Raw genomic sequence first — 72089 nt, 5'->3', positions numbered from 1 at the left:
ACATCAACCCCGTAGACATGTAACACTTACTATTTGCACCTAGACCATCTTCAGATTGTCATTAGCATGGTGACAGCACTGTTTAATGTACAGAAGCAAAAAAAACTATTTTCACTCCCTCTACTAATGAAATGCATATTAATACTTGTAAACAGTAAGGCTGCACTTTAGACATTGTCATAGATATGAGCTTTCATTAAATGATGCTACTTTCATTACTACATCATACATATGTGAGCCCTAAAATGACAGCTGCCTGACCTACTGTAATGGACATCAGGAAGTGATCTGACTCCAAGGGCGAATGTTGTCATGGCAGTAGGCAGTTACAACCGCTGAGATATTCGCATTGAAACACATTGCTGCCTTTGACAGACTTGGGCCAGTGGCGACATGCAATGGTTGTGATGGTCCTGTACGTGGCGGACGTGACCTCCATCTTCTGCACAGTCCCTCACTTGACTCCTGACACTGCTGTCAGCAAGACCTCCATGACTTGAGCTGCTGTGTACTGCCTCTGGGAGCAATCATGACATGTTCTGCAGGTCATAGGGCCCCTGCCTTCACTCTGAAAGAGCTGGACAAGCTAGAGGAGGAGGCCCTACCTATATATGGACGGCTCTATAGTGCCACAGAGGACCAGGTGAGTCCAAAGCACTACCAATGGGATAAAGGTTGAATGCATGATGAGATAGATGAAATGCGCATGAATGAAGGATTAAGCTATAATGTGTGGGTAGATGGTTATGTGCATATGTGCATAGAAATACTGTTATCCCTGATCTATAGTAGGTAGTGTGTGATGTATGTGCCCTGATCCACATATGTACATTATAGCAGTAGTTGTAGAGCGAAACCATTTTAAGGACATACATGTGGTTCGATCCTATGTTTGTAGCCAAAACATGGTACTGGGTATGCATGTTGTATGCCTGACTCCACTTCATACATGGCCTGACTGCAGAGGGTGACTTGCAAAAGAGTTTGAAGTGTGAGGAATGACATGTTTGGCAACTTGCACTAAGTTGATAGTTCAGCCAACTTGTTTTGGGATGGAGCATGTTTACGTGACTTTCTAATCTTGTCTGTGTCATCCATGCAGGTCAACACCCTTCAGAAAAAGGGGATCTGGCGTTCCATCACCAAGAAAGTGCGGACCCTGGAGGTCCACAACCGGCATAGCACTCACTGTCGAAAGCGGTGGGAGGACCTGAGACAGTTGGCCATAAGACAGCTGAGTCCCAGCTGGGGATGTCCTCCCAAGGACGAAGGGGTGCCTGTCGGTCCTTGACTCCGCATATTGGCAGTGGCCTACCCTGAGTTGGATGTACATTTGAGGGCAGAACAGCAGCCACAAGGGGATGAGTACTGACTAAACTCATTTACATTCCTCTGCAAGGTCAGTGTATGATGTGAAAGACTCTAAGGTGTAACAATGTGGTAAGTGCAAAAGGTAAAATGTATCCTATGAAAACCTATATGTGGAGTCTTCAAAATTGGTACATAGGTAGGCACATTATATTGTGTAAAGGGACATATTACTCACCTTTGCCATCCCTTCTGTACAATAGCAATTGATGATGCACATGTTAATGTGTAATATGTGTACCACTATACGGCTTTTAGAATCCTGCTGGTTGTTTCTTGCCACCTACAGATCCATACTCCAAATATCCAGGTGGAAAGCTGTCTGGGTCTGTGCCCTCTGTCTATTCAAATGCCCCTTGATCCATCTTTATGTGCAACATTGAGTCTGCCAAGTTGAGTACATCGATTATTCCTGAGGTTTCCAATGAGTGTCAACTTATTATGAGGCTGCGATCTCAATGTGAAATATCATATGCCACATTTGCTGCACTTACTCAGATCTGTTAGAAGGTATCCCCATTGGTAAGCGAGGATTTAACTTTGGCACGTGTGATGGTTCCTCAGAATGGACATCCTGCTTGTTCTAAACGAGGGTGGTATAACTAGACTCCTACTGCAATCCATATAATTAATATGAGAGCACAGAACATTAGTACCAATTACATGTTCTTTCGATGGAAAGTGGCTACAGAGAAGTTTCCACTTCCAATGTGTTGAAGGCCTGATAAATTTGCCACTACATCTTGTTAATTGGTACAATCTTAACTGGTATTTTGCCAACATCATGTGTACATTGTTAGGTTCAGACATATATCAACATAATGATGCAACTTCAACATACTTACTTTTGCTATTGTGGATATGTTTTGATGGTCCTATAGTTTGTATTGACTGAATTGTGTTACGGTTGTGGTTTTTCACCTTCACAGTATTTGGAAAGATTATAATGACCCTACCTTTCTTTCTGTTTTCCAGCATCAGCATCGGTAGGCGAAAGAGACTGGGCACAGCCAAATGGGAAAGATGCTGTGACAGGACCTCAAGTCATGATCCCACAGATTCTGAGAGACCCGGTGCCCTAGAGGGTGAAGAGAGTGCCACGGGAGAGACTGGATCCAGTTGGTCATCAGTGGAATCCTCCTCCAGTGGACACTCCCTGGTGGTGGCAGGCTCACCTGGGACTACCCCAGCACCATCTCTGTCTACCATCCCTCTTTCTATCACTGCCCTACCTGTAGCTTCCCACCCAATTGGCTGTGCCAGCTCACCCAAGAGAGAGGGCATCTCCTTTGCCACAGACACCTCTGCCCCAGCTCCTCTTGCCCTGCTGCCCTCAGTGAGGAGACTATTGACCTCCTAAGGTCCATCTTTGTGGGTCAGTTAACCATTGTGAATGTCAATGAGGGACTGGCAACTCAAAACCAACAGAGTAAAAGAGTAATGCATTCCTGGGGGGTATTCCGGGTGCACTGGCTGGCCAACAGAGATCCTTTCAGGCTCTGACCTCCACACTGATGGCAACCAGTTACCCTTTGTCTAATGACCCCCTCCACCTTCCTCTTCCCAATCCTAAACCCCTCTTCCAAGACCCAGCCGAAGTACACAAACAGACAGGCATGTATCCACCTCAACATCCAAGTATAGCTTAGACAGACATAAGCACCACAAGACACACCACCGGCATGAATACTCAGATGCACACACTGCAACAGTCACAATCTGCCCTGACACCTCTACCCCATCAGCTTCACACAGCACACCTGACACACCTGACACACCTGCAGATACTACACCAGCATTCACAGATTCAGCCACTACACTGGTCCTACCCACAGACAGCACCACAGCAGACCCTCAGACATCCACCCCAGCCATGTACAAGGCCACACACAATGCAGGATCAGCCTACCTCAACCACTGCGTCTCCTTCCACACCTCACCAGATCCTTCCGCTCCGCTTAGATGGCACTGGCCACCATCCCTCGCATCCGCAAAACCACAGCTGGAGCACGATCCTTCACCTACATTGCAGCAAAGAGCTGGAACAACCTCCTCCTGCACCTCAGACAAAGCCCGTTGCTGACCATCTTCAGGAAGAACCTCAAGACGTGGCTCTTCGGATGAGGCCCCTCCCCTCCCCAAGTGCCTTGAGACCCTCATGGGTAAGATGCCGTGCTTTACAAAAACTGATTGATTGATTGATTGAGTCATAACACCTGTAGACACAGCAACTAATGACACACCTACATGCAGCATATCCACCATACTTGCAGTCACCACATCAACAGACAGTCACCCACCTACCACGGCATCCCCCAGCACCTCCACCACCTCATCCCAAGAAACATAAACACTCACCCACCCAACAGACAGCCAGCAACTAGAAGCATACCACTCATTAACTTGTACCCAAGACATCCTCACCAACACCTCTTACAACCACTCCCTCTAAACCCCCTCTACACCCTTTTGCTATGACCATTCCTGTGTGTCTAAGAAAGCCTTCCTTACCAAGATTGCCCTTTTCCCTACTTCTCTCCCCGTGTGAGCCCTAAATGTGTTGCTTCCATCGCCAAGTTTGTTTTTCCACCTCCAAGGCCTCCCCTGCCCATCCTGCAAGTATACATGAATCTCCTCCTACCAAGAAGCCTACCCCTCCCAAAAGAAGTCAATCCTTCCATAAGCCTAAACCTAAAACCCTCATCCCAAGCCACATCCCTAAGGTCCCCATCCAACACCTAAGACCAAACGCCCTCTCCGTGACCTCACCCTGATAATCCCTGAAGTGCCTGCCTGCCCCCTTGATGCCCCTACCTTTAGAGGTGATTTGGCAGTCAGGAGTCAAATTCAGGGCACACTTATGTGCACATGTCAGTGTATAGTAGTGTGTGGTTGTCACCCTCGCACCACCCTCCCGATGGCATATTGTGTGAGTGTACAGACATTGACATTATACAACAGTTACAGATAAGTATGTGTACTTACTGTTGCTGTCGTCATAGACAGCAAAGATTCTGTTGTTTTTGTGCAAGCAGGAGCAGCGGGATGACGTGTAGTTCTGGTTCCATTGCAGCTATGGGTGAGTATGGTTTCCTGAAGGTGAGTGTCTCCTTTTGTGCTGTTTGTTTCTGCCTAGGTTTCTGTGGTGGTGAGACCGCACCAGTGTGCAACCTTGTAATCTGTTCGGCGGTAGCAGTGTATCCTCTGGCCTGCAGGTGCCTTCCTCAGTCCATATATATATATACACATGCATATATGGACTCATATGGACTCATTTCTGCTTTTGTTTTACATATTTTTGAAAAAAACAAATATTTTTTTATTTTTTATTGGAGACAAATAACTTGTGCCCTAAGGTAACTATATCTTGCACCTTTGCCATGCACAGATAATTACTCTACATATTATATCATTGATGACATATTCTATGCCATCTTTCATTCTTTCATTCTCTCATTGCAACATCTGTAATAACTTATTGATGAGCCAACTGTGCATGGCAAAGGCGCACGTTATAGTTACATTAGGGCACAAGTTTTAGTTACTTGTAAGAACTTTAACGACAACTGCTGAATTTCAATAGTTGTGTATGAGTAAGTTTAGAACCTAACTATTACGACCTGGTAAACTTAGTTTTTTAAGTGAATTTATGCACCAAAACCAGGGAATTTAATACAATGGATGTGGCCAGGCCCTGCAGGGCATTAAGGGGTGATCCTCTGGGAGCGTGCATATCAGATGAACATCTCTCCCACTGCTTCCAGGAGAGCAGCTGTGTTTTTATTTTTTTTTATTTTCTTGATGGCAACCTTGTGCCCCGGTTTACTGTTTTTGAGGTGTCCGGTCCCACCTGGACACCCACTGTGGTTTCCTTACATGGAGAGCAACTTGGGGAGCCCACCCGGTCAGCTCTCACAGGCTCCCCACATGGGTAGCAAACTGGCACAAGACCGAGGGAGCTGGCACCTTCACTTGGGTCTGCCTACTCTTGTGGGCAGACATGCACTGCTCAGCCAGCCTTCTTGCTCCAGTGCGGGCACATTGGGGGCCAAGGGATGGGGTCTTGGGCCCCCTCTGTTGTTTGCGGAAGTGCACTGGTGCTTTCCCGCTCTACCCTTCCTTTAACGGCCCAGGGATGGGGCCCTGGGCCTGCTATCAGCAATGCAGGGGAAAAGTGACAGTGCTTTCTTGACCTCCTCATCTTCAGGGCCCAGGGATGGGGTCCTGGGCCCATACTCAATATTGCACGGAAGCTCAACTGTACTTCTCCTTACAGTTTCTTATTTGCAGGGGCAGCCTCTTGGCCCTGGCCCACCCCAGAGTCAGAAATCAAATACGGCAGTGGAGCCACACATGCTTCACCATCAACAGTAGATCAAATATCATCAAAGTTTTATCGGACAATACTCATGTCTGTTGGGCAAATTCTGGTGATCTTGCTTTAATTTTGCTCCTGGTGACGTGCCCTTGTCACCTGGAGCACTTTCTTCAGGCCTCTAGGACTCAATATTACTAAACTTGGTAGGGAGCAGGTTCCACTAGCGCCCTGCATCTGGCATTTCCTTTGGTTCTCCTCTGGGCCTCGCCTCTTCGCTCATGGGCCAGTCGTTCTCTCCAACTGGTCCTGGTGTCAACTAGAAGCAGAATCCTTGATCCAGTGTGCAGTCAGGGGGTTCTATCATCCAATTGTCCATGACACTAGCCTCCAGTCCCAGTGTTTGGCAGAAAATATATCCAAGAAAGAGCTCTTTCCCATATGCAGGACCTTTTTAGAGGGGGTGGGAATGTCCAGCAGGGCTGCACCTCTAGCCTATCCTGATGTTCCAAATCACCTCTCCACCCCAGCCCTAACCTACCTGCAAAAGCTTCTGAGGTAGCTCAAAATGCCGTCATCCAGGAGTCACTTGCCACATGTGCTCAGGGGGACTCAGCTCCACCACTCACTGACATCACTGCCAGAGCTTTCCCCCAGCAAATCTTCAAAGGAGCCTCCCCTCTGATTTGACTCCAGAGGTCTGGACACGCTCCTTGTTTTAGGTACCTGGGCCAGGCCCTTTTTCTGGCACAGGATGACAGCTGGTTGATTGATCCAGGACAATTCACCCAAATCCATTTTTGCTCTGCCTGGGCACATGAGATAGCTTAGCTTTTAGCTTGCAGACCTATGGACATTTTTACCTGATCCCCCCAACCTGTCTTTGTGCTCTGTTGTTTTTAATTGTATTATTTATTTCCTTTTAGCCCTGCTTACAGATGAGTGCATTTTAGAGAAATTCTTCCATTCTCCTAATCAGTGCTATTCTGAGAAAGCATCATTATCAGTGATGTACATGGGTAATATCATTATGCTCCTTTGTTTTCCGCTGATAAGAACAGAATGCAAACATGTCAGTTATTTGTTATGCAATTGCTGACACAAGTTTGCGTACACAATCTGATTAAGTACACAGTCACATCAGGGTTCCTGCACAAACAATAACATGTGCCCTATAAAAACACTTCACAAAACCAGGGTCATTAGAGGGGGATCCCACCAGGATACACCATCTAGACTTCGCACCGCTTTGCAGTGAATCAAAGCTTTGTATCTACAATTCCTGATGTGGAGGACTCAACCCAAGGTAATAGTGTTAGGGGTGTTTCTCATAGACACTGTACTGGCAGATTAGGCTTATTATGCCCATTATCACTTTAGGGTAGGGCTTAGGCCTTAGTACTAGGAATTGCATATTTCATGGTTTTTTGCAATATGTTGGGGTTTTTCATATTTACCATTTTTTTTCTCACTATTATGCTTCTGTCATTTCTCATTGTCATAATCATTGCAGCACATGCATTTTATCGCAGATTGTAGTCTTTTCAATAAATATATTGAAAACTGTCTTGCATCTTCTTCATTGCATGTGTGTGTGTAATAGACTTATTTCTAACAAGAGAAAAGGGGTGAGATTTGTTATACCCCAACGTCCCTAAGAGGTCATCAGAGTCCATGAGCTAGGCTGCCAGAAATCACCTTTACTACTTAGGATTTGGGTGAGGTGCTGCTAGAGAGCCGGGGGGTTTGGGGTGAAAACTTCTAACTGCATAGAAGTGACTCAGTCACCTACGAACAAAAGGGTTGCCGCTCCTAATCCAGCAGTCTCCCTGAGAGGCAAGAGTCATTTACAACTTTCCTTCCTCTTCAGAGCTGACTTAAGCACTGCTAATTGCTTCCTTTGATAGGTGAGGCCATGGTTCCTGCAGCTTGAGACAAAAGTAATGAACTCAGCCCGGCAGGGTCACAACAGGCCGGGGCTCTGATCCTGAGCTGAGTGAGAGAAATAAGACATTCCTAGGAGACCCATAAACTGTATAGTTATGTTTTTGGACTCCACATCAGTGTTATTTTCATACATGTTACAGTATAAGTTGGTGCAAGTCTGTGGAGTCTGTGGACCCTAGGTAACTGTAGTTGTGCCCTAGGGCAGATTTTCCCATAGGAGTATAATGGAGTGTCTCCACAATGAAGACAGCAAAGCTCACAGACTTTCCCTACATGCGTACACCCACATTATAAGGTCTATTTTAGGTCACCAGTCACTCTGCATACTCCCCCCTGCACTAGGCTACCTGTATGCAGTTCTGTGCATGACAGGAGCTTTATATATGGGCCACACTATGCACAGTTTTTTATTAATAATTTTACAACAAATATTACAGTGATATTATCAATGATGTTATAAAAGATGTCATGAGTGCTGTAATACCTTGGGTAATTAACAGTTCATGGCAAGGGCGTGAGTTATAGTAACCTGAGGGCACAAGTTATAGTTACTTGAAATGACTAACTATAACTGGTGAATTTCTAAGTTTCTGTACGAGTAAACTCAGAACCGAACTATAGCATACCTGTTAGAAATGTGGTTTGTAGTTGGCTTGGCTATGTACCTAAACAAGGCAGAACCCACCCACTCTAGTCAGGGTGAGGTAGTTACACTACCAAGATAAGTCCTGCTCACCCCCATGATAGCTTGGTACGAGCAGTCAGGCCTATCCTAGTGGCAATGTGTAAAGCATTTGCACAAAACATATAACACAAGTGATGCACTATCGCTACCACAAAGGAAACACAACACCAAGTTAAATAAAAACAAACTGTATTGTACATAACATTATTAGTCCAAACACAACATGTCAGTAATACCGTGCTACCCAAGCAGTTGTCAGAACATTACACAGTACTATTAGTCTACAATCTCCTGCAGTAGTCACATAAAACATATAGGTTACTGGTTATCCTGCAACATAATCAGAAGTCAAGTAAACATTACTAAAAGAATGCACATGCCATAGTATCATCATAAATTCCCATAAAAGAAACATCAGAGAACACATCACAAGTCATGAAAACATATCACCATGAAAGCATGGGTCATAGTAAACATGTACTCATGAATGCCCATTCCAGGAACCTCACTGCCAACACATTACCATGAATGTACCATCATGATTACATGTATCAGCCATAATATCACCAGAAGGTCAGATATTATCCTAAGTTTACCATCACCCATATTAGACCAAGGGGTATAGCCCCAACCCCATAGGGGCACTCAAGAAAAATGGTGACAGGGCTGGGGACCTGTAAGGATCGCCAACCTGGGCCAATGCCTATGGGGCTTTCCAGAAGGGCATAAAAAAAAGGTCTTCTCGACCTCCAAGCACACGGAGCTCACACGTTCGGATTGCAGCAACTGGGGAAAAGGGACTTACCCTTGCCTCCCCGCGTCCTGCTCCTCGGGTGCCCCCTCACCGGCTGTGGGCACCGTGCACACCATCTTTGCTGGGTGTAGCCTCCAATGAGGCTTTCCTGCCACCTGGTAAGGGGAGAGAGGCTCTTGCAGCCGCTTGCGCCTCGGGGGACCAAGCATCACCCTCCGAGAGTGCTTCTCTATGATCTGGGTCCCAGGGCGGTCCAGAGGCTGGGAGGGACCTCCAATGGGGTTCCCTTCCCTCCTGCTGCCACTCCTCCTCTCCGTCACTCCCCCGCACCCGATCTGGTGTGTGAGTGAGTTTTTCAAAGGTTGTTCCATGGCCGCCACCGTGTTTTGTTAAGAGATGATACCTGCCTGTGCCCCGGGGGTGCTCCTCTCAGTGTGCCTCACCCCAGGGTCACTACCAGGAGTTTGTTCGATCCAGTCTGCATGTTCCTGTGCCCCTGGGGTACACCACACAACAGGTTTTTGGCACCCTTGATCCTGGCAGTCCGCCTGCGCTGTGACGGTGATTTCTCCCTCGGGGAGACGGATGAAAGAGTTCCTGTGAGCTTTAAACAAATAAAGTTAAGCGCTCCTCCTGTGCTTTCCCAGCAAGTGAAGCGCTCAGCACACGCTTCATCAGAGGCAATGAAGCACTCCTCCTGCACCACTCCAGTGCAGGGAAAACAAAGGTGCAGGGGAACAGGGTCCTTAGCACCCAGGCCCAGGAGACAATTGAAGGAAGTAAAGGGAGGGAGGACCCAACAAGCAGGCAATGACAAGGGGTTGCAGTCAGTGGCAGTTCCTCCTAGTGACCCAGCAAGTCACCGGTCAGCAGAACAGCAACAATCCAAGGCGGTTCCTGGTGAGTCCCTCCAGTGGCATTCTCTGTCCAAGTTAATAATCCAAAATGTCTCTCTTTCATGGGGAAAACCCTCTGTACTTATACTCAGTTGTGCACAACTCTCACAAAGAGGATGGGAAGAGGTTCCAACCAGTTCCAACTGGTTCTCGGAGTGCCCAGAATAGGCTCCAGACCTCAGTTGGGGGAAAACAAGCCCATTGTGTGAGGGCAGGGCACAGCCTTTACAAATGCAGGTGTGCCCCACCTCCCCTTCTCTCAGCCCAGGAAGACCATTCAATATTCAGATGCACCTCTGTGACACCTCCACCCTCCCTGTGTACAGGCTGTCTGAAAAGTATGCACAAAGCCCAGCTGTCACTCTGCCAGAGACGTGGATTAGAGTCAATCTTCAAAACATCAGAGTCATAAGCACAGAGAAATGCTCACTTTCTAGAAGTGGCATTTCTATAACAGTAATAAAAAATCAACCTACACCAGTGAGCAGTATTTCTCTCTATCATTACAACCATACCAAGCATGCCTACGCTATCCCTCACAGATCAGAAAATACCCCCTGCGCATAAGGCAGGGCATTTCCAATGCAACCCCATGAGCAAGGCAGTACTCACAGCAGTGCTGTTTGTCACTACCAGGACAGGCCACACAACAAGGCACATGTTCTGTCTTCCACATACATACTGAGAGTCTTAGCGCCAACACCAAGAGTTTAGAAAAAAAATGGAGGAAGGAAGCACAACGTTTGGGGATGAACCTGCAAAAAGGGCCAGTTCCAAAAAGCCATTTTTTATGAAGGCTTGTAAGGCATAAAGATTTAGTTTGTACGCACAGGTGCGAGGTGTCATTTTTGGTATTTGCGATGTTTGAAAAACTACTGTACATGTTGTTTTTTTTTTACACATGATGGCCATGTGTCAATTTTTGTATGAAGGCTGACAAGGCATGATGATTTAGTTTAGATGCGCAGGTGCAAGGTATAATTTTTGGTACTTGCGATGTATGACACTACTGTATGCATCAATTTTTTTGGAATGCGTGGATTTTAGAGGGAAAGCTGACATGGCACCGAGATTCACATTTGTAGTGACATGTGCTATGCATCTATATTGTTTGTATGCTAGGGCAACATATGTATGCATGAGTATTTCACTGTGTACTAGTAACAGTTGAATGTGTTGCCATATGATTTTAGGTGTGTGTGTGTTATTCATGGGAGGACTAATATTGTTTGCAAATGTGCATGTGTATGAAGACTATTTCCACATACAATGTGTGTACTGTGAGTGTACATATGTGATGGAACTCAAATTGTAGGTCTAACACATTGTGTCAGAATTCTCAGTGTTTATTTCACAACACAGCATAAGATAGGTGGGCCATGTGCAAAAAATGTTCAGACATATGATAGTCTTGAAAAATGTTTAGCTAAGGATGCTGATGGCGAAGTCTGTGTTATGATCTGGTAAAACATGACAATGTAAGTGCAAGTTTGTGTTACACTTTGGTGTGTTCTAAGGGACAGACTTCACGATGCAATGCAACACGTGTAACATATAGTTACCCATGCATGCAAATTCTTGAAGATGGTGTGCTGACATGTGGCATGGTTGTTATGTATGTACATTTTTGTGTGTGAAAAGATATGTTTCATCTGTGACAAGTAATGCATACTACAGCTGTGAGCTTTATAGATATTACAACTACCAATACGTTTTCCAGCGTAGATATGTGTAGACCATTGTATCACAGTTGTTTTCTCATATCTGTGTTTACTATGTTTCCCTGTGTAGAAACATATGTACTGGTCATATTAGTGTGTAAGTAAATACTTGACACATACAGATTTTAATTTGTAAATTGGTCACTTATGTCAATATGCAAAAACACAGCACTAAGTCTAGTTCTCCTAGGTGGGACCTATGTGCTAAAATTTAGGAATTTTATGATTGGCACATACACTTGAAATGTACTATGACTCACCCTTGTTTTTATAGCCAGATTTCTCTTTTAGTATGCAATCTGTATATCAGGGCTGCTCCCAGACAGTGATGACAGCCTGTTCATCAGTGCTCCAGTGGCACTTTGTATGCCCACATAGGCACATTGTTGCATGTATTGACACAGGGTGACTGTTGTCACCTCAGCACAGTTCCATGTGCACGGGCAGCAGGCCTCTGACTGTGCGAACAGTCAAATTTGCCTCCTCTGGGGACTGGGGGGGTTGCCATCCTCAACATCAGTCCTTAGCACTACAGTGCACAGTCACCTGCAGACACACATGCACCTTTGTGGTCCCATGGCCAACTATGTTTTGTTGTCTTTGAGGTTGTTGATGTAATGCTTGCACTATTATTTATTTATACTTACAGCTTGTTTGTGTTGGACATGAGTTATTATTTGCTGTAGCTAGGCATGACTTTTCATACATAGGTGAATTATTCCTATAATGCTTGGTTAGGTCATTGATAAATTGTGGAACTGGGTCATATCTGCAGACCCAGGGTACAGATACTGTCATTTGTCACTCGTTTCTGTTACACTTGTTTGTGCTGGCCAAGCACATCGATGTAGTTTTGTCAATATGACTGGAATATGTGCATACCTACAAAATCTCTGTGTGTTACAAATGGGGTCTTTGGTTGGTAGTCAGGTTACCCCCTGTCCAAGCAAGGACCCTCACTCTAGTCAAGGTAAAGGAGAATCACACTCATTTAACCCCCACTCACCCCCCTTGGTTGCTTGGCAAAACAAAATAAAACAACACAGGTTTGGAAAAGTAGTTATTATTTTATCTAAATAAACAAGACCCAATACGATAAAAATCCACAATACAGTACAGTACCTTAGCAAACAAGTATAAAACAGGCCAGTGCACGGAGTCGTGGAGAGCGGTATCGCTGAACCCAATGCAGCGTCGGTCCTGGTGCTATGGGCTGAAGGGCAGAAGCGTCGCAAAGTGGAATCAAATCTTTACTGCAGAGCAGTGGAGGTGAAGCAGCGTCGGTTGCGAAGTCGGTCTCTCAGTTCCAGTAGGCACGAAGTCTGGCAAAGTCATGATGCTGCGGGGTGACCTCACGGGGTCGCGATGAGGTCACAGGGCAGAAGGAGCTAAAATGGCATCGAATGTCACGGACATCAGACTTACGACACCCTAAAGTCAGCAAAGTAGGTGGGATCAGTGGCTGCAACTACGCGAAGCCTACAGGGTCGTCGGGGTTGTTACACTTCTGTGAGGCCCACGGTCTCAGGGCAGGTGGTGTTGCCGTTCCAGGCAGTGGCACCCTTTACGAAGTTGCATGGCATCGTCTGGTGTCGTTAGACAGATTTTTCTCCAGAAATTCACTTCTGGGGGCCCAGGAACTAGACTGGAACCCTCTGGCAAGCTGGAGTCAACAGCAGGCAGACTCAGAACTGGGTGGTGGAGCCTTTGCTGTCCCAAAAGCTTCAAAACAGGAGGCAAACTCTACTCCATGCCATTGGACATACCTCTCAAGCAGGAATGCAAAACAAAGTCCAGTCTCTGTCTCCTTGCACAGGCAGAAGCAGCAACTGCAGGATAGCCAAACACAGCACAGTCACCAGCCAGGGCAGCACTTTTTCTCAGCTCTTCTCCTGGCAGAGGGTTTCTCTTGAATCCTTGAAGTATTCTGATTTGCAGGGGTTTGAGTCAAATACTTATACAACTTTCTGAGTTGGTAAATTTCAAAGCAAAGTCTCTCTTGTTTGCAAGATCTTACCGTGCCCAGGCCAGGCGCCAGACACATACCAGGAGGTAAGAGACTGCATTGTTTAAGGGCAGGCACAGCCCTTTCAGGTGTGAGTGACCACTTCTCCATACCCTCCTAGCACAGATAGCTCATTAGTACATGTAGGCTACACCCCAGCTCCCTTTGTGTCACTGCCTAGAGGAGAGGTACAAACAGCCCAACTGTCAAACTGACTTGTCACAGAATGGAAAATGGCTACTTTCTAAAAGTGGCATTTTCAAACTCACAATCTAAAAACCAACTTCACTAAAAGATGTGTTTTTAAATTGTGAGCTCAGAGACACCAAACTCCACATTTCTATCTGTTCGCAAAGGGAATCTACACTTTGATAATGTTTAAAGGCAGTCCCTGTGTTAACCAATGAGAGATATAGGCCTTGCGACAATGAAAGCCAAATTTGGCAGTATTTCACTGTTTGGACATATAAAACACATCAGCACATGTCCCACCTTTAACATACACTGCACCCTGCCCATGGGGCTACCTAGGGCCTACCTTAGGGGTGCCTTACTTGTATAAAAAGGGAAGGTTTAGGCCAGGCAAGTGGATACACTTGCTAAGTTTAAGTAGCAGTTTAAAATTGCACACACATACACTACAGTGGCAGGTCTGAGACATGTTTACAGTGCTACTAATGTGGGTGGCACAACCATTGCTGCAGACCCACTAGTAGCATTTGAATTACAGGTCCTGGGCACCTGTAGTGAACTCTACTAGGGACTTACTAGTGAATCAAATATGTCAATCATGGATAGCCAATTATACATACATTTTACACAGGAACACCTGCACTTTAACACTGGTTATCAGTGGTAAACTACCCAGAGTATCAAGAACAGTAAAATCAAAGTCCAGCACACATCAACAACCTGGGAACCAGAGGAAAAAAGTTAGGGGAGATCACACCAAGGATGCCAAGTCTAAAAATGTGAATATGTGTCTGGTATTACATTGAAACATTGTTGTGTTGTACAGTGAGTATTAGTCTATGTGTATTCCCTCACACACATCAATGGTATATTTTGTCGGGCATTCTTGTAGTTCAACATTGCAGGCATCATTTGTGCAGATTACCCTAAGTACCCATCTTCATCATCAATATTGTCCCTTCAATCATGCACAGCATACTAAGTCAGACCTTGTGAACTTTGAAGATGGACATGATCTTGTGAACTTTGTAGATGGACATAGCTTCTTCTTTAGGCAAAGCAGTATTAGCCCTTGCATTTCCAGGCTTTACCATATAATATGACTGTCCCCCACACATTGCAGAACAGAAGCCACAGCACTTGTGTAGTGTCTGAGTGACCTCCACATATTGGATCTCAAACTAAGGGAGTCTCTCAGCTGTCCTTCTGCATGTTTTATTTGACATGGGCACTCACTCACATCTGCATTCTACAACCTTTGTCACATTCACTATGAGTGTATTTAGAGTGTTTGATTACACATGATAGCTATGAGAAGAAAAGATGCAACATTTAACCCATCTGTGCCCTTCATCACACACACAATTCAGCAAAGGATTGTGACTTGTTTAGACATTGCTTAACTTACATGAAAATTCCAAAATGGATTGAGTGTGACAGACCTAGACATTTAGGTGTTTTAGTCCCTGAATGTCATTCTCTCATACTCAAACATGTGAGTGCCACTGAGGAGTATGTTTTCGTTATCACCTGTGATAGTGACATTCAGACTCTGTTTGGTTACATGGCAGACACAAACTTGCCATTGTAGGTGATTGCTACTCTTTTCCTACCTAGGCCAGACATTGATACAGCAGTGTATTTTTAGGATTACTGCAGACATATGTCAACCCAAACCATTTTGTGATATTTGTGTGACAATGTAAATTGTTGGTGCTACACACTATGCTAACAGTTCACCCACACATTCATGTGGTAGTGCATTTTTTTTGTTTGCTTTTAGTTTCTGACTATGTTCCTAAGATATTTACATATTTTAGGGTGTAGTCATGCTCTCTGAGAAGTCGGTGAGCTAAATAGACATGTGATGGTAAAAAGAAGTACAATATGGGAAATCAGAGTTAGAGTTCCATAGGATATAATGGACTCGTAATACGGCGGGTGGGATATCTGTCACATTTGGGACAGATTAACCCCCTGCGCCAAAGTTGTAATCAGGCCAAATGTTCTATTGCTCTTCATTTATAGCGTTGTAACAATCATAGAGGGTGATCTGTGTCTATAATAACTTAACAGGTTAGGTTTCTCAGCATGGCAAAAAGCAAATAGTACCTATGTAAAAAAAAAATGCAGTTTCGTTTTTAGCCTTACACAACTGGCAGTAACCATGTATACTCTTCTGAAAGTGAAGAAGCATTAACTGTAATTGGAGCAAACTATGCTAGCAGAAGTATTGTTTCTGTACAGCTTATTAATGCTCCACAGGCTCATAAGGGATTGTGCAAATTCATCCATAGCTGTTGTAGGAAACTGGTTTAATGGTTAGGGGGATACAACCCTCCTTAGGCAGCAACCACAATACTAGTCAGGGTAGAACATAAGCAAACCCTAAATTAACCTGTGCTCAACCGTCTTGTAGCTTGCCACAAAAGTAATCAGCCTTTACTTAGGGGTAAGTTGTAAAGTATTTATGCAGCACTCAAAAACAGTAATAAAGTGAAAACAGAACACAAAAAGATCCCACACCAACTTAGAAAAATAGAGTAAAATGTAATAAATTTAAACCAGAATAACAACAATATAGTCAGTAAAACCTATGATATGCAATTTTGTAATTTAAGTAAAAATAGTACTTAAAGTCACAAAGCACCAACTGTGGCTATCTGATCACTTCAGATGGGGAGACAGTCACAGGAGCAGGCAGACTGAAATGGAGTGCAGCCCAGATACAGGGACTAAGTTAGACCCCCTGAAGAAAATACCTTAAATCCAGGTTGCTGAGCAATGCGAGATCCTATGTTGAGGATGTGTTGTGCCACAATGATTCTGATAAGATGCTATGGGGGATTTGTTTCATAATAATGATTCTGAGCAGGTGGGGGGCTTGGATGTGAGGTACAGGGTTGAGGATGCATTGCAGCCGTTTAGAGGAGTTGCGGGGCAGCAATGTGAAGTCCTGCATTGAGGATGTGGTGCACAGCAGTGGTTTCCAAGAGCTGCTGGGTCCCACATTCGGGATGCGTTGTGCAGCCATGGGTCTAATGTGGGGCGTGGAGGAGTTCTGTCACCCTACATTGCGTCTGTACAAAAGGCCAGAACTTGGTTAGCAGATCATCTTCATTCCAAGGATCCAGGACTGGATTGGCACCACTTGATGGACAAGCCTCACAGAAGGCAGAGTCCATGTGCTGGGCTAAAGGTGTTTGGACATTTGTTATCCCTGAGGCTCCGGTCAGGAGCCCAAACAATGAGTCCATCCAGTCACTCTGGTGTCCTGGGGTTCAAGATTCAGGTCCAGTCCTGCTCACTCAATTAGGATGTCAGCAGAGTAGCAGCCCTTCTTGCAGCAGATCAGCACAACATTCCTTCTCTGAGTTTTCCACAAGTCCAGATGTTTACTGAAGCATTGAGTCTGAGGGTCCATTACACTAGTGCCAGTTTTGAAATATGAGAAGTTTCTAGATGGTTCCACCCCCACAGGAGCTAGGAATTTGCTGCCCTTCTGCTCTGGCCCCAACCTGTCTGGGAGCACAAAAGACAGGTGTGAAACTCTTTGTGACTATGCTGAGGCAAAGTCTTTGGGCCTGATTTAGATTTCAGTTAAGAGGTTACTCTGTCTCAACAGTGATAGATATCCCGTCCACTGAATACTAAATGCCATTGTTTTCTATGGTGTTTAGATGTCAGCTGATTGGATATCTGTCACTGTTGCAACGGAGTTACCCCTCTGCCAAGATCTAAATCAGGCCCTTTGTGATGCCCAAGTGTGGCAGGTGACAGCTTTGCACCACTTTTGAGTCAGAGAAGGCCCAATCCGCCAGTACCTATTTCTCCTCTTTCTTATACTCTGGGAGCAAGGGAGCAATACACCAAGACTAACCACCAGCCACACCTACTCCTGTGACCCAGGATACAGACACCAAATGGTTGGGACAAGAAATGCCCCTTTCTAAAAGTGTCATTTTTAGAACTGTGACTTAAAATCCGACTATACAATTAAATACAGTTTTAAAGTACAATTCATTAGACACCATACTTGAAATTCCTATCTGCTCCCAATGGAATGTTATCACTTTTTAAATCTAATAAAGTAATGCAATATGGGAGAAGAAGGCCTTGCAAATGAAGTTGAGAGATTTTAATTAACAGGATATCAAAAAGTTAAAAGCACATGTCCAACCTTTTAAATAGAATGCACCCTCTCTAAGCGCTGTTTAGGGCCTGCCCTAAGGGTAACTTATGTGTATTAAAAAGGAAGGTTTAGGCAGGAAAAAGTTTTATCTTTTCAGGTCAAAATGTTAGTTTAAAACTGCATTCAGGGGCTGCAATGGAATGCCTGAGACGTGTTTTAAACAGCTACCTAAGTGGGTGGCACAATAAGTGCTGCTGGCTACCTAGTAACATTTAATTTACACTGACTTACACGTAAATTAAAAAATGCTAATTGGTTGAAAGCCAATGTTACTATGTCTTAAGGAGAAAGAAGAAGCACTTTATCACTGGTCAGCAGTGGTAAAATGTGTAGAGTCCCAAGTTCAGCAAAAACAAAGTCAGCACAGACAGGATGTTTGAAGGCAAAACATTGGGAGGAAACCATGTCAAAGATGTCAGGTCCAACTGATGGGCAAAGGGTCCACTCAGTTATCCCAGAGGCCCCATCTAGGTGCCACAAAGGTTATCGTGATGTTGCCCCCTGCTGCCTAGGTTTAGGCCAGAGGGTTTTAGAATTAGAGCCAGGGAGTGCCTGAAGTCATGTTGCTCACTGATTTTCGATGTGTTCCTTTTGTAAAATCTTTAAACTGCCAGATGTATAATTATTTTTTGTTGGCATGTTATTTCTGACGAGGTCATGTTAGTGACATTTTAAGATCGGGAAAATGCTGCACCTTTTACTTATACTCAAGTTTCATTTTCTTAGAAATGCTTGAGTCACTGTCAATTCTGCTAAATCTTTATATTCAGCAAAATGGGTGTGCACCGCTTCATGATAATACTGATGCAAGGATTGGATTGCAATAACAATATTCTATTTTGTTTGTTCTGATTGAAATCTTTCACATAGACACACTTATGGACATCTCGCTGCACTTTTTCCAATATATTGTTTTAATACATTCTCTTACTGAATTTCATGGGTTGCCAAGTAAGGTACTACATTTAAAAATGCCTTTCTATTTCTTATCTAATTCTTCTTTCTTTAAAATAAAATAGATGCACAATTTATCAAGACATTGCACTTCGTAGTGTTAAAATATTTATTACAGTTTTGTGTTGGATAAGTTAACATATTATCTATGGATTATATTAGATAATCTATCATAGATGATATTTAGAGTTTTTTAAATACTATATTTGCAAAATAAAAGCTAATATATACAACATTAATACAGTTAAACCAAGCTGTAAACTATGTGTTCCTTGTATACCATGATGCCATAATCTATTTCTCTAATGACTGTATTTATTTAAATTTCCAATTCATCACGACCCAAGATATTCCTATGATTTTCTGCAACGATGCATGTGGCATTTGGTATGAACCACAATACTATATCCAGCCTATATAAATGTTTGCTTGTAAAAAACTACCACACTGTCTTTAGCACATATGTCCGTGTCAGTAAAACTATGCCCTGTAATATCTCTTTGCACATACATGGGCATAGATATTTTCATGGCCAAAACTGTGTACAGATTTGCTTCAACAAATGGCATCAGACTGTCAGCGAGTTACTAACCATTAGATGGATCTATTCCTTCCAAGTGGAATTGTATGATGTTTGCTTTTCTCTCTCCTTCACCAGTGGCGACAATGGTACATTCATTTGTTTCACCTAAATGGTGACGCGCAAACACTTTGTCCCTGCTCCAGTGGTGCATTTCTCGCTGTCACTAGTCAGATGGGATTCATGAACAGAATAGATGAGAGCAAGGGTAGAGACTAGCAGGACATAGAACGTACTCTGTCCTACTGTCCCGCTATTGTTTGGAAGTTATTTTCATGTGGATTATGCGCATGGTTCAGTGTTAGTGTAGTTGGTGCTATGGATGGGTCGGGTATTAGTGTAATCTGCTGGCACAGAGTTTTCATCCATTTGATAAGAGGCAAGTTTATTTATAGAGCATTCATAAGGATGTAGGTATGTGGTGATGGTTTCGGTGGAATGCACAGCAGGGGTACTTTCTAATTTTTTACCTTTGTACCTGTGTATTCTTTTAGTTGATGTTCCACTTGTTGGCTCTTTTACAATGCATGTATAGCCACAAAGGTGGTCATTACAACCCTGACAGTCGGTATTAAAGCGGCGGTAAGACCGCCAACAGGCCGGCGGAAAAAATTGGAATTACGACCGTGGCGGAAACCGCCAACATAGACAGCCACTTTAACACTCCGACCGCCACAAACAAACAGATTGGCGGTCACCGCCAACAGACAGGCGGAGGACAATGTACCGCCCACAGTATCACAACCTACCAATCCACCACCTTTTCCGGAGTGGATTCACCGCGAGCAAAAACACGGTGGAAACTGGACTTCGAAGGGAAAACGCTCATCTCTACACACCCCACGAGGAACCAGGACGCCATGGAACCAAAGCTTCACATTTTTCCAGCCTTTATCTTCTTGCTCCTCTACCAGGAGCACGAACGCTGGCGGCGAAGACCACGGTGAGTACTGCACCTACGACACAGGGGAGGGGGGAAGGAAAAAACAGGGATACACACATGCAACACGCAACACCCCCACCCCCACCCTCACCCACATCAACACACACACTAATACTGTCACAATTTACGTGCTGCTTTACTCTGGAGGCCGCGGAGCGAGTGGCGTGGATCCTGTTCTGGGATATTCGGCCTTGGCCCAAGTAGGGGCGACACTTTCTGGTAGCCACGGTGCTGCAGGCAATGGGTACGCCAAGAGCATGCCGTGTCCCTCAGAAGTAGTGCCAGAGGGAAAAAAACCCTGAAAGGGGGAAAAAACCTCCAAAAAGATAGAATCCTGCAACAGGAACAAAAAGAATAGGTTACAGCAGGAACAAAATACAGGAAAATACACTGGAACCGACGAGAACCAGCACAGGAATACAAGGAAACAGGAGCGAAGACACCATCCAAACAGAAAGTGTTGCAGCGCAAGGAGAGAAAGAAACACAGCCCTTAAATACCAACAAACAGGAAATGACCAACAGGAAGTAAAAGGACACCATCTTAGATAGGGAAAAGCACAAAGAACAGAATGGACTAGGAACCATAGAGAGTAGGGAACAAGGAATGCTGGGAAGAGAAGGGTACTATGGGAAAAGGGAAAAAAACATAAAAGAAGGCACAACCAGATGTCCAGATAAAAGAAGAAAAGAAAAGAACAGGTGAGTGGGGGGTCAGACCTGCCTAGACACGCGGTGCGCTAAAAAAGAACGAGGCCCTATGCCCAATTTGGGGCCTCGTAAGGTACAGAGCAGGCTGGGGGTGCAGCACGTCTTATGATCGCGTGCTGCGGCCCGAGCCGAATGTTCGGCTCGTGCCACGCGCAGCGGCGCAACAGTAGGTCCCCCCCCCCAAAGGCCCAGGTTTCTGCGGAAACAAGCGGTGAAAATGGCGAATCAGAAGAGGTGCGTGAACAGAATATGCATCTTCCCAAGAGCATTCACTGAGAGGGTAACCCTTCCAATGAATGAAATACTGAAGACGTTTGTGAAAGGTACGAGAGTCACGAATCTCTTGTACCTCATATTCAGGTACATCATCCACTAACACAGGAGGACGACAGGGAAACTGACGAGAGTAAGGATCAGGGACATAGGGTTTGAGCTGAGAAATATGAAAGACCGGGTGAATCCTCCAGGTACGAGGCAGGTAAAGACGGACAGTGACAGGATTAATCAGCTGAAGGATACGGAAAGGACCATAGTAATGAGGTGTGAACTTATTTTGAGAAAGGCGTAAAGGTAAAAATGTTGACGAAAGCCAGACTTTATCCTGAAGGTGATATTCTGGAGCATCCCTACGCTTCTTTTCTGCTATTCTTTTCATGTATCTCTTGGTGTTCAACAAGTTAGCTTGAATCAATTTATGGATCTGTAAAAGTCATCTGGAGAATGAAGTAACAGCAGGAAGAGAAGAGGCAGACTGAGGAGTAGTAGGAAAAGAAGTAGGATGATAGCCATAAGAATAGAAAAAAAGGAGTGACCTTGGAGGCACTATGGACAGTGTTATTGTAAGAGAATTCAGTGATAGGAAGGTAAGTGTTCCTGTTGCTCTGGGTAGAATTACAAAAGCAGCGAAGGTACTGCTCCAATCCTTGGTTGAGATGCTCAGTCTGTCCATTGGTTTGAGGATGGAAACCCGATGATAGTGCTATGTTGATATTCAGTGTCCTACAATTTTTTTTCCAAAACCAGGAGATGTACTGAGGTCCCCTGTCAGATACAATGCTGTGTGGAAGTCTATGGAGACGGAAAATCTGATGGATAAATATCTGACTTAGTTCTTGGGACGTAGGTAGTTTTTTCAGGGCAGTGAAGTGAGCTATCTTAGTAAAGGAATCTATGGTGACCATGATAACCCGGTTTCCTGCTGATGGAGGTAATTAACATATAAAATCAGTAGAAATGGTGTGCCAGGGAGCCAGTGGAACAGGTAATGGTTGTAGTAAACCTGCAGGTCTGGTACGGGGGCTCTTTACTTGAGCACATATGGGACAAGCCTGCACGTATTTTTTGACATCCGATTTCCAGGTAGGCCACCAGAAAGATCGCAAGAGTAGTTCTTGTTTGGCCTTAATGCCTCTATGACCTGCGACGGGCGAATCATGGCACATTTGTAGTGTCTTTTCTCTTACTCCATTATTAGGGAGAAACAAAAAGTTCTTATAATAATAATACCCTTGCATTTTACATATGTTCAGTTTCTTTAATTCTTGATCAGTCAGGTTAGAATATTCCAGTTGTACCTCATCCAGGAAAGACTGAGCTACTCCGATGATTTTACTGGGCTCAAGTAGATACTGAGATGGGGTAGAAGTATAATCTGGATAACGGCGAGACAGAGCATCAGCCAGAATATTTTGGGATCCAGGAACATAGGTGACATAAAAGTCATACTGACTGAAGAAAAAGGCCCAATGAGCCTGACGACTGTTCTGGCATAAAAAATTATGTAAACATTGTAGATTACGATGGTCTGTTCTTACCTCGAACGGCTCTTTGGAACCCATAAGAAACTGTCTCCACTCTAGGCAGGCTGTTTTCAGAGCTAACAACTCCCTTTCAAGTACTGAGTAATGTTGTTCCGATGCAGAGAGTACATGTGACAAATAGAACACAGGATGTTCAAGACCGTCATCTTCTTGTTGTTGGAGTAAGGCAGCTCCGATGGCTCTTTCGGAAGCATCAGTAACAACAATAAATTGTTTGTTAGTATCTGGGTGTCTCAATATCAGTGCTTGAGTGAAGGCCTTTTTTAGACTCTGAAAAGACTTTTCAGCCACCCTTGTCCAGACAAAGCCTTTCTTTAAATTTTCCTTTTTTAATGTTTGAGTTATGTGGCTGGTTTGTTCTGCAAAGTCTAAGATGAACTGCCGATAAAAGTTAGCCAATCCTAGAAAACATTGCGTTTCCTTAATAGAGGAAGGAGATAGCTAGTCTAGGATGGCTTGTACCTTTTCCTGGTCCATTGCTATTCTTTTGGGACTAAGGTGATAGCCCAAATATTTGACTTCGGTCTTGTCAAACTCACACTTTTCCGGTTTACAGGACAGTTGATGTTCCCAGAGTCTTTGGAGGACTTGCTTCACGTGAGAGGAATGAAGTTCAGGACGTCTAGAATAAATAGGGATATCATCTAAATAGATGACGACCGTATGGTTCAAGAGATCAGAGAACACAGAGTCCATAAATCTTTGGAAAATGGAGGGGGCATTAGTGAGACCAAAAGGCATAACTCAGTACTCATAATGACCAAGGGGGGTCCGGAAGGCAGTCTTCCACTCGTCTCCTTCTTTAATACGCAAAAGGTGGTAGGCTCCACGAAGATCCAGTTTGGTAAATCGTTGAGCCCCTCTGACTGCCTCTAGTATATCCTTGATGAGGGGCAAAGGATAACGGTCTTTTATAGTTATTTTATTTAGACCTCGAAAATCCAGGCAGGGACGAAGATCCTTCGTCTTTTTGGGTACAAAAAAGAGGGGAGCCCCTGCCGGAGAGGACGATGGTACAATAAGACCACTATCTAACTTTTCTTGCAGATATTCCTTTAGAACTTCCCTTTCAGGTTCCATGAGTGAATACATCCTCCCAAAGGGAACAATAGCTCCGGGTTCCAAGGGAATAGCACAATCGTAATCTCAATGTGGAGGTAACACAGGTCTGGTTGGTTTTTGGAACACATCTTGAAATTCTAGATAGTGATCGGGGGCACCTTGAACTGTATTGATGGAACATCTGGTAATTTCAGTAGGCATCAACCTCTTGGGTGACCAATAAGTGTCTGAAGCAAAGCAGTTTTCATGACAAAACTGTGAGGACAAGGAAATAGTCAGAGTTTCCCAATTTACATAAGGGTTATGTCTTATGAACCACAGAATTCCCAAAATGATAGTATGATTGGGGGATGCTATTAAATCAAAGGAGATGTGTTCTTTGTGGTTTCCGAATTGTAAACTCAGTGTCGTGGTGGTGGTATCAACTGGACCAGAGGATATTAAGGACCAATCCACTGTGTGAACTTGTTCTGGGGGTTTCTTTGGGTTGTGTTGGTATTTGTCGAGTCGTGGCCCAGGTTTTATCCATATATATGCCACTGGCACCACAGTCAAGTAAAGCCATTGTTCTGTCTTGACGGCCGTCCGGTAAATGGAGCGTCACAGGTAACATAAACAAAGTCGTGGCATTGTCCTTGAATGAACTGATGGAAGGTATAGCCGATGATCCCGTCCCCTCTCTTCTTACAGAGGGCGGGAAGTGGCGTTTCCCGATGGCCTTTGAGGACGAACGGGGCAGGTACGAAGCATGTGGCTGGCAGCACCACAATACAGGCACAATCCTTTCCTACGTCTGTCTTCCCACTCGCTAAAGGAAAGTGGGCCTCGAGTGGTATCAACTTGCATAGGTTCGCCTTCGGTGTCTCTGGCGGGAGGACGAGGTTCCTCGGGACGATGCATAAAGACACGTGAAGTGCTTGGCTGAGAAGATCCTCTACTCTTTCTCTTCTCCATACATCGTTCTTGGAGATGGTATTCAATGGAAAGAGCCTGATCCATCAGACCACGAAGATCTTCAACTCGGGTGGAGTGTACCAACTAATCTTTAATCTCCTCTTTCAGTCCTCTACGGAATAAAGTCACCAGAGTTTGTTCCACCCAAGTGGTCTCAGCCCCTAGCTGTCGAAAGTGGGTAATATATTGGAGGACATCTTGTGAGCCTTGTTGGATGTCACATAAGGCTTCTTCCGCAGAGGCCTCCAATCCTGAACGACTGCACATCTGTTTAAACCGATTCACGGAAGCGGAATAGTCCGATTATACTGGGTCATTGGAGGATACCATCGGGGTTGCCCAGGCCAAGGCAGGACCAGATAACGCACTGATAAGATATCCCACCTTTGCCTTGTCATGGGAGAATTGGGTAGGTCGGAAGGCAAAATACACCTTCAATGCATCGAGGAACTCTTGCAGCTTAGTTGGTTCACCGGAGAAATGAGGAGTAGAAGTGGAGACGGCCGGAACATCCGCACTGCGAAAGGCCAAAGCTTGTCGTAAAGCAGCATTCTCATTGCTTAATTGTTGCAGTTCCTGAGCTTGTTGCTGAATGGTTGCCAGAAGAGATTGGTCAGGATCTGCAGCAGCCACCACTGTTTCATCCATGATGTTAGACGACGTCGGGAGTATTGGGCCCTGCAAACTGTCACGACTTACGTGCTGCATTACCCTGGAGGCCACAGAGCGAGTGGCGTGGATCCTGTTCTGGAATGTTCGGCCTTGCCCCAAGTAGGGGCGACTCTTTCTGGTAGCCACGGTGCTGCAGGCAATGGGTACGCCAAGAGCAGGCCATGTCCCTCAGAAGTAATGCCAGAGGGAAAAAAAACCTGAAAGGGGGAAAAAACCTCCAAAAAGATAGAATCCTGCAACAGGAACAAAAAGAATAGGTAACAGCAGGAACAAAATACAGGGAAGTACACTGGAACCAACGAGAACCAGCACAGGAATACAAGGAAGCAGGAGCGAAGACACCATCCAAACAGAAAGTGTTGCAGCACAAGGAGAGAAAGAAACACAGCCCTTAAAAACCAACAAACAGGAAACGACCAACAGGAAGTAAAAGGACACCATCTTAGATAGGGAAAAGCACAAAGAACAGAATGGACTAGGAACCTTAGAAAGTAGAAAATAAGGAATGATGGGAAGAGAAGGCACAACCAGATGTCCAAAAAAAAGAAGAAAAGAAAAGAACATGTGAGTGGGGGGTCAGACCTGTCTAGACACGCGGTGCGCTAAAAAAGAACGAGGCCCCATGCCCAATTTGGGTCCTCGTAAGGTACAAAGAAGGCTGGGGGCGCGGCACATCTTATGACTGCATGCTGCGGCCCGAGCCGAATACAGCATGGTGCATTACAGTTACACCCCCATTCCCTCTGGAAGAATGCAAAGACAAAAGAAAATGAGTGTAACCATTGTAATCTATTAAAATACAGTACGCAAAAATATATTTACGCTGTAAACAAATATATACACCAAGAATAGAAGTCCAGGTATTGCACCATTTAAGTCCGTGGAACACTGGGCCCACACTGCTTGGGCGAGGCCCACACAAGAGACCCGAACATGACGGAGAGAACACTGCAGGTGCATCAGATAGAAATAAAACAGGCACCTCAGGGGGAAGGGAAAGGGGGGCACCTCAGCCGGTTGAGTGCACAACCCCAAATCCATGAGGGGGCCACATGCCCAATGTTGAATCCTGGGGAGTGCAAAGCCATAGTCTCACAAGTCTCTACAGTGGGTGGTTTGCCCACTGTACAATCCTGGGGAGTGCAAAGCCACAGTCTCACAAGTCTCTACAGTGGTTGGTTTGCCCACTATACAATCCTGGGGAGTGCAAAGCCACAGTCTCACAAGTCTCTACAGTGGGTGGTTTGCCCGCTGTACAATCCTGGGGAGTGCAAAGCCACAGTCTCTCAAGTGAATAACAGTCTCCACTGGTTCTGGAGGGGGCTTGGTGCCCAGAGTGCTTCATCCTGCCAAGGACAGAGGTAGTGGATGCCTTTCTCCACTGGTTCTGGAGGGGGCTTGGTGCCCAGAGTGCTTCATCCTGCCAAGGACAGAGGTAGTGGATGTAAATCTCCAATGGCTCTAGAGGGGGCTTTGTGCCTAGAGCCCTTTATCCTGCCAAGGACAGAGGTAGTGGATGCCTTTCTCCACTGGTTCTGGAGGGCGCTTGGTGCCCAGAGTGCTTCATACTGCCAAAGACAGAGGTAGTGGATGTAAATCTCCACTGGTTCTGGAGGGGGCTTGGTGCCCAGAGTGCTTCATCCTGCCAAGGACAGAGGTAGTGGATGTAAATCTCCACTGGTTCTCGAGTGGGCCCAGAGTGCTTCATCCTGCTCGTGGCTGACTCAGTAGCGTCAGTGCTCTTGGCGCTCATGGGCCAACGGTGCTGGTGGCGGCGGTGTCCTGTTCAGCGGTGCTTGTGGCGGCAGGTGTCCTTGGCAGCGGTGCTTGTGGTGGCGGTGTCCGGTTCAGTGGTGCTTGTTGCGGCGGTGTCTTTGGCAGCAGTGCTTGTGGCGGCGGTGTCCTGTTCAGCGGTGCTTGTTGCAGCGGTGTCGTTGGCAGCAGTGCTTGTGGCGACGGTGTCATTGGCAGCGACCCAGCTGCTGGCGGTCCTGTCTGGCCCAGCGGGCTGGTGCTGGCGGTCACCTCCTGGCCAGTGGGGCTGGTGCTGGTGGTCCTGTCTCGGCCTGCGGGGCTGGCGGTCCTGTCTGGGCCAGCGGGGCTGGTGGTCCTGTCTGGGCCTGCGGGGCTGCTGCTGGCGGTCCTGTCTGGGCCAGCGGGGCTGGTGCTGGCAGTCGCCTCCTGGCCAGTGGAGCTGGTGCTGGCGGTCGCCTCCTGGCCATCTGGGCCGGTGCTGGTGGTCCTGTCTGGGCCTGCGGGGCTGCAGCTGGCGGTCCTGTCTGGGCCAGCGGGGCTGGTGCTGGCGGTCGCCTTCTGGCCAGCGGGGCTGGTGCTGGTGGTCCTGCCTGGGCCAGCGGGGCTGGTGCTGGCCGGATCCTGGCCAGCGGGGCTGGTGCTGGCAGTCCTGTCTGGGCCAGCGGGCTGGTGCTGGCTGGATCCTGGGCAGCGGGGCTGGTGCTGGCGGTCACCTCCTGGCCAGCGGGGCTGGTGCTGGCGGTCCTGTCTGCGCCTGTGGGGCTGCTGCTGGCGGTCCTTTCTGGGCCAGCGGGACTGGTGCTGGCGGTCGCCTCCTGGCCAGCGGGGCTGGTGCTGGCGGTCCTGTCTGGGCCAGCGGGGCTGGTGCTGGCCAGATCCTGGGCAGCGGGGCTGGTGGTCACCTCCTGGCCAGCGGGGCTGGTGCTGGCGGTCCTGTCTGGGTCAGCGGGGCTGGTGCTGGGTGGATCCTGGGCAGCGGGGCTGATGGCGGTCTTCTCCGCTGTGGTGCTCTTCCCAGACTTGCCGGGTTTATTGTGCCCCTTCACTACCTTGGAAGGTGTTGCAGCTGACTCCACACTCCCACCTGTACAGTGAGGGACCTGAGGAGGTCAATGACCTCCTCACTGAGGGCAGCAGGGGTGACTGGGGCAGAGGCTGAGGTGATTGGGGCGAAGGAGATGCCCACCCTCCTGGGTGAGCGGGCATGGGGCAAAGGCTGAGGGGCTGCTGGGAGGGTGGTGCTGGAGGGGGGGTGGCGGCTGTACCTGTAGATGCAGCGGGCACAGATGGGGCCACCACCAGAAGGGAGCTCCCATCAGAGGACGTGTCCGTATCACTGGCGGCTTCAGACTCTGTTTGCTCGCCCTCCAGGGCCATGTGGGATGCAGCTTCCTCCTGCTCTGGTGACACTGCTCCTCCGCCTGATGATGCTAATGCACACATGTACAGGGAGACCACTAAAAGGGGGGTAAGACAGAAGAAAGACATGTTCAGTGCATGCATTACCGCTACCGTTGGCAGACACGACAGACACAGAAGCCCCCTGCACTACGCCGCGCACATGGGGTCCACTATACAATCCCTGGGACATGGCCTACGAGGCTATGGCCGATATCTGCACACATGGATGTCACAGGAGCCTGACTAGGTGTAGTTGGCACTGTACCCAGGTGGGGTAGGGTGCCACAGGGTCTGCCTGTAAAAGGGGACTTAACTAGCACACTCGCCCTAGCCTAGGGAAACACACAGCCCACCTCCCCCACCCAGACACCTCCACTGCGTGCTGAATCAGCAGAATGAGTGTGTACTCACCTCCTTGTTGCTTCTGTGATGCCCTCAAGTGCCCATCCAACTTCGGGTACGCCACCACCAGGATCCTGAACATCAGGGGGGTCATGGTGCGACGGACACCCTTCCCACGTTGGGAGGCCATCCCCAGCTGGGCCTCCGCCGTCTTCTTGCTCCAACGGCGAATGTCCTCCCATTTCTTCCGGCAGTGGGTGCTCCGTCTGTGATAGACCCCCATGGTCCGGACGTCCTTGGCGATGGCACGTCAAATATCCTTCTTCTGGTGGGCGCTGACCTACATGATTTGCACAGTGGAAAAAGAGAAGTTATTACCAAATGCACCTTCACAGTCATTGGCCCGCAACCCTATCCTTGCAATGTGGCACATGCACTCTCCGTTGTTTCATGCACGCATCATTCTCCCCACCCCTATCTTTCATCCGCACCACTCCACACAGGCATTGCCCATACAGCATGCTCCCAGTGTACTTACCTGTTTGTCTGGAGGACCGTAGAGTAGCGTGTACTGGGGGAGGACCCCATCCACTAGTTTCTCCAACTCCTCCATGCTGAAGGCAGGGGCCCTTTCCCCAGACACTCAAGCCATTGTCTCTTCCAGACTGAGGTCACAGCAGCACTTGCAGTGTAGGTCCTCTCCTGTCGAAGATCAGGTATCGAGGGATTGAAGTGATAGAAAATGGCAGTCACGTCCACAGCGGTGCGTACCGTCACGAGGGCGAACATCATCATTGGCTCCTGGGACCCATAGGGTCCAATGTTAACCAATGCAGAACTGCGCTGCGTTCTTCGACCGCCTATCGCAACGGTGTACAACGCCAGCGCAGTTACCTCACATCCCATTGTCCCACTTTACAGGTCAGGCAGCCGCCATTTCAGGGGCCCACATGGCTTTATTTTAACTGCATCACACACACCTAGGCCTTGCCTCAACACTGATACAGGCAATATGCGGGTTACAAATGTTTTTTTGAGTAAGCTGTGTTTACGTACCTCTGAGTTGGTTGAATCTGTGTTCGCTGTTGTCCTTCATAGGCACCATCCGCTGGGACATGTGAGGAGATGGCGGCATCCTCCGGTGTACAGACCGCTGGTGGACCTGTCGACAATGGAGGAAAGACATGTGATCATCACCTACAGGCTTGATCGTGCCACAATCCTGGAACTGTGTGCACAGTTGGAGCCAGACCTGATGTCAGCTATCCGCCATCCCACAGGAATCCCCCCTCAAGTGCAGGTGCTGTCAGAACTCCATTTCCTTGCAAGTGGGTCTTTTCCAACTACAGTGGCCACAGCATCAGGGATGTCCCAGCCTATGTTTTCCAACGTGTTGTCCAGAGTGTTGTCTACCCTGTTGAAACACATGCGGAGCTACATCGTTTTCCCTCAGGTGGAGGATTTGCCTACAGTGAAAGGTGACTTCTATGCCCTGGGACATATCCCCAACATCATAGGTGTCATTGATAGGACCCATGTGGTCTTGGTCCCCCCCGCAGGAGTGAACAGACGTTCAGAAACGGGAAGAGTTGTCATTCGATGAATGTGCAGATGGTGTGTTTGGCCGACCAGTACATCTCCCATGTTAATGACAAATTCCCTGACTCAGTGCATGACGCTTACATCCTGCGGAATAGCAGCATCCCTTATGTGATGGGTCAACTCCAGAGGCACCGTGTGTGGCTATTAGGTGAGCACCTAGAAGTAAGTCAGTGGGAATAGTTGTCTGGGGATATCCCTACAGATTAGTGTGTGTCTAACAGTTGTCCCTCGCCATTTTCAGGTGACTCTGGTTACCCCAACCTGTCATGGCTACTGACCCCAGTGAGGAATCTCAGGACAAGGGCAGAGGAATGCTACAGTGAAGCCCATGGGCGAACTAGGAGGATTATAGAGCGGGCCTTCGGCCTCCTGAAGGCCAGGTTCCGTGCTTCCATGTGACAGGTGGTTCCCTATTCTACTCACCAAAGAAGGTGTGCCAGGTCATCGTGGCCTGCTGTATGCTTCACAACTTAGCTTTGTGATGACAGGTGCCTTTTCTGCAGGAGGATGGTCCAGATGGAGGTGTTGTGGCAGCTGTGGAGCCTGTGGACAGTGAAGACGAGGAAGCAGAAGAAGAGGACATCGACAACAGGAACTCTGTGATCCTGCAATATTTCCAGTGAGACACATGTAAGAATACAAACCTACCTACTACATGTACTTTAACACTACTACCTCTCTACTGTCTGTCCTTTTCACCCAGTGTATGGTCACTGAGTTGTCACATTCCCTTACGATTTCACATATGTGGGTCCCACAGTGTGACATCGCCTTTGTTTCCTCATGGACTAGAGCTGTGTGACATAGGTATGTTGACATTACATTTGAAAGAGCATTTTGTCACTGTAATTGCTAATACACTATTTCGAAATCACAGACAGACTCCAGATTGTTTTGTGCTTCAAGGGTGTTTATTTAAGTGCTCAATATTGGAGGGTGCTGTAACATGGTAAGGGGTGATGGTGGAGGAATGTCCATGGCAGAGTCCAGTCTATTAGTCTCACAGGTGCATTGCCCAAAGGGGCATAGGAAGTGGAGCTGGGGCAGTTTGAGGATGGACAGGGTGACAAGGTGGGACAAAAGGATGACATTCAGGGCGGTCTCCTTTCTTGGCAAGGGTCTTGGCATCATTCTCTGTCTTTGTCCTGGATCTCAGGGACCGTTTTCAGGGTGGTTCTCCATCTGCAGGGGGTGGGGTGCTGGTGTGGTGGTCCTGTGTCGTTACCTCCTGTCCACTAGCGCCAGCGGAGGTGGTGGGCAGTTCATCGTCCAGGCTAGTGTCAGGGGCCCCTTGTTGTACCACAGTGTCCCTCCTGGTGTTGAGGACTTCCTTCAGCACCGATGCGATGGTGCCCAGGGTGGAATTGATGGATCTGAGTTCCTCCCTGAAGCCCAAATACTGTTCCTCCTGCAGCCGCTGGTTCTCCTGAAACTTGGCCAGTACCGTTGCCATCGTCTCCCGGGAATTATGGTACGCTCCCATGATGTTGGAGAGGGCCTCGTGGAGAGTGGGTTCCCTGGGCCTGTCCTCCCCCTGTCACACAGCAGCCCTCCTAGTTCCCCTGTTTCCCTGGGCCTCTATCCCGTGAACGGTGTGCCCACTGCCACTGCCCCCAGGTCCCTGTTGTTGTTGGGGTGGTGGGTTAGCCTGAGTTCCCTGTAGTGGTGGACACACTGCTGATTGACGTGTCCTGGGGACAGAGGTATGGGCCCACTGGGTGGGTGCTGTGCTGGTGTTTCCAGGGGGGGCAAGCTCTGTGGTTGCCTATGCCAGTGTGAGGGGAACCGACTGTCCCGAGGTCCCAGATGGGCCAGGCTGGTCGTCTAGATCCAGTTGGACAGAGCTGCTGTCATCACTGTGGGCCTCTTCTGTTGGTGGTGTGGACATGTCTGGATCCTCCTGTGCAGTGATATAGGGGTCCTGCAGGGGTGTAAAATCATGATTATTGCATCTGTATGTGCCATGGTGTGCAATGGGTGGGTGACCGTGTACCCCAGTGCTTGCATTCCTGTGTGGGACCTTGTGTGATGAGTGTGGTTTAGGGGGTGTATGGGTATGTGCAGTGGCCATGCATTGGTGATGGGTGAACATGCTTTGGTATTGCATGCAAGGCTTGGTGTTGGGATATGTGGTTTGTGATATTGGGACATTTCTGAGGAGTAGGAGTGATGGGGGTGAGGGCGAGGGTGGGGGTATGTGATGCCATGCAGGTAGGGTGGGGGACATAGTAGTTAAGGTTTGACTTACCAGAGTCCATTCCTCCAGCTACTCCTTGGAGGCCCTCAGGATGCAGAATCGCCAATACTTGCTCCTTCCATGTTGTTAGTTGTGGGGGAGGAGGTGGGGGTCAGCCGCCAGTCCTCTGTACCGCAAAGTGGTGTCTGGATACCACGGAACGCACCTTCCCCCGTAGGTCATTCCACCTCTTCCTGATGTCATCCCGATTTCTTGGGTGCTGTCCCACTGCGTTGACCCTGTCTACTCTTCTCCGCCATAGCTCCATCTTCCTAGCTATGGAGGTGTGCTGCACCTGTGATCCGAATAACTGTTGCTCTACCCGGATGATTTCCTCCACCATGACCCTGAGCTCCTCCTCAGAGAACCTGGGGTGTCTCTGCCGTGCCATGGGGTGGTGTGGGTGATGTGTGGGGTGGTGTGTGTTGTGATATGTGGGGTGATATTTAGTGGTGTGTTGTGTGTGGTGCGTGGATGTTATGTGGGTGATGGTGTTGTGTGCCTGTGGATGCTTGTTTGTAGATTGTAGTCTCTCTCTCTGGCCTTCTTTCGGGATTTTGGTCGTAGGGGTTTGTGGGTGATGTGGGTTTGTGTTTTATATTGTATTGGGTATGTGGGTGTGGTGTGTGTATGTGTATTGGGTATGTGGGTGTGGTGTGTGTATGTGTATCAGGTGTGTGTATTTCAATTTGTCCAATGTGGTAGTGTTTTGTAAGAGTGTATGTATTTTGAGTGCGGCGGTGTGTACCGCCAATGGAATACTGCGGTTGAAACCCAGCCGCATGGATTCGTGGGTTGTGATAGTGTGGGCGTATTCCTGTTGGCGTGATGGTGGAGGTTTTGTTTTCACCAGTTTATCACTGACCTTTGGTGTGTCAGACTTGTGTGAGTGGTTGAATTTTGGCGGATTCAGAGCTGTGGGTCATAATGGCCGTGGCGGATTTCTTCGGCCGCGGTGGTGTGTTTGCGGTCTTCTGCGCGGTGGTCAGTGGCTTTTACCGCCAATGTTGTAATGACCCCCAAAGTGTACATGTTTGAAAGAGTGTTCTGCTTTTCTCTAATTATATACCTACATTTAGGTGTATGACCAAAATATTGTTTCAAAAATATCTTTGAGCAATAATGTTGGGTCAAAAATATCATTACGTCAAAAAATCGTGGAATAGAATAGAGAAGGTAAGTCATTTGTTTCTATTTAAATATGGTTGTATAATATGTTTATTTAAATATAATTGTATTAAACAATGTTTTTAATTAATAGAAAATATATTTGTTGGTATGTTATTTTTAGGTATTATTATTATTTTAATATTCGTTGTATATTTTAGTATAGTTCATAAGTTTTGATGTGTAATTTGCAAATTTTTACATTTAATTAGTAATTTATAACTTAGTAGATAGTTGTTGGGTTTCATGGGGAAAAGGTTAGGAAGTTATTGAAATTACATTTATTTTGAATTAATTGATATTTTAATTATTTAATATATAAAATATTATTAATTTGTCAATTAGTAGTGGGTTTGTTTTGGGAAGGGCGTAGCTCACAGCTAAAGATGGTGGTCTAAGAGCTCTGAGGCCCGATCCTGGCTTACAAACTTATCTGGCATAATGGGGGACATTTCACTGGATGAAAAGCATCTTGGTGGGCGCTGATTGCTAGCTGAAATGCCCTCATAATCACTGGGTCTGAAGATGAGCTGGGCACCCTATTGCCCAAAACACATGGCTTGAGGGTAGGGCTTGTAGCGCAAGTGTCAGAACATCATTGCAGCTGATATCAAACCCATCTGGAGCCTGTGGTGGGGCCACCGATGATGTGGGTGATTGCCCAAATGAGAAGGTCCTGTGGCAATACCAATTTGATTGAGCGGAGGCTGGTGAGAATCAGTGATTTTCCGAAGAAAGACATTGGGTCACGGGGCCTGAACAACTGTTGGAGTACACAGCAGTGTATGATTCCTGGCCTGGCCATGCCCCGCTGAGTCTTTGAGGTCTTTGGAAGCCAGCATCCACACAGACTATGAGCCAGGTGCTGATTGCCCCATGCATCCCATTTGAGACCCAGCGAATCGTATCTACATCAGCTGGAGGGGTTGTGGTACAGCCCTGTAGGAATCAGCCCCAAGAATGCAAACAAAGGAAACATTGCTGAACAATCACTGGAGTCAAGGTGTGAACACTGTGGCATGGTGGTGTGCATCCCGTGATGGCATTGGGTATGGGGGGAAGGAAACATGTGGTTCGGCATCACACCCAACAGCAAATGGAGGTGACTGATGCAGGCTGGCATGGGGTCAAATCAACAACCATGCAACAGAGCACATTGATGACTGTTGATCCACTCCCGTCCTCCAATCTACACTCACAGCACAAACTTGCAGGAAGTGTGAGTCTCACTGGCCCCTATCAGGGATCACCGGGGCCTATTAACAGAACCTTTTACATGAACTGAGGTTCAGGATGACTGGTGTTGGCTAGGCTATGTCCCCTCTGAGCCTAACACACTGACTGTTTAACCTCACACACATCCTGCGTAGCATGGGCCCACAGTGAGTTTGCAACTTACATGCGTTGCCTACCTGCCCACCATAGTGTTGAGATAAGCTGCCTCACAGCCTTCAGGAACTGGGTGAATCAACACCATTCATGCCTTACATAACGCTACTTGCACAATACAGATCATGGTCCGCTGTTGACTGTTCTTGCATCTCCCCACATGCTGTTATTGTGTGGTGTGCAACCTGGGCCGCACTGGGGACAAAACTACTAAGCCTCCAGGTCACTCCTGCTCCTAGCCCACCCCACCAGAATGCTCTTCCGTAAGGGCACCAAAAGGTTGTGTCCCCCCCCCAGAAAGGTGTGCCCCCATTCGACAAATTTGACACCATACTGCAGGCGATTTGTGACTTCAGAATGGCCATTGAGCAGTGGCTAGGGGCTATTGCCAGTGATCTCAGTCTGCTCAAAGATGATCACAGAAAATTGTCTGACAGAGTAAACATTAATGAGGTAACATTTTTCTACTTGACGTGCTGGCAAACAGAACAGAACTCCACTGTTGCCCAACTTCACAGGGAGGTTCATATAATCCAAGAACTAGCAGAATATGCAGAAGGGCAAGTACACCTGAACAATGTCAGAACCATTGGAATGCTGGAAGGAATTGAGGGTCCCAGTGCCACGCAGTATGTGGAGAACTGGCTCTGGAACATGATGGCCCAATCTGGATTATCAAAGTGTTCACAGTGGAAAGAGAGTACCTGGCTTTGACACAGAGAATGCCTTTGGGTGCTCCACTAAGCCTGTATTGGCCCACATGTTACACTTCAAAGCTTGGGATGTACTACTCCAAAGAGCAAGAGACTTAACATCCGTTTTAATGAAGAATGTATGGATGTCACTATTCACAGACTATACACTTGCAGCCCAGCACCAAAGGCAGTAAGCAACAACTATGTACAGTGTGGTTCACCTATGCCTTACCGTTCCCAGCCAGGCTCAAAGTGATCCATGAGCAATGATCCATCTATTTTAACACCCTGCAGGCTGTGTGGGAATGGGTGGAACAACATTTTCCCAGGTCCCGGAGACCAGGAACCTCACAGCCAATGAAGCCAAAGGCATAGCATCCGCCCCAGAAGTGACGCCAAGGTCCTCTTCTCCGTACTCATGTAAATGGGGCTCCATCTCCACAGTAGACTCTGGAGGGCCAGGGAGCTGCAATCATATCAGCAGCTTCCCTGAGAGACACCAATCCACACACCAGCACCAGCTTGTCATTGGAAAGCACATCAGACTCCGACACCAAGGGCAGCATGCCGCTGTTCCCTTCAGTCACCCCACAGACTGTCAACGATCTCCTGGGCTGAATTTAATGAGTACTGTAGTCTGGGAGCCCACCCCTGATTTTGTATGAATGATGTGTGGTTTTACCCCCCTTAGAGACAATTGATGTTGACATTTTGGACACCTACCTCAGAAAGGAAGCATTGGTGCCCCTTATAGCTACAGATAACTATGTACATATGGTGGCCCCACAGCTGCAATAATATCATTATGGGAAACACATTCAGATTGTTGCTATTTACGATATCTCCCATACATGATGTCCACTTAGTGTACTGGGGTTCTGGACCTGGGAATTTACCAGGTCCATGATGGTGCTCTGGTTCCAAACTGGGCACGCTCGCAGGCTTACAGCCACATATATCCGAAGAGTGAATGCATATTTTGTTAATTGGTTTATATGTTTTTTTTGCAGTTTTGTTCAAACAAATGTTAATCTCTAAACCTTGTATTTAGGGTTTATATTTGGTTACATGACATCATCACATGTGATTTATTCATTTGGTACTATTGTATGTGCAATAATGTATGGTGTTAGAAATGGGGTCTCTGGTTGGAAGTCAGCTTGCACTCTCTCCAAGCAGAGACCCTCATGCAAGTCAGAGTAAGGGAGTTACACGCCTACGACCACAACTACTCACTACCTTGCTTGCTTGGCACAACCAGTCCGGATTACCTCAAGGGCAATGTGTAAAGTACTTGTACTCACACACACAATAATACAGTGAAAACACCAAAAAGTGACACAGCACAGGTTTAGAAAAATAGCCAATATTTATCTAAATCAAACAAGACCAACATACACAAGCAAATTTATGATTTTTTTAAGTAAAAGGAGTCTTAATCCATAGAAATCAGTGGGTGTGTTGTTTTTGCACACCTGGTTTGCATAAAAAATAAAGCTGCACAGGTGAGTGTGCGCCAGAAAAGCCAGCGATGCATCAATTTCTTAGTCGCAAGTGAGGCCATGAGTCATTTCTTCTCAGGTCAGGTAGGTGATGCGTTGTTTTTCTCTCCAGCAGAAGATCAATTTGCCGATTTCCTGATGGGAAACCTAGGGTCCATGCAGATTCACAATGATTTTTAAACCCATTGATGATGCATGGGAAATTCTGTTGCACAGTGGTGAAGAGGCATGATGTGTGGTTGATGAGTCAATTTTGGCAGCTGCACACGGGTGATGCATTGATTTCCCAGCCGTGATGCAGGTGGTGTGTTGATTCTTCAGCACAGAAGCAGGTGCTACATCGATTTGTCTCCTTCACGGCTCATTTGCGTAAATTTCATTCTTGGTTTCACCCGATTCTCCTTTCAAGGGCCCAGGGAATGGACTAGGCACAGTTTGGCAGGGTAGGAGTCTCAGCAAGAGAGTACAGGTTCTGGGAGAGAATGTCTTTGAAGGGCCTGAGACTTCGGAACAGGGGGCAAGCTCAGTCCAAGCACTTCGAGTCACTTCACAAGCAGGAAAATACAGCAAAGTCCAGTCTTTGTCTTCTCAAAGGCAGAAGCAGCAACGGCAGGCCAACCCAGCAAAGCACACTGACATTGAAAGGGGCAGTACTCCTTCTCCAGCTATTAAGCTCTTCTACTTGGCAGAGGTTCCTCTTGATCCGGAAGTAATCTAAAAATCTGGGGTTTGGGAATGACCACTTATGCGTGTTTCTGTCCTTCAAGGAGGCAAACTTCAAAGGAAAGTCTCTGTTGTTCACAAGATCCTGCCTTGCCAAGGCCTGGCCCCAGATACACACCAGGGGGTTGGAGACTGTATTGGTTGAGGACAGGCACAGCCCTTTCAGGTGTAAGTGTCAGCTCCTCCTTCCCAACTCTAGCCCAGGAGACTCATCAGGATATGCAGGCTATACCCCAGCTCCCTTTGTGTCACTGTCTAGAGGGAATTCACAAACACCACAACTGTCAGTGTGACCCAGACTTAGATTTCACAGGCAGAGGCACAGAATGGTTAAGTAAGAAAGGGCTCACTTTCTAAAAATGGCATTTCCAGACTGACAATCTAAAAACCAACTTTACCTAAAGATGTATTCTTAAATGGGGAGTTAAGAGTCCCAAAGCTCTAGCTCTCTATCTGCTCCCAATGGGAAACTACACTTAAAAGATATTTCAAGGCAGTCCCCATGTTAACCTTTGAGAGGTCTAGGCCATGCACCAGTGACAAACGAATTTGGCATTATTTCACTGTCAAGATATGTGAAACACATCAGTACATATGCTACCTTCAACATACACTGCACCCTGCCCATGTGGCTACCTAGGGCTTACCTAAGGGGTGCCTTACATGTACAAAAAGGCAAGGTTTGGGCTTGGCAAGTGGGTATACTTGCCAGGTTGAATTGGCAGTTTGAAACTGCACACACAGACACTGCAGTGCCAGGTCTGAGCCATGTTTACAGGGCTACTAATGTTGGTGTCACAATCAGTGCTGCAGGCGTACTAGTAGCATTTGATTTACAGGCCCTGGGCACCTCTAGTGAACTTTACTAGGGACTTACTAGGAAATCGAAAATGCTAAACTTGGACAATCCAAGAACGCATACAGTTTGCACAAAGGGCACTTGCGCTTCAGCACTGGTCAACAGTGGTAAAGTGCCCAGAGTACAAAAAAACAGCAAAAACAAAAGTCCAGCACACAGTCAAAACAGCAGTGGCATAAAGACTGGGGAAACCACGCCAAGGATGCCAAGTCTAACAAACGGCTTACACTACTAAGTGATATTACACAATGCTGGATATTGTATGCAATTATAACGTGATCACTTAGAATTTCAGAGGTAGGGGATCAATGCAAAAAAGGTACAGGATACTAGCTCAGCTACACTGTCATCAGGTGCACATACTATACCTGTCAATGCGATATTCCTCAAGGCTTGCACGCTGATAGAATGTTCCACCTCCAGGCACCACCAAATCTGAATGTTCTGGGAACACAGATTATTGGAGTGGCTAGGTGGGGGAAGGGTGTTTGGAAGGGGACCATGAGGAGGGAGATCTGTGAAAGGAAAGCATTAAACACATGTAAAAAACATAATCATCTCTTTTGCCACCTGGCAAATACAGTTATGTATTTTGTAATGTAATTTAACTTGGTGGTAAGCATGTGCAAATTTTAAAATGCATGAAAAATGCATTTTTAAAATTGACATGTAATACACACATGCCCCTTTGACATGTGTGTGCCTTTCAAGTCCTTAAAAAAAATTCTTAGGGTGCAGCAGAGGGGGCACTAGGCCCCCAGCACCCTGGGTTTTGCATTTCCCAAATTTGTGAATTCCAAAATTTGCAATTTTGGAAATGCAAAAAATTCACAAATATGGGGCTACAGGCCCATAGGTGCGAATGGGGCGGTATTGCAATTTGCGATTCGGTAATAGCATTTGCGATTTTTAAGAAATCGCTATTACCGAATCGCAAATATGATACATAGTATTTTGCGATTCAGAAATAGCGATTTCTTAAAAATCGCTATTAGAGAATTGCAAAATGGTTTGGTGATACATCTGGCCCTTGATTCTCTGTTTCCTAGATCACCCACCTGAGAAACAAGGGTGTCTTACCTATCAAACTCATTTCTTGCACAAGTGTATTTTATTGTTCAAAAAATTACTGTAACCTTGTTCCAATTCTTCCAGATTGGAAGTATAGTCTTTAAAGAAACACATCTATAAAATGCATAGGATCAGACATGGTTCGCACACAAGTCAAACTGTTTAATGCATACCAAATACTTCAGCAATGTGCTTTCACCACAAACATCAAATGCACGCTAAATTCCTCAGACGTGCACTTCTACAATAACACCAAATGTGCACTGAATTCCTATGTTGTGCGCTTTCACAGTAGCCTTAAATGTGCACTGAATTTCTCTGTCATGTGGTTCCACTACGAACACCAAATGCGCACTGAATTCGTAAGTTGTGCGCTTTCACAATAACATCAAATGCACACGGAATTTCTCCATTATGCGGCTCCACTATAAACACCAAATGTGCACTGAATTCCTCAATCGTGCGCTTAGATCCTAATACAAGGATTTAAAAATGTCTGGAATCCTCGTTACAACCCTCTTACCGTGCAGAGTATACACTGCTCTGAATGACACATCCGATCTGGAGGGTGCCCAAAGGAATCAAAGGGGAACTGTTATGCAGCAGTAGAACAGCTTAAATGCTGAGATAACCACTCCAAAGACATCTGCACCGGAGCAGCTGAGCCAGAGTAGAGGAAAAGTCTGCCTCCAGTCTGCAGAGGAATAGTGAGGAAGTAATCATGGGCGGGTTCCCTTTTACACATGGGCCCCACCTGAGATGGCCGCCAAAGTAACACCTGGGAATTTGGAGTCAGGTTCCAATGGCACATCACATGTTGTCATAATTACCTTATTAATAGCATTGCAATATCTGAATGTGAATAGTACAACAGCATCAACAGTGCAAAGTGAAATTACTTGTATGACATTTGCAATATTAGAATATAAATGTTACAAGAGCATCAGCAATGCAAAGTTGAAGTACTGTCAAGACCAAAATGTTCAAACTGAGTTTATTCTGATAGAGGGTGCAAGTGGGCACCGTAACCAATATTTGATCATCATGAGACCGTGGTGCATTTTGCCACTGCATTTGCGAGAGCAAACTTGCGCTTTGAATTCCCTACATGTCCTAGAGCCGCTATTTGTCATCATGACAATACCTGCAGGAGACCTACCTCCCTACCTGGAGGTCCTTAAATTATGTAGGAGATGGAAAGGTCAGCTGTTCCACATTTCTTATTCTGCATTTGCCCAGTGTGCTGCAATATAGCTGCGAGCAGAGGTTTTCATTTCAGCCCTAGACACCAGAATTGATGTGCATGGCCATTATGTGTTTCTCAGGGGTACGGTGGATGGAACATCTGTGGTGCTCAGCAGTATTTACGCCTCAACACAGAACAAGATGCCTTTTTAATGCACCTGTCCACAGTCCCTAAGGAATGGGCACATTATCCATGGGTCATAGCAGGGGACCTTAATGCAGTGTGGGACCACTCCCACCTGCTCTGTCGATTGCTGGTTTATTGCATCAGGCCAGAGCCCTGCAAGAAAGGGTAGCGGAGTGGACTCTCTTGGATGTATGGCACAGTTGTAACAATGGCATGCACAAATATTCATATTATTTCCTCCAACATGCCCTGCATGCACACCTCGATAGAAACCTTTACACTGCCTCACTCCAAGCTAAAATCACCCATGCTATATACCTGGGGAAAACGCTATCAGATCACAACTCCTTGGAACTCACTCTATCATGGGGCAGAAAACCAGCTCCAACAGTCACCTGGCACTTACGGCATCAGCTCCTAGAACATGGAGTTTTCCAGGAGACCCTGGCTAATGCAAAAGATAACTACTTTATGGAAAACTCTAAGAGGGCCTCCTCTCCATTAGTGGAATTGGAGGCTTTCAAGGTGGTAGTGTGAGGGGCAGCCATCAATGCAGTTGTTGGCACCCGCAAAATGATCTTTCACGATCTTACTCAAGTTGAAAACAGTCTGGGCCCCCTTGAACAGGCTGCACCAGAAGATGTTTGCATGCACCAAGGTTATGGAGACAGGAATGAGTATGCTGAACTTCTTCAGTACATACACATTATCGATTACAAGGTCAATGTGCAAAACACCCACTCTGAAGCCGAGAAATCTAGTGATTTACAAGCTCACATGATGAGGCCAGTGCCTCTGCCCACACCTATACTTACTATAAGCATGCAACAACACACCCTTTTTAACACCCAAATGGAGATTACCTTGCCTTTCATGTGACTTCTACACCACCTTGAACAATGACCCCCGTATATCCAAATGCCATAGATATCTATTTGGAATTGTTAGCACTGCCCAAAGTATTGACGACAGATAGAGAGGCCTAGGGTGTCCACATCACCACTGACAAAATTTGAGGCGGCCCTTAAAGAACTTGCTGATAATAAAACACCAGGATCTGATGGCTTTTATGCTACCTTCACTAAACGACTAGTCCCAAAAATGTAACGGCTCTACAAGACCTCCCTGGAGGAAGGAATACTACCCCCCTCTACTAGACAGGCATGGGTTATCTCTTTTAAGGCCAGGTAAGTCCCCAACTGACATGGCCTCCTACTGGCCTTTATCTTTACTTACCACCAAATATAAAATCCTGAGCAAGGTGCTGGCGGGCAGACGACTTCCCCTACTCCCACAACTCCAACACATGGACCAATGCAGCTTTGTTCCACGCCACAAAACCTCACTCAACATACGCCACTTCCATCAGATCATGGAAGCCACCCGCGGCAATTATGCGAATGTGGGTTGCCTCCGGGCAGGCTTTTGACACATTAGACTGGGACTTTATGATTGAGGCCCGCTGGCATTCTGATATTCCCCCTACCTACATTATGTCCGCCAGACCGTTTTTATTGCAGGAATATATAGGGTTTATAGGTTCTCCAGGAACCTAAGGTACCCAGACCAAATAACCGAGATGCACCATACAATGGTTTTTGTTAAGTACAGAGTACAGTCCAATGCTTATGGCCAAATAGGCAGAGTGAAAAATGTGTGCAAAAAAACATATGTATTTCTGAAATGGGTACAAAATATAGAGTTAAGCAGCAGTGGTTATTTCTAAATTTCTGAATTTGAGGGTAACCTTACTTGTGTATGATTTGGAGGGTATTTTTTAAAATGTGATCTTTCTTATACACTGGCTTACATTTGAAAGGCATATATGCAGTGAAATCCAATTGGTGATAACAAATGTTCTACTTTTCTATGCTTCCACAAGTCTCCCAATAAAAATGATATCTCAGTTGTATGTGTAAGCCTATTGCCCGAGACAGGAAACTGCCCAAAATGCAACATGGATGAGTCACATTTTTCAACCAAAAACTGGCCCTCTTTTTCCAATGTGGGTAGTTCTAGACTTTGGACACTAGCTCAGCTGCCACCAAGGGAATCCTAGCGAAACTGTACATTTTAGAAAACTAGACACCTAGTGATATCCATGGTGGGCTGACTTGCATGGCTCTCATCACATTTTATTACCCAGAATCCCTCGAACACTTCGACTAAAAACACAAATTTTCCTCACTTTTCTGTGATGGAAAGTTCTGGAATCTGTAGGGAGTCAGAAACATCCTTCCACCTGGCATCCTCCTAAGCCTGCTAATAAAAATGGTTCCTCACTTGTGTGGGTAGGCCTGATGCTTGCACCAGAAAGAGGCCTAGTGCCTGCACCAGAACAAAGCAAACCAAGGTCACTTCGGGTCCCTTTGATTGGACTCCCATTGATGTTAGTTTGATCAGTTCTGTTGCTGACACTAGACCCAGCCACACAAGTGGGGGATCACAATACCTTGTTCTCCACTTGGTGTCTAGTTTATGAAAGTATCTAGAGTTGGTAGATTTTCCCTAGAGACAATGTAAACCCTGGCAGAGAAAGACAGAAAATGCAAATATTACTGCACAACCAATAATTCCTCAAGTACACACACATACCGGTTGGATTTAGCATGAGGGTGAGTGTGTTTCAAAATGTAAATTTTCTTAATTAGAGATTTCACAAAAATTAAATAGACTGTTTATAATTGAAAGGTAAAAAAATGAACCAAGGGCTCACAGCTTGTGAGCCGTAAAGCTTCCAGAAGGTACCAACCGCTGTACAGGCTATTCACACGCCTTTCATGCATTACAACACGCACATCAACTGATAAAGTAGATATAATATAGACCCTTGCAGGGAAGCACAGAAAAGACAAATATTACTGCACCACCATCTATTCCTAAAGTACACATATATACTGGTTGAATTAGGCACGAACATGACTGAAAGGTTCAAATTGTAAATTACATTAATGAGAGATTTCACAAAAATTAAATACACTGTTAATAATTGAAAATGTAAAGAAAACTGAAACAGTGACTCACAGCATGTGAGCTGTAAAGCTCTGACTAGGCACCAACCGCTTTTCAGGCCATTAACATACCTTTCATGCGTGACACACAAGAACATTCACACCACAAACCGCGGGCCCCACACATTACAACACTTATATCAAGAGGCAGAGCAATTCAAAGGTCCATCACTTTCATGCGCCCATATGACTGACACAGTAATGACACCAGCTGACAGATTGTGTGAACTGGAATTTGGCTAGCAGTGTGTGGTGACCAGCACCGTCACTATTCACAGACCACCAGCCAAATGCCAGCTCACATACACCGCCACCCAAGCTTCAGTCCATGCACACCACCAGCCAAGCTCCAGTCCACGCACACCATTAGCCAAGCGCCACTCCACGCACACCGCCAGCCAAGCATCAGTTCATCCACATCACCAGCCAACCGCAGGTTCTTGCACCCCGCCAGCCAAGCACCAGTTCGCACACCCCACCAGCCAAGCACGTGTCCATGTACACCACCAGCCAAGTGCCAGTTCAGGCACACAGCCAGCCAAGTGCCACTCCACACACATTGCCATCACATTATTTGTAACAATAAAAAACACAAACCAATTGAAATCAGATACAAAACTATAACTACAAACACAACTGCTCAAACTAAATAAATCACACTAATGCCAACTGTGAAATCTGAACAAAAAAATAAAATTATACATACCAATCAGTTCACTCTTATGCTCACAGTTGCTCACAATAGCTCTTTTGTGTGTGGTACAAATCAAAATGTGGACACACATAGCCCAGGACATACAACTCTCCTTCCTCACATCTCTTCGGACAAAGACTCTACATCTTCTATAGAGATAGTTTCTTTTAGGCATGGTAGGAAGGTAATCAGGAAAGTGGTGATCTTTCAATCTAGTCACATCTTCCTCCACTTCAACCCTGCGAACACTTGCCTGTTCCACTACAACAAGGCTGCCTACCACGGACTGCTGAGACTGAAACAATGTAATCTTTGAATCTGGAGAACTATTCTTGAATACAACAAAAGCCTTAAAGGTTGCTAATTGAAACAAATGGATAGTCAACTCCTTATACCAAATGTAGGCCTTACAAACAACAGAGTAAGGCTCCAACCTATCATCTACTCTATCTAACCCACACATGTGCTATAGGGAGTCTAAAATGCACACAGGTTTGTGGGCTTTAGCAATCCTAACCCAAACAAGAAGTACCTTCATCATGAATAGTTTTTATCATGTGGACATCTCTCCTGTCTCTAAATTTTAAAGTTAGACGTTCAGCACTACACTAGGCACTGCACTGTCCCTCTGAAGCTTTTTACATACAGGCTCTTAGTGTAACCTTTATGTTTAGGGCAGATTGTGCCATAAGCAACAGTGTCCCTGAACAATTCCCCCCTGAACAATTGTGCACCAGTGTAGAAGTTATCTACATATAAATGGTGATCTTTGTTAAAAAATTCCTCTACCAAGTTCCCACACAATTTTCTCACTAACTCTGAAAGTCGATGGACAACGAGGTGGGTCAATAGTGGAATCCCTCCCTACCAATGTAAACCCTGAAATTATAGACAGATCCAATACTACACCCAGACAGCATATACATCTTAAATCCATAATTTGCTCTCTTACTAGGAATGTACTGCCTGAAAACCAAACAGCCCTTGAACAGGACCAAAGACTCATCCACTGCTATTTCTTTCCCTGAAACTTAGATCTCCAAAAAGGGATCTACAAAATGATCAGGGACACTCTGAATCTTGAAGAGAAAGACACAATCAGGGTGATTCTCGTGGCAATGTTGACACATTATCAAGAAAATGCAGCATCCGATGCAGAAGCAAATACCGATCATGACACATGGTTGCACTAAATAAAGCTGTTGCCAACAAGGGACTAGTAGATGAATAGGAAGACAGCGGCAGCTTCCTTATCAAGCCCATCGATAAAGTAAAGCCCAAGAACTTCTTCAGCTTATCCAGATTTGTGGGAGTCTACCAGGTAGTTCTAGAGCGGGTTATAAGTCTGGCTTTGTAGTCCCACAAATACTGTTCAGCATTCAAATTACTCTGGCCAACAATCTCATCCCAAAAATACATCATCCATAAACAACTGAAAGAAATTCATAGGCAGAATGTTTTCAGTATACACTCTACATCCTACCACACCAGTAAAGACTGCACCATGATAGGGGCTACCCAGAGTTCAGCACTTCCAATGAGTAGCATTTCAACCCCAGGCTGTAATCCAGATGTCTCATGCCGCACTACTGGAACTTCAGTGTTCTCCTCTAAATGATGCAATTCGTCCACACTCAGAGTGGCTTCATCAACAGATAATTCCTTTCAGACAGAAAATTCACTGCCAAAATCTTGGACTTCCTCCTTTGCCTCGGATGCAGAGTCAGCTCAAAATCATGGTCAGAGGAAGATTCTAAAATCATACCAACAATCTGTTGAGCGGTAATCCTGCAGCCAGCCAGAAGCCTTGCTAATAAAAGTAATGTGTCACATAAGTCAACAATAATCAGCACTGTGTAAAATAAGTAATAAACAAAGGGCAATGATACTCATTTGGAGTAAACAGTACAAAAAAAGTGTTCTTACCAAACACATAGAACTACACTAACTGCAGATCTACCAGTGCCAAAACCACAAGCAGGAGCCACAGTAAATGAAAACAAAAGCTTTGCACTAGAATGAAAAGGAGAAACAAAACATTATGATCACAAATGCAAATGATGACAAGAAATAAAACAGTTAACATTATAAAACACTATGAAGTCTGCCCATCACATCCAAGCACCAGCCTACACACACCACCAACAAAGCAGTGCTGCCTGCAGTGAGGAGGCTATTGACCTCCTGAGGTCCATCTCTGTTGGGCAGACAACCATCATCTATGCATTGCAGGGACTGGCATCCCAGATCCAACAGTCAAATGGATTCCTGGAAGGCATTCACTGTGCCGTGTCTGCCCTTCAGAGATTGTATCAGGCTCTGGCCTCCTCACTGACAACAGCCAGTGCTCCTTCTCATACCATCCCCCCTCAAACTACCTGTTCCCACTCCCACACCCCTCTCCCATTTCCCATCCAAAGCACACTTTCATACCAGCATACATCCCCTCCAACAGACCCAGAGCACAAGGACATCATATGCAACACAAATGCCACCACCTCCATGCACACCATTTAGATGTACACACAACAACATCCACTACCTACCCTGACTCCCCCAGCTGCTCCCCCTCACAGTCACATCGCCACTCACACATGCAGACATCACATCATCAGTCCCAGATCCAGCCACATGTGCCGTCACTGCCACCATCACCACGAGAGCAGACCCCCATACACACACCTCATACACCACACCCGCACCCACTACAACAGTTAACACAAGCACATGCAGCACATCCATCATACCTGCACACACCACCCCAACATTCACTCACACATCCCCCCTGCCATCTCCCTGTGTCTGCTCTACTCCTCCTCCTAGTACACCTCTACACCCACACTCATCAACCCAACACACACGCAGCACACACATATCATACACCAATGCACCAGCAACCAAACCACATCCTCGTACATACCTGTCAACCATCCCCTCTCCCTCCACTCCCAAACGCCTAACCCATGACCTACCCGCTGCCCCTAAAAAAAGGTTCCAGCATGACTTTTCCCTGTTCCTGTATCCTGGTCCAGTCCCAGTTCCCCCCAAACACTCTGCTACCCTTCTCAGACCCCTGCCTTCCACCTCCCTGTCCTCCTCTGGGCTGAGCCATGCCCCACAGTCAGCAGTGCTTCCACAACAGGCACACCTGCCCCTCACACCTCCAGCCCTGGTAGAACTCCATCTGGGTCCCCTGCTGTGGTGGACTCCACCACCGTCCCACCTAAGAAGGCAGGAAAGAGGTCCAAGACTAAGGCCCCCCCTGAAAGCAGGACAGTAAGGGGATGAAGCCTAACAAGAAGAGGAAGGATCCCCATCCAAAACTTGATCACACATCCCTACCCCCATCTCTGCGGTGCCTGCATGCCACATTGATGCCCCTGCCCTGTGTAGGTCTGCACATTGAAGTCAAGAGTCAAGTTGGGCAGTCCTCGCATGCCCAGTGTACTTGAGACATTTGGACAATGATGCACTGGACCTTGTGGCATTTTGTAAATAGTTATTATCATGACATTTTTGATATTTCTAATATATTTATCTGGAACTGCACCATTGGTGTCGATGCTACATAGCTTGTCCTGCCTTTCCTTGCGCATGTATGTGTGGTGACTGTGCATTTGTGTGTGTGTGTGTATGTACTAATGTCCTTCCCTCCAGTGTGTGCTAGGATGGGGTACTTACAGCTGGTGTGTATGTCGGCATCGCTGGTCCTGGATGTCAGTGGCCAGCAGGAGCATTGGAAAGACTTGCAATTTGCATGCCATGGCGGCTACGGACGTGCCTGTGTTCCATAAGGTGGATGCTTCCTTTTTTGTTGTTCATTTCAGCCATAGTTTTTCGCAGTGGTTAGACCGCCCCAGAAGCCCTAGCAGTGTGCAACCTCATAATACGGTGGGTGGAAACTGTCTGACCGCCGGCAACAGCAGTCCGTCCGCAATGGCGGTACGGATGGAAACGTGACTGTGTTCTGCAGGTGCCTTCCCAGTACTCGTAATATGGCGGTCTGTACAACCAGTCCCGCAGAGGTGTAACCACCATCTCCACTGCGGCAGTCCAATGACCACCAAACTGGTAACAACGGCCTCAGTGTTACAAAAATAAAGGTACTTTATTTTGGTGACACAAATGCCAAAAATGCCATAGAGTCTATATTCCCTTAGGAGGTAAGTAATACACAAATTATACACACTAGTATGCAGAAATAGCTGTAAAATAGTTAGAAAACAGTGCAAATAGTGAAAATCACAATAGTTGTAAATGGGCCTGGGGGAACACAAACCATATACTAAGAAAGTGGAATACGGCAGTCAGTTTCCCACCTCAACAAGTGTAGTGAGTAGAGGGGCGCTAGGAGTATTAGAAAACACCAAAGGTAAGTAATAGAACCCATCCCAGAGCCCAGGAATGCAGGAGTAAATGACAGCAACTTCCCTAGAACACACAAGAGCACGAGAAAGAAGATATTGCAAGAACCAGAAGCGACTGCAAGAACCAACGATGGATTCCTGGACGAAGGGGACTAAGTCCAAGAAGCACAGAAGAGTCCAAGGAGAACAGGAGCCCCTTCTAACCTGGGTAAAGATGCAAAAGAGGAACCACCAGTGAAGAACAACAGTTAGAACTGCACTCAAGAAGACGGATGCAGGTTTCTGGTTGGTGCAGAAGATATCTGTTAGAAATGGGGTCTTTAGTTGGCAGTCAGGTTACCCCCTGTCCAAGCAAGGACCCTCACTCTAGTCAGGGTAAAAAAGAATCACCCTCAGCTAACCCCTGCTCACCTCCTTGGTAGCTTGGCACGAGCAGGCAGGCTTAACTTTAGAGTGCTAGGTGTAAAGTATTTGTACCAACACACACAGTAACTTAATGAAAACACTACAAAATTACACAACACAGGTTTAGAAAAATAGAAAATATTTATCTAAACAAAAAAAGAACTAAACGACAAAAATCCACAATACACAAGTCAAATTATTAATTAAAAAGCAAAAAGAGTCTTCATGAGATTTTAAACACAACGCAAATGCTGTTAGCGTGGAAATGTACCTCAGTGCGTCAAAAAATAACCCTGCACGGGTGAGAGTGCGTCAAAAACGGCTTGCGAAGCATCGATATCACTCGCGAGCGAGACCGTGCGTCGCTTCTCCTTCAGTTGGGTTGGACTGTGTCATTTCTTCTATCCACAGGAGAGCGATGCAGTGATTTGAACAGCACTCTCGGGTCCAGGCAGGCCTTTCGTCATTTTTACACGTGGATGTTTGCGTCAGAAATCCTGCCGCACGATGATTCGAAAACCCTGCAGCAGGGGTTGGGGTCTCACCAGCCTCCTTCAGCGATGCTGTGTGTCGTTTCTCCAGCCGCGTGCGTCGATCTCTCAGCCGCACTGCAGGCAAGCATCGATTTCAGCTGCCAAGCCGGTGGTGCAGCAATTTTTCAGCTGCGTCTCAGAGTTTTTTTCCCCGCACGGCGGTCTGTGCGTGGATTTCTCACTCTTGTCCTGCCAGCTTCTCCTTTCAGGGCCCCAGGAACTGGATGGGGACCACTTCACAGAGTTGGAATCTCAGCAGAGGCTCCACGTGCTGGTAGAGAGAAGTCTTTGCTGTCCCTGAGACTTCAACAACAGAAGGCAAGCTCTAATTCAAGCCCTTGGTGAGTTCTTCACAAGAAGGAAGGCACACAAAGTCCAGTCCTTGTCCTCTAGCACAGGCAGAAGCAGCAACTGCAGGATAGCTCCTCAAAGCACAGTCACAGGCAGGGCAGCTCTTCTTCCTCAGCTCTTCAGCTCTTTTCCAGACAGAAGTTCCTCTTGGTTTCCAGAAGTGATCTAAAGTCTGTGGTTTTGGTGCCCTTCTTATACCCATTTTGCCCTTTGAAGTAGGCTTACTTCAAAGCAAAGTCTCTCTTGTTTGTGACCCCAAACACACACCAGGGGGTTGGAGACTGCATTGTGTGAAGGCAGGCACAGCCCTTTCAGGTGTGAGTGACCACTCCTCCCTCCTAGTACAGATGGCTCATCAGGAAATGTAGACTACACCCCAGATCCCTTTGAGTCACTGTCTAGAGAGAGGTGTAAATAGCCCAACTGTCAAACTGACCCAGACAGGAAATCCACAAACAGGCAGAGTCACAGAATGGTTTAAGCAAGAAAATGCTCACTTTCTAAAAGTTGACATTTTCAATCACACAATCTTAAAATCAACTTTACTAAAACATGTATTTATAAATTGTGAGCTCAGAGACCTCAAACTCCACATGTCTATCCGCTCCCAAAGGGAATTCAAAGTTTAATCATATTTAAAGGCAGCCCCCGTGTCAACCTATGAGAGCCTTGCAACAGTGAAAAACTAATTTAGCAGTATTTCACTGTTAGGACATATAAAACACATTAGTGTATGTCCTACCTTAAACATACACTGCCTCCTGCCCATGGGGCGACCAAGGGCCTACCTTAGGGGTGCCTTCCATGTAAGAAAAGGGAAGGTTTAGGCCTGGCAAGTGGGTAGACTTGCCAACTCGAATTGGTAGGTTAAAATTGCACATGCAGACACTGCAGTGGCAGTTCTGAGACATGATTACAGAGCTACTAATGTGGGTGGCACAACCAGGGCTGCAGGCCCACTAGTAGCATTTGATTTACAGACCCTGGGCACCTGTAGTGAACTGTACTAGGAATTTACCAGTAAATCAAATATGCCAATCACGGATGAACCAATTACATACACATTATGTATGTGAACACTTGCAATTTAGCACTGGTTATCAGTGGTAAAGTGTCCAGAGTAAAAAAAACAGCAAAAATAGAGTCCAGCACACATTAACAACCTGGGGAACAGAGGTAAAATGTGAAAGGAGACCACGCCAAGGATGAAAAGTCTAACATGTGTCCTCCACAGCTGAAATTGGGGAGCAACTACCCAACCTCATGGGAGTTCTCATCTCTAAGGCAGATGAATCTGGACAGACCATCCGCATTGGCGTGTTCTGCACCAGGGCGGTGTTCCACCGTAAAGTCCATACCTTGTAGGGAATTGGACCACCTCAACAGTTTTGGATTCTCACCCCTCAACTGCATTAATCATCTGAGGGGCCTGTGGTCAGTCTGAACTCGGAGGTGAGTCCCAAACAAGTAGGGCCTTAGCTTGTTCAGTGACCAGACCACAGCAAACGCTTTATGTTCTATGGCACTCCATCTACGTTTCCTGGGAAGTAACCTCCTGCTAATGAAGGCTACGGGTTGATCTAGGCCCTCTTCATTAAGCTGTGAGAGTACTGCTCCAATACCAGGCTCTGAGGTGTCTGTTTGCACAACAAACTCCTTGGAGTAGTCGAGTGCCTTCAGCACAGGTGCTGTGCACATAGCAGCCTTCAGGGCATCAAAAGCGGTCTGGCAAGCCTCTGTCCAGATAACCTTTTTGGGTTGCTTCTTAGAAGTCAACTCAGTCAAGGGGGTAACAATGGTACCACACCCCTTGACAAACCTCCTGTAGTAGCCAGTGAGGCCTAAAAAGGCTCTCACCTCAGTCTGGGTTTTGGGAGGCTCCCAAGCCAGAATGGTGTCAATTTTTAGCTGTAGGGGTACCAAATGGCCACTCTCTACCTGGTGTCCCAAGTACACCACAGAACCCTGCCCTATTTGGCACTTGCTTGGCTTAATAGTGAGGCCTGCCTTCTGCAGGGCCTCCAGCATTCTGCAGAGGTGTTGCTGATGCTCCTCCCATATGGAACTAAAAACAGCAATGTCATCCAGGTATGCTGCACTGAACTCATCCAGCCCAGCACCTGGTTGACCAACCTCTGAAAGGTGGCAGGGGCATTCTTCATCCCAAATGGCATCACTTTAAATTGAAAGTGCCCATCTGGGGTAGAACATGCAGACCTCTCCTTGCCCCCCTCAGTTAAGGCAATCTGCCAATACCCAGACGTTAAGTCAAACGTGCTGAGGTGGGTGGCAGCTCCCAGCCGGTCAATGAGCTCATCAGCTCGGGGGATGGGGTGTGCATCAGTCTTCCTGACCGCACTGACTCCCTGGTAGACCGCACACAACCTGGAGTGGCACCAGGTGCAGCAGCCTTTGGGACCAATACCACTGGGCTGGCCCAACAACTGCTGGAATGCTCAATAACCCCTGGAGATAACATTTTGGATACTTCATCATTAATGCTAGCCCTGACCCTGTCAGTCACCCTGTAAACTTTCTGTTTAATGGGTGACTGTCCCCACTGTCTACATCATGTGTGCACAAGTGTGTGATCCCTGGGATCAGGGAAAACAGTGAGGCGAACTGTCCCAACACCTGGTGACAGTCCCTCTGCTGCTCTGCAGTCAGAGTGGGGAGAGGATCACTCCCTCCACAGGAGGTCAGAAAAAGGCTCTCTCTCCTCTTCCACCCCATCATATGTTGCAAGGAGCATGGACAGTTCAGTCTGTTCAAAGTGTGGTTTGAGGCGGTTAACATGCAGGACCCTTAAAGGGTTCCTGGGAGTCTGAAAGTCCACCAGATAGATGACTTCACTCTTGTGCTCCACCACCTCATAAGGCCCAGTCCACTTGTCTTGGAGTGCCCTAGGCTCCGCTGGTGAAATCAACCATGCTCAAAACTCCTGAAGCGTGCAGTCTGGTTTCTCAGAGCCAGCAGTAGCTAAATACATCCTTGGGTGGTTTACTAGGAGCTTTTTCCAAAGCCTCCTTCACCAGACTTAAAGGGACTAAAGCCAAATCCCTTTTGAGGCACCTCCCTGTAAGCGAACAGAAGGCATAGCAAGAGGACGTCCCACTTCCGCCTCAAGGGCTATGACAGGCCCATAATCATGCCTTTCAAAATGCAGTTGAATCCGTCAACCAGATCATTCCTTCCACATAGACTTCATATACGAAGATCATATATGAAGTTCGTACCCCTATCAGATACCACTTCCATGGAGAACCCCATGCGGGTAAAAAAAAACATCAAAGCACAACCCACCATAGGGGAACTGATTGAGCTCAGAGGAATGGCTTCTGGGTACCGGGTGGCATGGTCCACCAAGACCAGGATGAACCTGTTGCCCATGGCTGTCTTGGGATCCAGAGGCCCCACAATTTCAATACCAACCCTTTCAAAGGGGGTACTAACAACATGAAAAGGTTGGAGGGGAGCCTTACACTTCCCCCCACTCTTGCCACTTGCCTGACAAGTTCGGCAAGACCTGCAATGTGCATCTAAGTGCCTGCGCATTAGAGGCCAGTGAAAGTGGGTGACAAGCCTCTCAAAGGTCTTGTCCCACCCCAAATGTACAGCTAAAGGCACATCATGAGCTAACCCTAGTAGAAAGGCCCTGAAACACTGGGGTACCACCAGCACACGGGCTGACTCAGGCTCAGGAACCTTAGGCTCACTATACAGGAGGCCATCCTCCGTGTAGATCAGGGGGGATCCTGGCTCCTTGCCAGCCACCTAGTCTGCAGCCTGCTGCTGAAAACCCTCCAGAGTAGGGCATGTCTTCTGCGCTGCACAGAATGCTTCTTTGGTGGGCCCCCCTTCCTGCTGCCACTGCAACAGCTCAGGGACCTCACCAAGTTCAGCCACCTGTTCCCCTGTAGACTCTGGGTGTCATCCTCAAGCTCCACCTCCTCCCGGACCGTAGGAACTTCTGAGGCCAGTTTCCAATGCACCCTGCCCTTCCTCTTTTTGGCGGTCCCCTGGGCCACTGTTTCAGGCTCCAGGGGCTCTTGACCACCCTGACGTGCTGCCATTGAGCTGGTGAATACACATACCCACCCAGGCAGACCCAACGTCTCGAAGTGAGATCTGTGTTCCACCTCCTTCCAAGGGGAATCCTCCAGGTCATAGCCTAGCAAACAATCTACAGGCATGGTTGGACTCACAGCGACCTTCAAGGAACTTGAGACCCCCCATTCAAAGGGAACCTGCGCCACTCTGCACAGGCACTCTGAGTTGTCCACTGCAACTACTTGGTGAAGTACCCGAGGATCAATCTGCTCTTCAGACACCAGCTGACTCCTCACTAGTCACACTGGCTCCTGTGTCTCTCAGAGCCTCCACCCTCTGTCCATTGATGGTCACCCACTGTAGGAGGCTGGCCTGGCTTATAGCGGGTACCTTGTGGTACTTACACCTTGTGCCAGGTCCAGTTATCCTTTATTAGTACATTAGAGGTGTTCTAGCAGCTTAGGCCGATAGAGGTAGCTATAGCAGAGCAGCTTAGGCTGAAATAGGAGACAGGCAAACCTCCTATTATACCACTTATATCACTTAGCACTATATCATAAGAAAACACAATACTCAGAGTTACTAAAAATAAAGGTACTTTATTTTAGTGACAATATGCCAAAAGTATCTCAGAGGATATACTCCCTTAAAAGGTAAGTAATATACACAAAATATACAAACACAACCAAAATCAGGTAAGTAAACAGTTAGAAAAGTAGTGCAAATACTGTAGAACACAATAGAATGCAAAAGGAGAAAATAGGCCTAGGGGCAAACCAAACCATATACTCCAAAAGTGGAATGCAAACCACGAATGGACACCAGGCCTAGTGTAGTGTGTAGAGGGGCACTGGGAGTGTAAGAAAACACTAAGGGTGTCCAAGATACCCCACCCCAAGACCCTGAAAAGTAGGAGTAAAGTTACCCTACTACCCCAGAAAGACAGTAAAGTCCAGATAGGGGATTCTGCAAGGACAACAACTGACTGCAAGGTACTGAAGACGGATTCCTGGACCTGAGGACCTGCAAAGGAAGGGGACCAAGTCCAAGAGTCACGCAAGTAAATGGGGAGCAGGATCACACTAAACCCCGGATGAAGGTGCAAAAGGGCAGCCTCTGGGTGTAAGAGGCCAAAGATTCTGCAACAACGGAAGGTGCCAGGAACTTCTCCTTTGGTCAGAAGATGTCCAACGGCGTGCTGGAGGATGCAGAGTTGTTTCCATGCAGAAAGACCACAAACAAGTCTTGCTAGCTGCAAGAGTCTTGGTTGAAGGTTTTGGACGCTGCCAGAGCCCAGGAAGGACCAGGAGGTCACCCCTTGGAGGAGGAGACAGAGGGGGCGCTCAGCAATACAGAGAGCCCATGCAGAAGCAGACAGCACCCGAAGAAGCACCTGAAAAGGCATTCAGAAGATCTGAGCACAATGGTTGACTCAGCACAACAAAAGATGGTCCCACGAAGTCGGAGTCCAACTCAGCTAGTTGGGCAATGCAGGACAGAGTGCTGGGGACCTGGGCTAGGCTGTGGACAAAGGAAGCCTTGCAAAAGTGCACAGAAGCCCGAGAAGCTGCAGTTCACGCAGTACACAGGATTACAGTCTGGAGTGGGGAGGCAAGGACTTACCTCCACCAAATTTGGACAGAAGGGCCACTGGACTATCTGGGGCACTTGGATCCAGCTCCTATGTTCCAGGGACCAAGCTTGTCAAGATGAGAGGGGACCCAGAGGACCAGTGATGCAGAAGTTTGGTGCCTGCGTTGGCGGGGGAAGATTCTGTCGACCCACTGGAGATTTCTTCTTGTCTTCCAGTGCAGGGTCAAGGCAGACATCCCTCAGAGCATGCACCAACAGGAAACAGTCGAGAAAGCCAGCAGGATGAGGCACTACAATGTTGCTGGTAGTCTTCTTGCTACTTTGTTGCGGTTTTGCAGGCGTCCTGGAGCAGTCAGCGGTTGATCCTTGGCAGAAGTTGAAGAGGGAAGTGCAGAGGAATTCTGGTGAGCTCTTGCATTCGTTATCTGGTGAGATACCCACAGGAGAGACCCTAAATAGCCCTCAGAGGAGACTTGGCTACAGAGAAAGGTAAGCACCTATCAGGAGGGGTCTCTGACATCACCTGCTGGCACTGGCCTCTCAGAGCTGTCCATTGTGCCCTCAAACCTCTGCATCCAAGATGGCAGAGTTATGGGACACATGGAGGAGCTCTGGGCACCTCCCCTTTGGTGGTGCTGGTCAGGCGAGTGGTCACTCCCCTTTCTTTTGTCCAGTTTCACACCAGAGCAGGGCTGGGGGGATCCCTGAACCGGTTTAGACTGGCTTATGCAAGGAGGGCACCATCTGGGTCCTTCAAAGCATTTCCAGAGGCCAGGAGAGGTTACTCCTCTCATGCCCTTCACACCCATTTCCAAACGGAGAACACCCTCTCTCAGATGAAATCCTTGGTTCTGCCTTCCTAGGACTGGGCTTCCCAGGCCCCAGGGGGGCAGAAACCTGTCTGAGGGTTGGCAGCACTGGTAGCTGCAGAGAAAACCCCAGAGAGTTAGTTTGGCAGTACCCGGGCTCTATGCTGGAGCCCCGGGGATGCATGGAATTGTCCTCCCAAACCCAGAATGGTATTGGGGTGACAATTCCATGATCCTAGACATGTTACATGGCCTTGTTCAGAGTTACCATGGTGACGCTACATATAGGTATTGACCTATATGTAGTGTACGCATGTAATGGTGTCCCTGCACTCACAAAGTCTGGGGAAATTGCCCTGAACAATGTGGGGGCACCTTGGCTAGTGCCAGGGTGCCTCACACTAAGGGGGTGATTCTAAGCTTGGCGGGCGGCGTTAGCCGCCCGCCAAGCGGGAACCGCCAGAAGACCGTACCGCGGTCAAAAGACCGCGGCGGTCATTCTGGGTTTCCCACTGGGCTGGCGGGCGACCGCCGAAAGTCCGCCCGCCAGCCCAGCGGGAAACACCCTTCCCGCGAGGACGCCGGCTCAGAATGGAGCCGGCGGAGTGGGAAGGTGCGACGGGTGCAGTTGCACCCGTCGCGAATTTCAGTGTCTGCAAAGCAGACACTGAAATTCTTTGTGGGGCCCTCTTACGGGGGCCCCTGCAGTGCCCATGCCACTGGCATGGGCACTGCAGGGGCCCCCAGGGGCCCCGCGGCACCCCCTACCGCCATCCTGTTCCTGGCGGGAGACCCGCCAGGAACAGGATGGCGGTAGGGGGTGTCAGAATCCCCATGGCAGCGGAGCGCGCTCCGCCGCCATGGAGGATTCTCAAGGGCAGCGGGAAGTCGGCGGTACACCGCCGACTTTCCGTTTCTGGCCGCGGCTGAACCGCCGCGGTCAGAATGCCCAGCGGTGCACCGCCAGCCTGTTGGCGGTGCTACCGCCGACCTCCGCCATGGCGGTAATTACCGCCAGGGTCAGAATGACCCCCTAAGTAACTTTGCACCTAACCTTCACCAAGTGAAGGTTAGACATATAGGTGACTTATAAGTTACTTAAGTTCAGTGTAAAACGGCTGTGAAATAATGTGGACATTATTTCCCTCAGGCTGCAGTGGCAGTCCTGTGTAAGAATTGTCTGAGCGCCCTATGGGTTGCAAAATAAATGCTGCAACCCATAGGGATCTCCTGGAACCCCAGTACCCTGGGTACTTAGGTACCATATACTAGGGAATTATAACGGTGTTCCAGTATGCCAATCAGAATAGGCTAAATTAGTCACTAGCCTGCAGTGACAATTTTAAAAGCAGAGAGAGCATAAACACTGAGGTTCTGGTTAGCAGAGCCTCAGTGATACAGTTAGGCATCACACAGAGAACACATGTAGGCCACAAACCTATGAGCACTGGGGTCCTGGCTAGCAGGATCCCAGTGACACATATCAAAACACACTGACAACATAGGGTCTTCAATATGAGCACTGGGCCCTGACTAGCAGGATCCCAATAAGATAATAAAAACACCCTGGCATATACTCACAAACATGCCAAAAGTGGGGGTAACAAGGCTAGAAAGCGGCTACCTTCCTACACCCACTGCCTGTACTTTTCAATGTTTCAGGCATGAGGGTTCTCTGGACCATCTCACTGTCCCCTAATGAGACAAGGATCATCTCAGCTGGCTCCCACCCACCTGAACCAACTCCTCCCCAAAAGCTACACTAGCCAAACCCTGGGATGGAGCACCAGTGGGTGCCAGTGTACTCTTGGGGCATTTGGGGTCCCCCCTCATTTGACCCGCTTGGTCACTTGCATAACACTTATGTGGGGATCCCCCTGCCAGTGGCTTCCCTTTGGAGAACCATGGCTTCTTCTCACTGGGGGGTTGGGAATCTTTACCCTGGGAATCAGTTTTGGGCCCTTTAGAGAACGCCCCCTGTTTACCTTTACCCCCCCCTTGGCGTGATCTCCCCCATACTTCTTTTGGACCCTGGTGCTCTCCCAGCGGTCCGCTTCCTGCACAAGCTTCCTGGGATCAGTCAGCTTGTTGTCAATTAGGTGCTGGGACAGCTCTGGAAAACATAAACTGTACAAGTGCTCCCAAGCAATCAGATTGTAAAACCCCTCATACATTGTTACCTTACTGCCCTTCACCCAACCATCCAGTGACCTGAAAAAAGAATCAACATATTCCAACCATGTTTGGGATTCCTTCTTCTTATAGGACCTAAACTTATCCTTATACTGCTCAGGGGTGAGACCATATCTTGTGAGAAGGGCATCCTTCATGATAGTTTAGGTGAGATTCTGAGCATCCCCTAAGGCTGTCAGTGTATCCCTCCCCTCTACCTCAAAGTGCTTCTACAGACCCGCCCCCCCAATGAGCTTCAGGGACCAGATTCGTGTGGAGAGCAGACTCATACCCCTTGAACCATAGGTATATGTCATCCTCCGGTTTTGTAATCCTTCACTAGGACTTTTGGAATGTGTACCCTTCTCTCAGGCTGCACTGTGCTGTTGCTGTCACCATCTCTACTGGACTGGCTCCTATGATCTAACTCCTTTAAGCTAAGTTCATGAGCCAGCAGTATCTTCCTTTCCTCAAAGGCCATCCTTCTCTCTTCCATCTCTAGACTGAGCTTCTTCAGCTTCAACTGGTATTCTCTCTCTGCCTGTCTGTCCTGTAACTCTTCAGGTGTCAGACCCTTGGAGGGCACACTGCTACCTGCCTTGGAGACTCTCTCCCTCAACATAACAGGCCTACCCATTACATCATTGTGAGAGACTTGCACCTTTTCCTGCCCTTCCTGCTTCACATGTGTGTGCCCCTCAGCTTCTTTAGCTGTCACCCAGGCCCTCAGCGCCTTTTGCAGCGCCTCCTTCTTGGATGGGCTCTAATGGGATCAACAAGAAGTAGAACAAAAAGAAGTCCCAAAGAGAAAAGCAAAAATCACAAACAAGTAGTATGTGGTCACGTAGTGGTCTGAACTCAAAATAGTAGTGTATACTTAATCACTGTATGTCAGTAACAAATACAAGTCCAATCCCATGCACTGATCATCAATGTTAAAAATGGGGTCTTTGGTTGGCAATCAGCTTACCTACCCCCTGTCCAAGCAAGGACCCTCACTCTCTTCAGGGTAAAAGAGAATTACCTTCAGCTAACCCTTGTTCACCCCCTTGGTAGCTTGGCATGAGCAGGCAGGCTTAACTTCAGAGTGCTAGGTGTAAAGTATTTGTACCAACACACACAGTAACTCAGTGAAAATACTACAAAATGACACAACGCAGGTTTAGAAAAATAGAAAATATTTATCTGAACAAAACACGACCAAAACGACAAAAATCCACCATACACAAATCAGGCTATCAATTAAAAAGCAAGAAAGAGTCTTAGCCTTGACAAAACAATAAAAACACTGTTACAGTTGAAAAGTACCTGGGTAGCGTCAAAGCAACATGCACGGGTGAGTGTGTGTCAGAAAAGGCTAGAGGTGCATCGATTTCTCACCCGCAAGAGAGACGGTGCGTCGTTTCTCCTCCTCCGGGTGCGTCGGTGTGTGTTGTTTCTTCTCTCCGCAGGAGAGCGATGAATCATTTTTCTGCGCCCAGCGATGTTGCGTCAGAAATCCAGCCGCACAGTATCAGGGAAACCGCGATGTGTGGGTTGTGACGTTAACAGCCTCCGTCAGCAGGTGTTGCGCGTTGTTTCTCCAGCTGTGTGCGTTGATCTTCCAGCCGCGATGCAGGTGGAGCGTCGATTTCAGCCGCAAAGCCGGTAGCGCGTCATTTCTCAGCCACGTCTCGGGGAAGGTGCATCAAAATTTGACCCGCACAGCGGTCTGTGTGTGAATTTTCAGTCTTAGTCTGTCATCTTTACCTTCCAAGGCCCCAGGAACTGAATAGGGCACCACTTGGCAGGTTAGGAGTCTCGGCAGAGAGTCCAGGTGCTGGCAGGGAAAGCCTTTGATGGCCCGGAGACTTCAACAACAGGAGGCAAGCTCAGAACAAGTCCTTGGAGATTTCTTCTCAAACAGTAATGCAAAACAAAGTCCATTCTTTGTCCCCTGGCACAGGCAGAAGCAGCACCTGCAGCATAGCTCCACAAAACACAGTCACAAGCAGAGCAGCATGTCTTCTCAGCTCTTTAGCTCTTCTCCAGGCAGAGGCTCCTCTTGATGTCCAGAAGTGATCTAATTTGCATAGGTTTGGGTGCTCTTCTTGTACCCATTTTGGCCTTTGAAGTAGGCCTACTTCAAAGGAATTTCTCTCTTGATTGTGAAATCCTGCCTTGCCCATACCAGGCCCCAGACACCCAATAGGGAGTTGGAGACTGCATTGTGTGAGGGCAGGCACAGCCCTTTCAGGTGTAAGTGACCATTCCTCCCCTCCCTCCTAGCACAGATGGTTCATCGGGATGTGCAGGTTACACCCCAGCTTCCTTTGTGTTACTTCTAGAGAGAGGTGCAAACAGCCCAACTGTCAAACTAACCCAGACAGCGAAGCCACAAACTGTGAGAGTCACAGAATGGTTTAATTAAGAAAATGCCCACTTTCTAAATGTACAATCTCAAAACCAACTTTACTAAAAGATGTATTTTTAAATTGTGAGCTCAGAGACCCCAAACTCCACATGTCTATCTGCTCCCAAAACTAACCTACATTTTAATCATTTTTAAAGGTAACCCCCATGGTAGCCTATGGGAGAGCTAGGCCTTGCAACACTGAAACATTTTTAGCACCATTTCACTGTCAGGACATGTAAAACACATTAGTATATGTCCTACCTTAAACATACACTGCACCCTGTCCATGGCGATACCTAGGACCTACCTTAGGGGTGTCTTACATGTAAGAAAAGGGAAGGTTTAGACCTGGAAAGTGGATACACTTGCCAAGTCGAATTGGCAGTTTAAAACTTCACACAAAGACGCAGTGGCAGGTCTGAGACATGATTACAGGGCTAATGTGGGTGGCATAACCAGTGCTGCAGGCCCACTAGTAGCATTTGATTTAAAGGCCCTGGGCACCTTTAGTGCACTTTACTAGGGACTTACTAGTAAATCAAATATGCCAATCATGGATAAACCAAACAACAATACAATTTACACCGAAAGCATATGCACTTTAGTACTGGTTAGCAGTGGTGAAGTGGTCAGAGTTCAAAAGCCAACGAAAACAGGTCAGAAAAAATAGGAGGCAGGAAGCAAAAAGATTGGAGATGACCCTGTAAAAGGAAAAAGTCCAACAAGTACTCTATGCAAGACCACAGGCTACAGTTTGAGTTAACGGAGTGTTAGCAGATGTATTTTTTGTGGGGAGAGGCACTAAACAGGCATGCCCTCTCCCCCCTCTTATTCACCCTGTCCATCAATCTGCTGGTGATGTGGATCCGGTGCCATGCTCAAGCGTGGGGCTTTGTTTGGAGTCTGGCCGCAGATGATGTCCTGCTCTTTATGGCCCGCCATGGCCAAGATGGGTCCCAGGCTCGTACAATTCTTTGGGATCTATGGTGAGGCAACTGGCCTGCAATTCAACTGGGGGAAGTCATTGCTGCCCCCCTTGAAAGGTGATCAGCTCGGTGTAGCATGGCAATCTCAAATCCAGAGTCAGAAGTCAGTTTCCCATATCTTGGGATACACATATCCTGGAAACCTAACTTGACCTAGAGTCTCAATCTTAGCCTCGTGACCCCACGGACATGAGAAGACCTTACGCACAGGAACTCTCTCCCACTGAACATCATTAGTAGGATTGCATTATTTAAAATGATGGTTCTCCCAAGGCTGCTTTATATCCTCAAAAACTACCGTATACACATCCCAAAATCCTGGTTTGACTTGATTCTGGCTATGGGATGAAAATTCTTATGAGCAGGGGGGACCCCTAAAGTGGTGTTTGGGAAAAGCACACATACAATGCACGGCGGTCGTCTTGCCATGGCCGATATGCACTCATATTATTGGGTGACACTACTATTTCCCATTAATGACTGGCTGCACTGGGGATAGGATGAACCTGCCTATGGGGCAAATTGGCCCTTCTTGGACTAGATATTTTCATGCACATCCTTTACGGGGGCCAACCCTGCGTGAGCTTGCAGAGGCAACCCAGATAGAATTTGCACCATGAGGGCAGCCCTTGTATGGACAAAGTGGAATCGGGAACTCATGAGAGAAACCCCACCTTGGAAGGGACTTGGCTATCTCAAGTATTATCACTGGAGGGGTTCAGGGGTTGGGACTCTATAGGTATCTCAAGAATAGACAACAACTGGAGTGGGAGCCAGATGAAATCCTCCCAAGAACTTCAAGCAGAATCCAGAATTCTGACTTAACATTTCTACTATTATTTGCAACTCTGACATGCCCTGCAATCCTTTGAAAATAAGATCCTTACAGATCCCTTAGATAAATGTGGGATCTGTCAAATATATAAGTCCCTGGATATACACTCACCCACATCCTTAGACGCCCTAAAGTCCAAATGGGAGACCTGGGTGGGAGAGTTGGATGAGGCAGACTAAAGAGATGCCTGCATGGCTCACTGAATGCAACCAATTCCTACCAGATTCCGCTTTGTGCAGTTCAACTACTTGCATCAGGCATATGTATCACTTTGCAGTATGCGGAGGGGGGGCTTCACTGATTCACCTACATGTCATAGGTGCAAGAACATGATGGGACGCTTTTTCCATATTGTTTGGAAATGCCCTGTGATACAAGACTATTAGACCACTATTATTAATATTCTTTCTTCTATCACGGGCACATAACTTGAGGTGAGCACAAGGGATATGCTGAAAACATGAGTGGGCCCCGTGGAGATAGGATTCTGGTAGGCTTGGGCATGCTGATTGCCAAGCAAGACATTACATGAAAACACATACATAGCCCCTTTGTTGGAGGTATGGATCAGAGGCATGGACTGATGCATTAAACTTGAATAAATTATTTATATGGCATTGAGGTGTCCCCAAAAATACAAACATGTTTAGAAGATGTGGTAGAACTACTATGGCTTCAGAACTCAGTAAATTCCTGAATACTTATAATATACGTCTTCAGATAGCCTATGTGTTTCTAGTATTATGCCCTAAGGGAGGATGTAGATCAATTTGTTGTGATGATATTAATGTACAATGCAAATGTTTCGGTACTCACATGCAAATATGAATAAAATCTTTTTATTGAAAAACAAAGAAAATTAACTAGTCTTTGGGAAAAGGGTTGGCTCTGAAAAAAGCATTTGTGTTTTTGAAGTGTAGATGAATATTACACATATGAGAGGATGTAGTCTTTCAAGTTGTTGAGCAAGACCCTGTGGCCTTTGTCTGTGTAATGAGCTCCATTGTTTTGAAATATATTCCGTCCATATTGAACCCTATGTTGCTGTGGCATATAGAGCCCACATTGTGATCTCTGAGGAATGCAGAAACAGTTTTATGGACATGTTTCCTGGATTTGACTATATGTGGACAAAATGCAGTTGACCACTGCCACTTCTGTCTTTGGCAAATATTGGAGAACACAAAGGCAGTGTGTGAGAGAAGTGCCACTAATTTACAAAAAGTATCCTTCATTGGGATTTCTGGTTCTACCCAGTAATTTTGCCTAGGTCATTGCCACCACAGAGCACAATCATAAGGTTTGACTTTTGGCAATCTGTAATGCTTTCAACCCAAGGCAGCAATTGATGCCACTTTGTTTCTGGCCAAACCATTTAATGTCTACATTAGGAAAACCCAAGCCCCTCTCAATGCCACTCTTTCTAGCACTCTCTCTGGCCCAAAACATAAAACTATGAGCCACAAACCACACTCCGACCATTTTAAAGGCAAAAAGGAGTAGTATAGAGGAGAAGGCTGCAGCTGAATGAGGTAGTTTTGAAGATGAAAGGCAGTTAAAATGGAGAACATCACCTAAAATGTAAAACAACCTGTTTGATTGGATGGTGGTGATATGCAGGAAACTAAAATTAGATAGTGTTCTTGAGAAAAAAGTAAATACATATGTGATTTGCTTTGAAAAAATAAAAAAAAGATTTATTTTGTTATGGGTAGCCTTGAAATTGCAACCAGTCAACCACACCAGCTACAGTGAATTTTGAAGGTGGTATGCTGTTTAGAATAAGTTAAGTGAACATTTGATCTCAAGGTAGCCAAAGGGTATTGCAAACATGACTACCATGGAAACAGAGCTAAAAGGACGTGGGGAGCATGAAACAAAAAAGACTGCACTATGAAACTGAAAAGCAGAGTGGAGTGTAATCATTGCTCATTAGGGAGTGTTTGGCTTTTAATTGAGTACTTTCTACAAAGTAAGATATAAATGCAAGGCATTAACAGTAAATTGTTAAATGTTTTTAAGCAACTCCATGTGGATGTACCACAAATTTACACGGGGCGGAACTGAACACCACAATGGATCTGTGGATCCATCCAAAAACAGTAACAAATTGAGCTTCTTTATCAGATACTTGCAAAGGGTTAAAAATAGTGACCATTTAGAAGTGGTGTAACAAAATTAAAAGATGAAAGGAAGCCTGTGATCTGCTAATACAGCAGTATCAGTAGAGGGGAGAGTGGAAAGGGTATCCATTATTGGTACTTTTCTACTGAGAGTAGAAGAGCATTTCTATATTTCCGGTGATATTTTAACTAAAAAGAGCTACTAGTTGATATTAAGAGAAGAGTTGGAGAACAACGGTTGAAGAACAACAAAGAGATTGCACTGGTATGTGAATTAGGGTTTACTATAAAAAACTATATGTAAACACAATTATAACTGCATATAAGATGAGAAAAAAAGTGTACTTTACACTAAAAGAGAAAATAGAAGTGAGGTTAGAAGAGGAGATTAAGTAAAAACATAGTGACCAGGAAAGGGGAAAGAGGAATTTGCATGCTGAAAATATGGTTATTTTATAAATCCTGTTTGCATGAATGTGATGGAAATTAGACAAGGGTGCTTAATTATAGTACACAATTTAATAGTATGTATTTCAGAGAGTAACTGAAACACACCAATGGAAGTATTTAGTACTTACCTATAGATCGACTTACATAGTAATTCACAGGCCCATGCAGGCAGTGTCACACCCACTCACACACCTGTAGAGCCATTAATATACCCAACACACAGGCAATTAGGTAAACCGACACTTGCATGTGTATACACCCTGTTATACACCCAGTCACATACACTTGTAAGCACTATTATACTTAGTAACAAATACAGTCATGCACACACCCTGTCACACTGTGACAGAGGCAATTGCAGATCCCCTTACACACCACACAGCAGTTATGTATACAGCACTAACACAGACAGTTGCACTCACAGTTACACACCCAAGCCCTTATTAGCACAGGCAGTCACCAATCCATAGAGGCAATTACATACACATTTACATGCCTATACTGCCAGTAACACAGCAACTCAGATATGTATACAGCTACTTACACATCCAGTGGCACGAACATGAAGGCAGTTGTACATTGACTCACACCGTCAACCACTGACGCACCCAGTCAGCCACCAATGCAGCTATGTATTTACCCAGTAGTACACTTATACTTAGACACTTAAGTCGCCTGTTAAAAAATTATATAAACATATATGTATCTATTGATTTGCTTACAGTATTTAATGTATTAGTATGCAATGTAAAGTTAAATGTATTCTACATTAGGTTGTTGTCGGAAATGTCCTTTCTGCAGGGTTTCCCCCAAACTTTTTGCCTTCCTCCTTCTCTTTTTATGACTTAATTTTTGCTGGCTTTAGGACTCTGCGCACTTTACCATTGCTAATCAGTGCTAAAGTGTATATTCTCTCTCCTTAAAACATGGTGGCATTGGCTCATACTTAATTGGCTTATTTAATTTACTTGTAATTCCCTAGTCAAGTGCACTACATGTGCCCAGGGCCTGTAAATTAAATGCTACTAGTGGGCTGCAGCACTTGTTGTGCCACCCACATAAGTAGCCCCCTAACCGTGTCTCAGGCCTGCCACTGCATTGCCTGAGTGTGCAGTTTCACTGCCACTTCGACTTGGCATTTAAAAGTAATTGCCAAGCCTTTAACTCCCCTTTTTCTACATATACGTCACCCATGAGGTAGGCCCTAGGTAGCCCATAGGGTAAGGTGCTATGTAGGTAAAAGGCAGGACATGAACATGTGTGTTCTATATGTCCTGGTAGTGTAAATTTCCTAAATTTGTTTTACACTGCTGTGAGGTATGCCCCTTTCATAGGATAGCATTAGGGCTACCCTCATATATTGTTTGAGTGGTAGATCCTGATCTGAAAGGAGTAGCCAGTTCATATTTAGTATGGCCAGAATGGTGATACAAAATCCTGCTTAATGGTGAAGTTGGATTTATATTACTAATTTAGAAATGCTACTTTTAGAAAGTGAGCATTTCCCTACACTTTAATCCTTCTGTGCCTTCCAATCCACATCTGGCTAGGTTTAGTTGACAGCTCCCTTTCACATTTACTCAACCCCAAACACAGGATGCTCAGTCACACTTGCATACATCTGCATATTGAATGGGTCTTCCTGGGCTGGGAGGGTGGAGGGCTGGACACTTACATGACAAACGACAATAGCCTCCCCTCACACAAAGGACTGCCACACCCCCTACTGGGAACCTGGCAGACAGTATGGAACTGAAAGGGAGCTGTGTGCACTTCTAAGCCACTCTTTGAAGTCTCCCCCACTTCAAAGGCACATTTGGGTATTTAAGCAGGGTCTCTGACCCTACCAACTTAGACACTTTTTGACAAAACACTCTTGTCACAGACACTTCCTGGAGAAGAGAACCTGAACCAGAACCTTCAACCTGCCAAGAAGAACTGCCTGGCTGCCCAAATGACTCATCTGACTACTTTTCTGAGAAGGACTGCTGCCTCGCTGGTGCCCTGCTGCCTTACTGCTCTCTGGCTGTGGTGAGAAGTGCACGCCAAGGGCTTGGATAGAGCTTTCCTCCTGTTCCCTGAAGTCTCAGGACCAAAAAGACTTAATTCCTGCAAGAGAACTCCCGGTGCATTGAAAATCGATGCATGGCCTGCAAGAAGCGACGCACAGCCTGCATCACGGTGAGAAAATCACTACACGCCGAACCGGAACGACGCAGCCTGACTTCGCAAGGAGAAGATCTTCCCAGCGCCAGCGTAGCGACTGGAAATTTGACACAGGGCTTACTGGATTGACGCAGAGCCGAGCCAGAATGACCCGCCTGACTTCCTGAGAGGAATCAACGCAGGGCTGCCATGCTGCAGAAATTTCCACGCAACGCCCACTGAATCGACACAGCACCTGTGACTTTGTCCTGCAAGCACCGGATTTCAACGCATCGTCCTCAGGGCGTCCGAAAACCCTGCAACCCGAAGAGGATCCCAGTCTATGCGCTGGAAATCGATGCAAATCCTGCTTTGCATGAAAACTCAACGATGCAGCGTCTGTGTGCTCTGGAAAAACCGATGCACACCTCCCCGTTTTCCACGAATCTCCTCCTCTGAGGTCCCTTGCGGAGAATTTGAACGCAAACCAGGTACTTTGTGCTTGCAAGAGACACTTGTTGCTTTTTAAGAGACTAAAAGACACTTTGTATCATTTTTACAGTGATATTTCAAAATATGTACTTATTGCATCTTAATCGTTTTGAACTGCATCTTATCAGATAACTATTATATATTTGAGAACGTACTGGAAAATAAAGAACTTTTTTATAAGAGATCTAAGGAGTTTCTTAAAACAGAGTGTGGTCAAATGTGGAAAATATTGCATATAAAAAGCCAGGTTTAAAATCAACTCACAAAATATAAGGGGTAAGTCACATTGAAGTGATAAATCACATAAAAATCAACTAGTTTGACAAGGAGAGAGAAACAATTTAAAGAAATGTGAATGAGAATGTTTAGAAGTAGGATAATGTAGAATTATGTATGAAATATGAAGCAGTGTATTAGGAGAAGGACAGCATTGAAACAAAAATAACATATTGAGAGTGTGGGTGATAAAGTGTTTGCCGTGAAGTTAAACTGTTTATTATATACTAAGCAGAATGAGAATACTGGATAAAATAGTGATGTCTATAAATTGAAGAAGCCAAAAAAAGGCTTATTAATGAAAGTAATTTTTGAGCAATTTTCAAAGGAGAATGGAAGCATACGTCTGGTACTGAGACTTTTTTTAATGAAGAAGGCTAGTTACAAGATAATACAATAGTGCATGCAGTTGTTGAAGTAACAGCCCAGTGCTAGGAGGTAAAAGTTGGAACTCCCATTGCAAAGGAGGAGTTGGTTCCCAGAACTGTGGAGGAAGAGATAGCTTAAGTGGTACAAGGAAGGTGTAGAGAAGACCCTGTGTATAAATGGTACTGCATTATTGTTTGTAGTGTTTGCCTGGAATCAATTGATATTAAGATATTTCCTACATCAATTTCCAGATAGAAGTATGAAATGGAAAATTGCAATGTTGCAAACATTAGATTCATCTACAATCAGGAAATATTGTAATTTGCAAGCACGCTCACTGGCATGTCTAGCTAAAAAAGTGTGCAGAAGTTCTTTTTATCATTTTAGAATGTTGGCTGTTCATCATTCAAAAATGTGAAATTTTGTTAAGTGACAACTTTGTAAAAAGTCCTGCTTTGTGTTTAGGAAGAATGAACAAAACACTTTTGCATGGTACAGTATCAAAGGAGGAGTCCGGGGAAAATGAGGATGTGGTATGTTCAGATGTAGAGGAAACAGTGTTTCCTTCTGCCAGCCCTGCGGTGAACAGGGCCTTAACATTGTCACCGGCTCCTAATGGAGCCGGCGCCAATGTGGGGGTGCGGCGGGTGCAGCAGCACCCGTCATGCATTCCACTGCCCGTAATTTGGGCATTGGAATGCGAGATGGGGCTGTGGATGTGGCTTTTGCATCACCCATGCCAAGTGCATGGGCAGTGCTGGGGCCCCCAGGGCCCTTCCGATGCCCACATTCCGGCAGTCTTGATGGTATGGGGCCTTGTAATCCCCAGGGTGGCGCTGCAAGCAGCGCTTCCCTGAAGGATGAAAACCATCAGGACGGTCGTCTGACTGTGGCGGCTCTGCCACAGTCCTATTGTGGTGGTCCCACTGCCAGCCTGTTGGTGGTGGGACCGCCACCGCGAGTCTGGCGGTCATGCAACTGCCAGACTCATAATGAGGGCCTTTGTTTGCTTTTGTTGTCCAAGCACCCATTATAAAGGCCAAATACGAACTATTGATGTGTTGTTGAAATTGAACAATTAAACAGAGAAATGCAGCTAGAATTTTCAGTGTATTTATTTGTGGAGAAATGTTCTGATTTGTCAACACCCAAGATCATGTGTAAGTATTGCTTCAATAAATTAGTGGACAACAAAATGCCTGCCAGGGTAGTATATAATAGATTAGAGGTGGTTAAAATTCCAGAGGAAATTTGACATCTGCATGTTTATGAACGAATACTCATACAGTCTATACGTCTGTATGGAACCAAAGACTATGAAACTGCTACCCACTTCAGATAGGCCTTAATGGTAGAACTGTGCATTTACCTTATATTGAAACGGTGGGTGTGGAGCATGTTCTGAATTAACCGCTTGTTATTCTAGTGAATGGTGTACCCACAAAAAGACAAAACAGTTTTGCAGGAACTAGTGGAATTGAGTAAGGCGAAAAAAACTACTGTGTATCTTAAAGAGAATAATGTGTACTACAAAGATGTAGATTTTGTTGAGCATGGGAGCTGCATGGAGGGCAGAATCTTGCCTTCAAGTTGACAGTTTGAAAAAGTGGTTAGAAGTAAAACTGAAGAAATATACGAGCACTACAGTATCCATCCACTGCATTCGAAAGTGGTTAGGGGCGATGTCATTAAACTGTTCCAGATGAAACAAGCTGAAGGAGCTCCAATGAATGTAAGAGAAAAGTACATAAGCCTGATATTTTCCTCATCCATTTCTAACAGGAGAAGGAGGATGGTATGATGACCACCCTTTGAGAAACTTTGTGGAAAATGTTCATGGTAAAGATGAGAAACCTATGTATAACTTGGTTAATTTGATGGCATGCCAACATGGGACCAATGAATATTGGTATCGTAGTCATAGTAAGCTTAAGTGTATGTTGCAAAATATAGGTGCACCAACTTGGTTTGCAACACTGAGTTTTGGAGAGAATGCATGGGATGATTTACATGAGTTTTTGAGAGAAGCAAACTCTAAAGATATTGAGTTGAAGACACCAGAAGTACTTTGCTCTTTGGACCATGCAAATGTTTTCAGTTACTTCAACCACAAATTTCAAGCTCTGTTGTTCACTTGCAACAAAAAAAA

The sequence above is a fragment of the Pleurodeles waltl genome, chromosome 2_1, assembly GCF_031143425.1.
Source record: "Pleurodeles waltl isolate 20211129_DDA chromosome 2_1, aPleWal1.hap1.20221129, whole genome shotgun sequence".
NCBI classification, from domain to species: Eukaryota; Metazoa; Chordata; class Amphibia; order Caudata; family Salamandridae; genus Pleurodeles; species Pleurodeles waltl.
The sequence above is the reverse complement of the archived record's forward strand: the minus strand, read 5'-3'. Positions refer to the sequence as shown.